The sequence below is a fragment of the Musa acuminata genome, chromosome BXJ1-9 (genome assembly GCF_036884655.1).
Source record: "Musa acuminata AAA Group cultivar baxijiao chromosome BXJ1-9, Cavendish_Baxijiao_AAA, whole genome shotgun sequence".
Classification (NCBI taxonomy): domain Eukaryota; kingdom Viridiplantae; phylum Streptophyta; class Magnoliopsida; order Zingiberales; family Musaceae; genus Musa; species Musa acuminata.
This window is the reverse complement of record NC_088335.1, coordinates 9,398,771-9,466,183: the sequence shown is the minus strand read 5'-3', so window position 1 is coordinate 9,466,183 and position 67,413 is coordinate 9,398,771. Positions and strand designations below refer to the sequence as shown.

Genomic DNA, 67,413 nt, shown 5'->3' with positions numbered 1-67,413 from the left:
ATGAAGTCGACGGTGCCGAAGATGTCGCACTCCCGGTAGAACTGCCGGAAGGAGTGGACGTAGAGCGTGTCCTGGTGTCCGTCGATGGCACATCGGTACAGTGCCACCAGGTCGGCGTTCACTCGGAGGGCCACAGCCTGGCCCTTCGCCGGGCCGGCCACGTTCTGAAACGCGATGTCTCGCGCCATGAATCCTTGACCGGATACCGCTGCAGGTCAAAGATTTGCAAGCTTTAATATAGTCGAGAAAAGGAGGAGGAAGAATCTGTTGATCTACGTCGTTTGTGATGGTGCTCTGACATCTCATCTGTGATCGAGACAGGTTACCGAGTGGTTCATACAGCACTCTTACATGCGTTGGCACATGAAACAGCAAATGTTATGTTGCGCTTCTAACAGAAGTATTGGACCACTTGATCCACCTCGTGATGCAGCTAATGTCCTCACAATGCAAAGCATATAATAGCTCTATTTTCTTGTCGATAAACTTAATACTAGAACTAATAATTTATGAACATGTATGTCATGTCAGCGATGCATTTATTAGTAGGAGAATTATTTGTATGAACTGTCGGGATCCTTAATACTTAGGTCAAAACTAATCCAACGTGGTATGAATATATTTGATTACACCATGCACAGGCAAGTGGATTGAGCAATGAGAGCGCAAAGTACGGTTTGGTGAAAAAAGGTAGATTTGGGACGGGATAACAAATGATCTCACCAACGGTGGCTGATGCGAAGGTGGTCCAGCCGTCGCCGATGCTTCGATGCCCGCTGATGACGGTGACGTCTCTGCCGTCGCCGATAAGGACGATGTTGGTCTTATCGCCGGGGATCTCCACGTTCTCCTCGTACACCCCCGCCCGCACCAGGATGATGGTGCGGCCGTCGTAGTAGCTCGGCGCCCAGGCCACCGCCTCGGCCACCGTCGTGAAGTTCCCCGTACCGTCCGGTGCCACTGTGACCACCGAAGCCGGGTCGACCTCGCCATAGTGGCCGTCCTGCAGCAACCGCCGCTCCCTGCGCCCTACCCACGCCGGGAACCCCCAGCCCTCGCTGCCGCGGCGGCTGTAGGAGGAGGAGGAGGAGAGACGCCGCCCCTTGCGGCCCCCGGAGCGGGTGACGAGGGAGAGGGAGTTGCTGACGTGGGCGTATGCGGCGACCCAGGAGTCGACGAGCGTGTCCTTGAGCGGGCCCCGGGCTCCGGCGAGGCCCTCGAGGCAGGTGGCTCTGTTGGTGAGCGCGGCGGAGAGGTAGGCCCGGGCGTCGGCCAGCTTGCGGGCATCGGGCTCGACTAGGTGGGAGGCAGCGGTGATCTGGTGCAGGTCCTGGCAGTCCCTGAGGGAGCTGCGCTGGGACTCGACTAGGGCGCCGTCTCGGCCGGCGGAGGAGAGCAGAGAGGAGAGCTTTGTCGCCTGGGAGATGGCGGCCTGGAGGGAGCGGAGGGCCAGGGAGAGGATAGAGGGGTTGATGGTGATGGAGACGGACAGCTTCAGGGAGTCGAGGCAGGCGGCCGGGTACGGGGTGGTCTGGCACAGAGACTGAATCCTGGACTTGGCGGAGATTTTGTTCATAGACGTGGCGGAGGCATTGGAGGAGGACATTAGAAGGAAGAGGAGACAGGTTACCAGTGCTGAAGCGAGAGAAGCCATGGAAATCCAAGCAAGGAAGCGTTACACCGTTATTCCATATATATATATGTATGCGTTATCTTTAGGAGTCGTGCAGTCGTCCGATGATCGATGGTGCCACACGCTGATGATAGAGCGGATGCTGATCTCGTGTTGCAGCGCCGACAGGGATGCGCGAGACGACAACGCGGCAACGTGTCAACTTTTGGTGTTTCCTTTTGGACTTCCCAGGGTTTGGATCCATCTAACCTAATGAGACCACAGTGGTCACAGAAGTAGTCTGTCCGATTTGGTGGCGCCTTTGTCAAACCTCTCTCGTGAACACAATCATGTTTAGCGAGGAATCAGAACTGACTTATGCTCAATAACTAAGATACAAATATAATCTGCTTGTGGATTAGGGTTTGTAAATCAAACGCTGCCACAAACTTGGACTGAGTTCGACTACAACCCAATCTTTTGTCATCAGAATGCAATATGTTGAGACATCTACACAAATACCTGTGGGACATCGACCACAAGATCGTTAGCTTATAGTAAGATTAGACCCTTTTATTATGCATCATATTCTGCATTAATGACTAAAAGCATAGTTTGAAAGGACCATCATAGAAAGACATGGATCATTTTCGGCCATCACGATTGAGACATCCAAGTAACTTCGAGAGAAGGGAAGTCGAAAACAACGGGACTTGGCCACCCAATTCGGCGGTGGCGCCCCATGACGTGGGGGATGGCTGGAGAGGTGGGTTTAGCGAGGGAGCAAAGCACATGCTCCAAGTGTACTAGCTGACAAGAGAACAAAAGCAAAGTTGCCATCGGTCTGTTTGTTAGCGAAGCTTCGGCCATGGCTGTAAAGAGTGCCCAGCACGAAGAGACTCTCACTAAATCTTGTAATGTTATAATTGCTATCACTCACTTACAAGAGGATTCAACTCCCTCATCGGAAGTGAGAGAATGCTGGTCACCTACATTAATTTAGGTATGTTGTATCTGTACATTTTGTCCTTCATTCTTCTTTCTTCTTGTCATTTCATGGACTATAGTCTTAAAGTAGTTCATCGACAAACTTGCAATGGAATTGGCGTGCAAACATACTGTTTCTAACTCTGTTGTCCTGATCACCTTGTTAGATACAAGTTGAAAGATGCTGCGAACTGTTGCAGAGGCGCCTGGTCCACCATGCTGCTTCATCTTCCATGGCCGCACTCCAATGAGGATAAGACCCTCTACGGTAACTAAGAATGGAGAGGAAGAAGCCTGAGCCTAATCCTCATGCTCCACATTCCTATGCACACCATGAACGGCCCCACCTGTTCTCTGGCTTCAACTTATCCCAAGTGGGGACTCCCGTGGATATAAATACGCAGCCACATGAAATTGAGCTGCTCAGGGCATCTCTCCGATCGACTCGTATCTGCAATGGAGGAGGACAGGGAGCACTGGATTTCCCCGCCGATGGAGGGAAGGAGAGGGTTCACCGGCAGGTGCGCGTCGCTCGTGAAGGAGCAGCGGGCCAGGATCCACATCCTGCGCCGGTGCGCCACCATGCTCCTCTGCTGGTACATCCATGGAGACGACGGGACTGCATAAGAGAGCTTGGGGGCACGCTCATGGCTTCCCACTTCTGCTGCACTCTTATGTTACAGCAACAAATCCTGTCATGGCGAGGTAGAACAAGTGTTAGCCCAGACCAAAGTTTCTACCATGCTGATATGATCTCAAGCCTAAATTTCATGTTTGATCATAACTTGCGAACTAATCTTCTGAGAAACAAGAGAGGCATCGCATTGCATAAGCACCATGTAGCACAATGTTCATGACAGTAATACTATCCTCAATAGGTTAGGGTGATCGCAGAGGCTTGATGATTGCTTGGTAACCACATGGTCAATGGCCACAAAGAGTCCACTTAAGCAAGCTTCGCACCTGAATCCATTTCCATGCCCTCTGATGGCTTTGCTGAAGCAAATGGTGTCTTGCTCGCCAACCTGATCAACATAATTAACCCGTGAGACCAGGAACAATCATGGCAGAAACATAGTTGAAGCGATATAGTAAACGTGTAGATTAAGCATAACAGGCTCAATACAGGACATGTAGCAGTTCATATTGCTACGTGATTGAACCAAGGAGGGAAGGATAGGATGCACCTGTCGCGGTGCTTCACCAACAAACACTGGAGCGAATGCCTCCTCGCGATGGGAAGCTCTGCCAACAGGCGAATCCCCGAAAGCTAGGTTAGAAATCTCAAGGTGGAAAGAAAGGTACGACCTTTGCATGATCACAGGCAAGCCAATGCAAGCGAGAAAGAACACCAACCAACTCGTAGTTTGCAGGGGGGATCTGCAATGACAGAGATCTCGTGAGCACCGTCGCCGCAGCCATACTCGCTGTGTCGGTCCGGCGGACCTTACTCGGACCATTCGCTGCTGTGGTTGCAGCGGCAGCAGCAATGAGCATTATCGCCTGCGCCTGTCTCATCAGCCAACAGAGCGACTCAGTTGTAGAGCCCAAGTAGCGACCTTTTCCGGGGGAACTCCGTCGTAGACATTGACAGCTCCTTCGTAGAGAATGGTGAGCTGCGTGGGGGCGACGGCGTTCGGCATTGCCGGCATCCGCACAGCCGAGTTCCTCGAAGGACGTAAACACCAAGCAAGTGAGCAAAAGGTGATCCCTTTGTACCAAATCCGCCAATGAGGGCAGAATTCCAACATAGCTAACAGATAAAGAGAGCTTTTGTACATTTTCTTGTGATCGAAACCATCCCTATCATGTTGCTTTCGCCTTCGAAATTGCTCAACGAAAGGAAGGAAAAGAGCCTGCAGTAACAGTACTACTACAACTTACTGCCTGTTGCTGTTGCTCTCATCGCATTCGGCTTCTCCGCCGCTGTCCACCGTGATCTGTGCCTCCAATGCATCCTCCATGACCCTTTCTCTGTCTCTCCCTTTCTTCTGGCCTGCCAAGGTTATATCAGCAGAGAAGGAAGGCGAAGGGTGGAAACTGACGAACCAAAAAGGGCTTTAAATTACGTTGGAAGCAGAGACAAAATAGTTCATTTACGATAGTTATCTTACTCCCGTTTCCTACCTGCTGTGTTGGCGAATGAAACATCGGGACCCACGGTGGATCCAAGAGGCAAACAACCATCGGATGGGTATGTTGGAATGTAACGACGGCGGTACCCTTCTTTAAAAGTGGTGAAAGTCGTTTCGGTTCCCATGTCCTTTTATGTACCGGCGATTTGCGTGAATTATATTATTATTTAATAAAAATAATAAATGATAAAATATAGGGATTTTTTTTTATTGAATCGACGTTCTTTAATTTGCTTAATTTTATTATTTTTATGCCGTTTGATCAAGTTGTTTTGGCATCATGATTCGGAAAGATAAATATAAATAATGTTGATAATCTAAGTATCACTTTGCATTTGACATTTCCACAAATTAAATCCCAGCCATCCATCTTCTTCTTTATTTATTAATGATAAGTTTTAACCCTTAAAAAATAAATTATCATTTTTTAATGATTTTTCAAAATAAATTATCATTTTTTAATGATTTTTCAAAATAAATTATCATTTAAAAATAAATGATTTTTTAATAGATTTATTAGCATCCTTTGATTAATCATGATTGATCGTCGTTAGTACTACAAAAATAATAGTAGTATTAATATAAATTAATATTGCATTTTAATGGTCTGCTTGCGATCCATCTTTTTTTATGGTCTTATAGCGAATATGTTTTTGACATTTACCTAAAATAACATATCCTTCCCTCAGTCTTCTTCTAAATATTGTTGAGAGTGAGAGTGAGAGTGTGTGTGTGTGAGAGAGAGAGAGAGAGAGAGAGAGGATGACGACGAACGGAGAGGGAGCGGAGATGGTGGCGCGGGGACCGCCGTCTCTGCATCTGTCGACGCGGAATGGCAATTTCTTGGGGAAGCACCGCCTCTCGGCCGCCATTTCCCGGCTCAATCAAGAGATCCAGTACCTCCAGGTCCTCTTCTTCCCTTCCTCCTCCATGCCTACCCCAATTATTCTCCCGCTTGGGATTTTTCTCTTGAAGCGTCATTAATTGATCGCATTGATGAGTGATTCATCAAATAAAAGAAAAAAAAAGGGGGAAAAAGTTAATTTTGATTCATTATTAAATGCTGATCGAGATATGATGCTGCTTGAACCGTAGCTTCCGCCACAAGTTCCGTCAGATCTGCCACTGGGACAATTTTTCGATGATTCCGATATCTAAAAAATTCAAACTTCGGACATAAGACTGAATTTTTCATATGTTCTAGCCAATTTAGTACTTCCATGTCTCACCATTAATGAATAGACAACAGAGGGAGTCACGAAGGACAACAATGGCAATCATAAACAACACCTACGACTTACATGATTTGGAGCAAATAGTATATGCTCACGGGTAATCAGTAACTACGGATAGCATATAGTGAATGAATCCTTGGCAGAATTGTTCTATTCATGTGCTCCACCTCAAGATTCTGTTGTAAAATTGTGATTATATTTCCAATGAGACCTTTTTAGATGATTATGAGTTCTAAAAGTTTAAACTTTGGACATAAAGTATGTTTCGATATGTTGTAGCCAACTTAATACTACTATGACTCACCGTTAGATAATAGAAAACAAAGGGAGTTAAAGGGACAAAAGGAACAACTAAAACCACACCTGGGATGCCAGGTGATCAACCACTATGGATAGCATATAGTGAGTGAGTCCTCGACAAAATTCAGTTGCAGGATACTGATTATATTGCAGTGTCTGAAATAATTGCAACATTGTGAGAACAGTCATTAGATATGTTAACAGAATCTTTGTCTGCTAGATATTATTTTTCATTTCATTATGTTTCTAATTCTGTTTTGAATAAACACTCTCAATTACTGAAGTTGGTAAAGAAACCCTGTCTTTCCTTTCGTTATAAAGACCAAAACATGTCTAAGATAGCCACAATTAAGGAAAACATATTCCTGGATTCATCTTTAGAAGATATATATGAAGTGCCTCAAAATTTGTAATGAATGCAATATACCATGTTTGTGCCTGATGACAAAAAAATGTTGAACCTCAATTGTGTCACTAACTAAATACATAATGCTCAGAAAACCCAATCCTAACCATAATGTGATAAAAAATTTCTTATCAAGCAGTCCCACCAATTATCTTATTTAAAGTGCCATACCTTTCTATGGCTCCCTTATTAGACTAATAATTGTATTGAACAAAAGATGTTTGTTCCATGTTGATTGTGGAAATCATGCCACTATTTTTATATGATATTTCTCATAATATTTTCTTTGTTTCTGAAAATGGATGCTTATATAATATAGAGAAGGTTTAATAGTTGCCATTGGAGTTGGGGAGTTGAATGTGGCATTCAACGATTTCAGGTTTGTCCCATGGATATGCACCAGTGTGCAGACTGACCAAAACATCATGGGCCAAAAAAAGGTTACCTGATTTTTGAACATGGTGTCCAAATGCGAATTGATTGCTTAGGTAACCATCTGTGTTACTGTGTCAACCCACCCCTGATGTGCACTTGTCGTCCACTAGCAACAGGGTCTGTATATATAAACAGAATGCTCATGCCCAGTGCTTGCTTAAACAGAGGCAAAACAATCAGAAGAAATTTGAAACATATCTACCAATGAGTTGATGCATGCTGGCAAAAGTCATGTTCTAGAGAGGGTAAAAGAAGTTTTTGTAAAGGCTGAGCTTGTTTGAGTTTGTAAATATTCTTACAAACCAGACCCTCCATTCTCTTTCTTTTCATTTATTTTGCTCATCTTCTCTTTCTCTTTTTAATTTTCTTGCACTCTCACCACCTCAAACACAATATCTTTTATAAGAATTTTAACATAGGTTAGCCTTGAAAAGCATGTCAATGTTAATGTGCAGAAGCATGATTGAATGTCCATAGGCAAGAATATCAGGACATAGACAAGTGTCAAGTTAATGCATTCACCAGGCTGCATCACACATCACAGGTCCATGATGTCTGCTAATCTGTACGCAAAGAAACATATCGTGAAGAGGAGACAAGCAGACCCACATTATTAATACCGTATCAGGACCGCATGGGCACAGGCTGCATGTCATCAAACCAGTTTGTATGGGAGTTTGTGGAAGTGCATATACTATCTCTCTTTTATGAGTAGGAAATCAAGGACTAGGAGATTTCTTAAAATGGTTGTACGCCACCTAGAACTCAGATACGATCATTACTGTGTTTTGTTATCCATCTGCATGCAGGAGGAACTAAACGAACTTGAAACAATGGGGCCTTCTTCTGCAGCATGCAAGGAGTAAGTGATTTTTCAGGCTTTCTGTCATAAATCATCACTTTCCTTGCTCAGATGTCTATTGACACACCTGTTTGTTGATGGAATCTGCAGAATCTTGATGAGCACAGAAGGCAAACCTGATGCCTTCCTTCCTGTGTGAGTGTGCCAAGCAATGATCAGATGGCTTATTTTGCACCATGCTGCACTTCCTTTTCTTGTCATACAATAATTTTGATGATTTGTTGATCTTGTCGCTTATTGTCAGCACACCAGGCCCCGAAAATGCTGCCTGGCACCGGTGGTTCCAACGTGTACGCAGCTCTCATAGTCGGAAATGGTGGACACACAAAGGTTCTTCTGATATTCTTTAACACTGGTGCTGTGTTTGCCAATGAGTTAATGATGAGCTTAACACGAGTACTAGAAGTAATGGTGGTTTTGAAGTGTCATTGGTTGCATATCTTGTTTACTCAAGTCTCTCGCCATTCAAAAGCAGGAGCCTCGGTTGCATGGTTGAAATATAGTCTGCAAGTTGTGCATGTGGTGGTGCACATTTAAGTTATTGTGAACGACACAATCGTATTGGTACGACAAGGATGTAATTTTATTGATATTCTGGTTTTTGATACAAACATTTGCTCATTGTTGTTGGCTAAATTGCTAAATCAATGTTTGTATATGCACTATGTTCCACCTTGTAATTCTGGTTATGACAAACCATGGCTCCTCCAGTTCTGGAAATGTAATCTTTGTTCAAATAGTTGCTTCTGCTATTAGTTTGATTTGTCTGCAACTGTCAATATCCATGTTGTAACGGCAATGGTGTGTTCTTTTCAACTCTTAGTATTGCCATAGGGCCAGCTGAAAAGCTTAATCTTTGTGGACCATCTTCATAAAAAAGCTGTGCAATAATCCATTGCAAGTCCATAGGAATAATCTTGCTGATGGTAGCTCATCATCGGTTGAATGCTTTTCTGTCAGAGTCATTTCATTTTTTGGTCTTACAGTCCCAACTTTTTATGTTGGTTTTAATTACCTAATTCATCAAGCAATATTACCACTGGCAATCAAGTTCATTATCCAGTAGAAGCTGTGATTAGGTTGGATTTACCCTCAGCAAACAGTCCATGATCCAGACCAAGTTCTTACCCCACCACAAACCATCTGGAACCCTTGCACTTCAGGATGATATCCTCTTAAACTATCTGATGGTTCCCCAGTTCCTAGCGAGCTGTCAAGAATCACATGCCGGAGAGGTGTTTGATGAAAGGCCACAGGCTGGTCAACAAGTTGAGTTGTGTTGGGCCAGAGCGCGGGTGGGTGGCTGCTCAACTACACTTCATGGCAGTCAATAATGGCTCTCCGTTCAGTGCAGAGCAGGGAGAACAGCGCGCTCGGACCACGGCCTCGAGACACTACACGAGTATTCCACCGACGACCGGCCCCACCTCCCACAGCCCACCCCCTGCTCCGTCTAATAATGATTCTCAGTGGAGACCTGCATCGCCGCCACACGATGTTTCGATCAGAGGGAGTAACACTCGGAAGGAAGGAAGCTAATTGGCCGCTGATACGCGAAACATTGAGTTTAGTTATCAAGCCACCGTTCTTCGACAAGAGATCCACGCAGCAACTCAGCAGTGGGAGAGAGAGAGAGAGAGAGAGATGAATAGCTTCAAAAAAGTGCCGTGTCAACAACAGCAGACATGCAGTTTGGAAGAGTAGTTCACTTCATCCTCTCAAACAGAGAAATAAACAGAGCCAGGAGGCTCATCCGAGCAGTAATACTTGCCGTGATGCATTGCATAAGCGAAGGGCGACCAACAAGAGCGACAACAAAAAGAATATTTAGTTGTAATGATCAATTAACAAGAAGAAATATAAAGGAAGAGATAGGGGGAGTGGTAGAGAGCAAGTTTGCCGCGCGTGATCAGTAGTACGGTATCGCCGGCGGTGGTGGCGAAGCATAGGACACGCCTACAACGGGCGGCAGTATCGGCGGTGGATGCTCCTTCCCGTGGCACTTGGGCGGTGCTGGTGGCGGCGGCAGCCCTGCCGGTGGTGGAAGCGACGGCGGAGGAGATTGCTTCATCACGGTCGGAGGAGGTGGTGGTGACGACAAATGTTCGAACGGGGGAGGAGCATACTTGGGTGATGGCTGCGGTGAGGAGTGTACCGGTGGTGGTGGAGCTTGCCATGGCTTTTGCGACGGCGGCGGGGAGGCAGGCACTGGTGTCGGCAGTGGCGATGGTGACTTGAGGGGCGGCGGCGGAGGCGACTCTGTAGGTGACAACGGCGATGGTGGTGAAGTATGATACGGAGGGTTGGTATATGTCGGAGGCTGAACAGGAGCAGGAGGAGTAGGCGTTTGATAGTGATGCGTTGGAGGAGGTGAGACCAATGTGGGTGGCAATGGGCTGTGGGGAGGTTTTGCTGGTTCATAGTCGTGCGCAGGAGGGGCAGGTGGCGGTGAGGAAGCATGGTAGCCCGAAGAGGACGGCGGCGGCGATTGCTTCGGCGAGTATGACGGCGGCGGTGGGTGAGATCTCGTCGAAGGCGATGATTCGTACTGCGGCGGCGGCGGCGTACGAGGTGCTGGCTTGTAGTGCCTTCCGGGCTTGTTCCCCACCGGAGACGGCGGACTGTATACCGGCCATCTCCTAGGAGCAGTCGGCCGCGGGGACGGTGGCTTGAGGTAAGGGGATGGCACGCCGCCACTCCAGCACTTGGACTTGCGGCAATCGAAGGGTTGGGCCACCGCGGAGGAGCACTGCTTGGGGGACCGCTGGTCCGGCTGGCCGGGGATACAGTTCGCCTTGCCGTTGAACACCGCTGACCTTCCGCCGCGGCCGCAGGACGGCGGCTGGCCGGTGAAGAAGTTGTATGAGTAGGTGAAGTTCTGGAGCCTGGGGAGGTCGCATACGCCCGGGGGGATGCGCCCCGTAAGGCGGTTGTGCGCAACGTCGAGCTGCTCGACGCTCACCATGCCGGCGATGGACTCCGGCAGCGGGCCCTGAAGGCGGTTGAAGCTGACGTCGAAAACGGTGACGCGGCGGAGCAGCCCGACCTCGGTCGGGATGCAGCCGGTGAGGTTGTCGTTGAGGAGGATGATCTCGTTGAGCGTGTTGGCCATGCCACCAATGGAGGAGGGGATGCACCCGCCGAGGTCGTTGTTGGCGAGCACGAGGACGGACACCGGAGAGTGGCCGAGGGTGGCGGGGATGCCGGCGCGGAGGCGGTTGGAGTTGAGGAAGATGACATCGAGGGGCCGCTCGAAGAGCGCCGGCGGGATGGGCCCCTCGAAGTCGTTGAAGCGGAGGTCGAGGTAGCGGAGGGCCGGCAGGTAGAGCACCACCTCCGGGAACTTGCCGACGAAGCGGTTGTTGCTGAGGTCCAACTCGTAGAGCAGGCGGAGGCGGCGGAAGGTGGGGGGCACAGTGCCGCAGAAGCGGTTGGAGTTGAGGTGGAAGAGGGCGAGGTCGGTGAGGAGGCCGAGCTCCCGCGGGAGGTACCCGGCGAGGTCGGCATGGTTCAGGTCGATGCCAGCAACGACGGTGAGGTAGGGGTCGTCCGGAGAAGCGGCACAGTAGACGCCGAAGTAGGAACACACCTCGGGGCCGACCCAGTTGCCCGTCAGGTTCTGCGGGTCGGAGAAGATGGCGGTGCGCTTCCATGTCTGCAGCGCAATGTAGGCGTCTCTCAGCCTCGAGTTCTGGAACTGGAAGCTCGGGTCCACCGCCAAGCTCACACTGCTCCCCTCCATCGCCTCTTGCTCCTCCTCATTCACCCCGAGCGCCGGAACAGCAGCCGAGAACAGCAAGAAGACGAGGCAGAGCACGCCGACGAGCAGCTTGACAGGGGCCATCTCATCTCCCCCAACCATCTCAGCTCTCAGAGAAAGATTGGCTTTCTTAGAGAAAGATTGGTAGAAAGAGAGAGGGGAAAAAAAAGGACGAAGTCACATGGATGATGATGGAAAGAGAGAGAGAGAGAGAGAGAGAGAGGGAGTCGATGAAGGTGGTGGCTCAGATGGGAGGGATTCGCATGGGGATGTCTGCTTTGCGTCCCCCGCTTTCTTTCTCTCTCTCTCTCTGTCTTCTTGGCCACCTCGTGCATTATTAAATGCACGGCCTTGTCTTGCGTGTCAGTGACTTAAAATTATAGCTTATACACTCAAATGTTGTCGCTGTTTGAAATCAAAGCTCACTAACAGCAGACGGCGGCCAGGTTTGGTCGAGATGACGACGAAGCCAATCTTGGTGACCACCGTGCCATCGTGTTTGGTGATCACAAGGTAAGCCTTGACAGCTACAGTGAAGGATCCATCACCGGAGAGATGTGATATCACGTACAGCTAACATGCATTTTAGCAGCAGTACGATCGAAGTGATGAAGTCGAGAGTTCCAGCTAAGTCTGGGCCTCGCCATGTCTCTTTCTGCCCTTCTTTATTCCGTCGGTGCCTGACAACAGCTGTTCGCAGCGTCTTTTGATGGGTCGGATCCAACTCAACACGCGGCTCCCTCTCTTTCACCCTCACCGGCTTTACTTCCGACTCTTAATTATACCTTGGTTTCCATGGCATCTTCCTCTCTGTTCATGCCATTTTTCCAAGCACTCATGCTCTGCATGTGTACTGCTCGGGTTTACGACACTACCGACTTGTATTTATCTACATCTTTGCAGAGATCTACATGCATGTGAGGCAATTAAAATAAAGGGGAGTCTGACAGGAGAGCAGAGTGCGGGGTGCAGTGTGTCCCCAATGGTACGTATTCTTCTGCAGATCACGCCCAGGGATGGCGATGGAGGGAAAACGAAAGCTGAAAGGTCTCCGTGTGGGGACACCAACCCGAGCTGTTCATCTCAGCTTCTTCTCTTCCGACGGATTCCTTTCCCAGGAAGGAATCCTTGCAAGCTCAGATGAAGAAACGAATCAGTGAAGTGTTTTTGTGTTGATCTCTCCTGTTGTGCTCTGCAGCCGTCACCACCAGCAAGCCATGGACAGAGTCATGCAGGATTGCGCATCAAATGGCTGATGGTAAAAAACTCCACGGAGATTCGAATCCATGCTCTGAGGAAGCTCCAACTATATAAAGAATATGAAGAGCACCTCATGCTATGATCCAGCTTAAGACTACTTGTGATTTAGGAAGGCATGGACCAGAACACTATTGGCTAATTTGAACCAGAACATATATTCCTATTTCTCTCTCTCTCCTAGAGGGAGAGGATGATACTCTTCTTTTTCTTTTTTCTCGCAAGAGAGAGGGCAATCATTGTTTTTGCCCTTCGATCTGCTTTTACCTGTGTTCCTCTTTAGGATAGCCTTCTGAAATGATAGATTTAATTTCTTCCCACATAGAGTTCGATTTGCTCCGAATGTACAGTTACTGGTGTACTATGTTACAAGTCGAGTTGCGATCTCTATATTCATCGTTCCATCCAGAATACAAAGGAGAAGAAGAGAGTCAATCCACTGAAGCCTCAGGCTACTAATAATAAGTATCAGTCTTCTTTATCTGCTGTTGAAGCATGCGTTTTTCTCGATTTATTTTTGTTTGTTTTCACCGTGATTATTCTGATTTATGTTTGGATCCCCAATTTGTTAAGGATCTTTAATCTCGTTATATATTCTCAAACTTTGTGATGCGTTGATCTCTTTATATATTTGTTTTTATTGTGATTTTTCTAATTTATTATTGTAGTTTTGGATTCTCAATTTTGGATTGATCTCTGTCTATCTCTTTCCATATAAAGATATTCTGCATTGGTTAGTCATGATTGCTTCACTAATTGCTATGTTATTATCTTACTAATCTTCTCCATTAATTTTTATATTTCTTCTTATTACGTGCTTAATCTGTTTTTCTTTCATAATTACTAATTATCTCTATTAATTTATGGATATATTCCTATATTATTATAGTAAAATTCGAGACGTGCAAAACACCTTTTCTAGTCCTTCTTTGGTGAGCTTTTATAATGGGCCTTAGGCCTACCCACTTTTTCTAGTCATTGGTGGAGAGATTGGTGAAGTCCTGATGCTTCAAATGGTCAATTAGTACATAGTCACAAAAGTGATGATCTCGAATAAGCGTAAAGAAATTCATAAAATGCAACATCAAGAATCTCTTCAAGCGATAACCTTTGGCTCAATGTAGAGGAAACATAGTCAACTCGAGATATCCCACCCGAGGTTCGGGTCAATTCCCTTTAGTATGACGAGGACCGAGATCTTTTTACGAATAAGAGAGAAAGGGTTTCTAAAAGATACATGATTGATGAGGACTCCTATAGAAATGAGAGATAAATTGAAATACTATAATTTTCATTAGGATTATGGTCATGACATTAAGGAGTGTTGTGATTTGAAGGACCAAATCAAGGAGCTAATTCGTCAAGGACATCTCAGGAGGTTCATCTGTAAACATCGAGAGCCTTCGCCTTTCCCTAACTGTTTGAGGAAATCTCTCTACTCTGTTGAGGGAAATCCTCTAACCTATTGAGGAAAATTCTCCCTTCTAACCTGTATAAAAGGAAGGGGGATATGTTAATAACAATCAACTTCTTCTATAATTGTTTATCTATTTATTTTCTAATATGGTATCAGAGCAGTTCCTCCTTGGCAACAGCAGTATCGTCGTGTGTTAGCCAAGCGACCACAGTAACACGCTGCCTCAAGCGGAGTCATTGAAGAAGCACAAGACACGGATTCAGAGCCAGTGCTAACGAGCATCGTCGCACCGTCTTGGCTCTGCTCATCCACTCCTCTTCCTTCATCGCCGGTCTTGCTTTTCTTCGTCGGCCTTGCTCCCTCTCCTATTTGCTGCCTACAGCAGACACTCTTCATCGCCATCACATAAGGAGGAAAACATTCTCTCACTGCCTCCAAACTAGCGGTGAACGACGAACAGCGGTGTCTTCCTCGCTTCCCGGCCAACAGTAGTCGCAACTGCTGCATCTTCCTCTACCGCAGCAGCTTTCGGTGTCGCTTCCCTCTACACAACGACGCCTCCTTAACGATGGTGTCCTCCTCCTCAATAGTGACGAACAGCGAACGACGGTGTCTTCCTCGCTCAGTCTTCCTTGCTTAACGACGGCTGCCGCGTCTTCCTCCTTCGTTGTCGCAGCCGCTTCCCGGCCAGCAGCAGCCGCAACCGCTGCATCTTCCTTCCTCTACCGCAGCAGCTTTCGCTGCCGCTTTCCTCTATACATCTAATTGCTGTAGATTTCTCTCACTGCAGTTTCCTTGAGTACCGCTGCAGATTTTCGTGGCCATTTCCCGGCGATCCGCAGTCTACCGTTGTAGTTTTCACGGTCATCTTCTGGCGAACTGTAGCCTCTACAATCTGCTGCAGCAAACAACAATCCACAGTAGCGAACCGCAGTCTTGAGTACCGCTGCAGTTTTCGTGGCCATCTTCCGGCGAACTGCAGCCTCTATAATCTGCTGCAGCAAGCAGCAATCCACAGCAGCTACCGGCAGCTTTGGGCACTGTTGTAGATTGCCCAATCTACTGTAGCAATCTACAACAACAGCCCCCTCCCTCATTCTCCACCTTGTGTGACTTGAGTATCACACAAGGTTCCGTGCATCTTCTACGAAAAAAAAAGAAAAAAAGAAAAAAAAAGCACACGAAAAAAAAAAAAGTCTTCATTCACTTCTTCTGATGTTTCAGTTCCTGTAGGGACTCCCACTTCTTGTTCTTCTATAGGGCTTATCTCCATCAATGCTGCCATGCTGATCCCCTTTAAGTTATCAAAGGGTGGCAACTATGCGTCCTGGCGAGCTCAATTTTCTAATCTTTTATTTGGATATGACTTGTTAGGTTACATTGATGGCTCTTTCAGTTGTCCTCCAGCCATGCTCAACATCCCTGGCGATCCCAATCCAGCTCACAAACTGTGGCTACGTCAAGATCGTCTCATCCTCCAAGCTATTCAAGCTTCAGTTGCTGGATCCGTTGCTCCCTTGATATCTTCATGTGTGACAGCTGCCGATGCATGGTCTACACTGCAAACCACCCTGGCAAATCATTCACGTACTCGCAAGCTCAGTCTTCTATCCAAGCTTATGGTGATGAAACAAGAGGGAAGTACTATCTCTGATTATCTACAACATATCAAGGTTATCATTGATGACTTAGCCTTGATAGGTCATTCCCTATGTGACGAAGAGGTTGTCATTCATACCCTCAATGGTCTCGACACCGACTATAAGGAATTGGCTGCTGTAATTCGGGCACGTGACTTGCTAGTCTCTTTTGAAGATCTCTATGATAAACTAACTGACTACGAGATGTACTTGAAGCATGCGGACAAACTGCTTGGATCAACTATCACAGCTCAAGTTAGTCACAAGTCTAAACGGAAGAGCACTCGGTACTCGTCAAACATCACCCAAGGTTTGGCTAATGCGCCTCTTGATTCTGTGAGTTCCATGCAACACCCCTCCTATCCTCCTAGTCATCACTTCTCGCAAAGTGGTAACTCCAGCCATCATTTGTCTTGGCGTCCTGCCCTACCGAGCCATCAAAGACGGGTCGTTTGCCAACTGTGTGACAAAGTCGACCACTCCGCTAAAGTTTGCCGGTCTCGTCCCCGCCTCCCTGCTCCGTCACACTAGCCTCAGGCAAATCTCCTAACTTCTTCGACACCTAGCCAGTCCAACTGGATTGTCGACTCTGGTGCCTCTCATCACATCACCGCTGATCTTCAGAATTTGTCTCTTCACAATCCCTATGGCGGCGATGAAGATATCATCATCGGTGATGGTAAAGGACTTCCTATAACTCATACTGGTTCCACAACGCTTAATTCTGACTCTAATACATTTACCCTCGATGATGTTTTATGCGCCCCTCATATTAAACGCAACCTCATTTCTGTTTCTCAATTTTGTAAACATAACAATACTTCCATTGAATTCTTTCCTGATTCATTTCTTGTTAAGGACTTGAGCACGGGGGCATCATTGGTCCAAGGCCCGAATAAAGACAACATTTACGAATGACCGTCAGCCTCTCGAATAACCCAGCCCACTGTTCATTCTTCTGTTGCGGCTCCAGTTGATGTGTGGCATCGTCGGCTTGGTCATCCCTCATCCTTTATTCAGCAGAAATTATTATCTCATCACTCTCTTCCTCTTTTTAAGTCCACTAATTCTATGATGCATTGTGATGCTTGTTTTAGTAATAAGAGTCATCGACAGCCTTTTGGCTCATCTTCCATTTCCTCCTCTAAACCTTTTGAAATTATATATACTGATGTTTGGGGTCCTGCTCCAATCTTATCTTTTGATAAGTTTCGATTTTATGTTATTTTTGTAGATCACTTCTCTAAGTACACATGGATATATCCTCTTTCTCATAAATCTGACATTTCTCACATTTTTTTCACTTTTCAGAAGTTGGTCGAAAACTATTTTCAGTCTACCATTAAAACAGTCTACTCTGATGGTGGCGGTGAATATCAAGCCCTGGCATCCCATCTCTCAACTTGTGGCATTCAACACCTCAAGTCTCCCCCACATACTCCTCAACTAGTTGGTTCTACTGAACGCAAACATTGGCATATAGTAGAAACTGGACTCACACTTCTACATCAGGCTTCCATGCCTTCAACTTTTTGGACAGCAACCTTTCAAACTGCTGTCTACCTAATTAATCGAATGCCTACACCAGTTCTACAATACCAGTCCCCCTTTGACACACTATTTCACAAACCCCCTAACCTTCGTAAACTCTGAGTGTTCGGTTGTTTATGTTATCCTTGGTTACGTCCCTATGCCTCTCATAAGTTAACATCTCGATCTACTCCTTGCGTCTTTATTGGTTACTCACTTGAACATAATGCTTTCCGCTGCTATAATCTCCACACCCACAAAATCTTCATATCACATCACGTTGTCTTTGTTGAGTCTAACTTTCCTTTTCAAACCCTTCCATATACTACCATACGGACCACTTCACTATCTCACTGGAGTATACCTTCGGACCAATCGGATGAGCCTCTCATGACTTCGTCTACTTCCTCCCCTCCTGATCCGCACTATATCACTCCAGTTCAACACTTGCCCATTTCCTCTGTTCCTACTCCACTCCACTCTTCCCCAATTGATGGGCCAATATGTTCCGAAACACAACCATTCTCTTTACCTCCTTCTCGCCCAAGTGCCCCTAACGTGTCTCCACTTGACCCGGCTTGTGCCATAGATCCTCACCCAACATCACCTCCCAATCCTGTCATCTCCAATTATCCTATGACCACTCGCTCTAAGCATGGTATTTTTAAACCTCGTCAGGTACTTAACCTACAAGCTATCATGAATTCCTCATCCCCCAACATTGAACCCACCACCTTCACTCAAGCCCAAAAATCTCCGCATTGGCGTACTGCCATGAGTGAGGAATATAATGCCCTCCTCCATAATTTAACGTGGGATCTCATTCCTTTCCATCCTTCACAAAACATCATCGGGTGTAAGTGGGTCTTTAGAATTAAGCGGAACCCAGATGGCTCTGTTGCCCGATATAAGGCACGCTTGGTCGCCAAAGGGTTTCATCAATGTCCTGGAGTTGATTTCACTGAGACGTTTAGTCCTGTTGTTAAACCCACTACAATCCGGCTTATCTTGAGTCTGGCTACCACTAAAGGCTGGCAATTACGACAATTGGATGTTAATAATGCCTTTCTACAGGGATCTCTATCCGAAGATGTTTTTATGCAACAACCCCCTGGTTTTACTCATCCTCAGTATCCACAGCATGTTTGCAAACTTCGAAAAGCCATTTATGGACTTCATCAGGCTCCGAGAGCTTGGTACACTGAACTTAGCTCATTTTTGACTTCTGTCGGCTTTCTTAACTCCAAATCTGACACTTCGTTGTTTCTGCAACATCATCATGGAAACACAATGTATATTCTGGTATATGTGGATGATATTATTGTCACAGGCAACAATCCTATTAGCATCCAAGCATTCATCAAACAGTTGGCAGCTCGATTCTCGCTTAAGGATTTTGGACCCTTGAGCTACTTTCTAGGCGTCGTAGCTACCTTTACGTCTTCCGGTCTCCTTTTATCACAACGCAAGTACATTCAAGATTTGTTATTAAAGGCAAACATGCAGGATGCAAATGCAGTTACAACCCCCATCTCTACTAGTGGTTCTCTCAAATTATCGGATGGAAGTCCTGCTGCGGAACCCACTTAATACCGCCAAGTTGTTGGCTCTTTACAATACTTAGCTCTCACGCGTCCAGACATCTCATTTGCTGTCAACAAATTATCACAGTTTATGCAGCAACCATCTACTCTACACTAGTCTGCGGTCAAGAGACTTCTACGATATCTTAAAGGGACCCTAAATCATGGTCTCTTTTTTCGTAAACACTCTCCACTTCGTCTTCATGCCTTTGCCGATACTGATTGGGCAGGTAACCTTGATGATAGAACATCCACATCGGGGTATATTATCTTCCTTGGTGCTCATCCAATCAGTTGGAGTTCTAAGAAGCAAAAGACAGTCGCCCGGTCTATAACTGAAGCTGAATACCGTGCCATTGTCGCTACCACTGCAGAACTCAATTAGATCATGAATCTACTCCAAGAACTCAACATCGATTCCACCCCTATAATATATTGTGATAATATTGGAACTACCTATCTGTACGCTAATCCGGTATTCCACTCCCGCATGAAACATATTGCTATTGACTTCCACTTTGTACGCGATCAAGTTATCCGCCGTCAACTTCGTGTTTCTCATGTTCATACGGCTGATCAATTGGCCGACTCATTTACGAAGCCTCTAGCTCGTAAACTTTTTGCATTACATCTGTCCAAGATTGGCCTCCTTGATCGAAGTACCATCTTGTGGGGGCATGATAAGTAGATGAGATTTCCCTAACTGTTTGAGGAAATCTCAAGAGGTTCATCGAAGGACCAAATCAAAGAGCTAATTCGTCAAGGACATCTCAAGAGGTTCATCTGTAAACATCGAGAGCCTTCACCTTTCCCTAACTGTTTGAGGAAATCTCTCTACTCTGTTGAGTGAAATCTTCTAACCTATTGAGGAAAATTCTCCCTTCTAACCTATATAAAAGGAAGGGGGATATGTTAATAACAATCAACTTCTTTTACAATTGTTTATCTATTTATTTTCTAACAGATCCATCTTGGGAAGGGATAGCTCCTCGGGACATAAAGCCTACGCTTAAACTACTATCGAAAAATGTTTGAGGCAAGAGAGAAGTACAAAAATCACTTTCAAAGAAGAAACATGGTATCTCAACCTTAACTACGATAATGCATTGGTGGTCTTAATGAGGATGATTAACACCTGGGTGAAAGGGTCAAGATCATCAAAAATAATTCCTTAATATACTTTATTTTGATACTTTTCAAAAGCTTAGACTGTTAGCTAATGACCTCTTCCTAATAACACTTTTGCTGATGGGATTCATGGGCGACTCCCTTTACTCACTCGAGATTGTGAGCCTATATATAACATTTAACATTGCTCCAAGACACTGATAACCATGTTCATCATAGTAGATATTCCCTCAACCAAGATATTTACCATGTGGTATCCACATACCACATGGTAATGAAGTTTCCGATGAGAGTCGACATCAGGGAGCTAAAGAGCAACTCGAGAGAGTCTCGATAATGTTACTTGATGATGGTTTTAATGTCAAAGAAATCCAAGTCTGAGCTATCGCCAATGGATCCCCAAGATTTTGGCAAACCTTTATCACACTTAGAGTTAGTGGAATAGTTAATCGAGGCATTGCTAGATAAGGCCCAACTCGACTAGATCATTAAAGTCAGAACAACGCTCCTCGATAAGAAACACATACAATTTATTAAATTCCTCGTAAAAAATACAAAGGTATTCTCTTGGTCAGTAAAAGATGTATGTTGATCTACATAAAACCCAACACCACTTAAATGTCTCTCTCAAAACCTAACCCATGAAACAGAGACCTCACAAGTTTTTCTCCAAGCGTTACAAGCGATCAATGATGAAATTGATAAATTGTTAAGAGCGAAATTTATTGCTGAAGTCTAGTATCCTTAATGGCTCTCTAATATTATACTAGTCAAGAAATATAATAGAAACTGAAAAATATGTATTTATTATACCGATCTCAACAAAGCCTGTTCAAAGGACAACTACCCCCCCTCTCGGATCGATCAATTGGTGAATTCCACCTTGTGTCATGAACTCCTCACCTTTATAGACGCATTCTTAGGCTATAATTAAATTAGGATGACACCCCATGATCGGGTATATATCTCTTTTCATTATTGACTAGGTGTATATTGCTATAAAGTCATGCCCTTTGGACTAAAGAACTGTAGGAAAATCTAGAGGTGACATTATATGCACAGAGGAAGAATAGAAAACAAAAATCCTAAATTTTCTAAAAGGTGTTCATCGTTGTGCAAAGATTGATGCACAAAATCCGCGACACAGAAGAACACGTGTGTGATGGTTGTGTTACTTAGGGAGATCGTATATCCCTGAATCCCTATAGATCTATTGGAGATGATAAAAGAGGTCAAGTGTCATCCTCTCTAGCGGTGATCCACACAGTAGGGTTACGACGATGCTCCTCAAATCTCCACGCCTGCTATCTGATGAGAAGAATGGGAGAGGAGAATAGGAGGTGACCAACAAGAAGCCTCAGCATTTGGGCATTTAGTTCCCTCCTATTTATATAGGTTCTCAGTTAATCCTAATTGATCATACCCTATTGGGTACTAGATTTCTATCCAATTACCCAAACCACTTAGATTAGTGTGTCTTTACTCAATAATCTCTTATTAGCTCTTATTAGATCCCATCTGTGGGATCCAATAATTCAAGGGTTTATTTGAACCTCTACTTGTCGCAACCCCTACCATATATATGTGACCCTCTAGGCATAATATCGAATTGACCGTGAGTTATACCTATCAGAACTCATACTAGTTCAGTGAATTATTATCTCCATAATAATTCACTCGACTCATCGATTGCAGACGTATTATGCCACTACGCCGTAGTCCCCAGATGATAAAGAGGAATCCAATCCTTTGAATATATCTATCCTCAGTTACCGTATACCTATAGTCCCTCAACCATCTAATATCTCAAAGATCATATATCTGACATGGTGTTGTCAAGCACATATGGTTTCTCCTCGAGTTTTGCTCTAATTGGATTCTCCCAGAAAACTCTTTCTCTCTCAATCCGAATGACTTTGGTTTACTGTATATTCGTCGTATGGATGTGTATACAAAACACTAGTCTGTTTGGTTATCTTGATGTCCTTCTCGAGTAACTTATGATCAGGATTATTTAGGATCTGTGTTTAAAGGTGGATCGGTCTCATTATCATGATCTCATCACGATTCGATTCTTATTGCATAGATCCGATGAAATCACAATATATGTGTATATACTATAATTAATATATAATAAGTAAAAAAATTATGTATCAAGTCATACGTGCTATCACTCTCGTGATTGGCTAGGGCACCTATGATTAGCACCAAGTGTATGAGCAAGTTATTCGGTTTGAATTCAAAATCTCCAACAATGAGACCAAGTATGAAGCACTCCTGTCGAGTCTTCGACTCACCCGAAAACTCTAAGTGTAGGAGTTGGTAGTATTTAGTAACTCATAACTAATCATCAGCAAGGTGGATAGGAGATATGAAGCATGAGATGCAACTATAATGAAGTACCTAGCCGAGGTACACTGCATCGCATGTAGTTACCCTCATCTCACTATATAGAGGATTTCTCAGGCTGAAAATGCTCAAGCAAATGTGTTAACCAAGTTAGCTTTTGCCCGATCATCAAAGGAGAACCAACCAATGATCTAGGTGCTTCTTGCCCGATCCATCGAAAGATGTGATATTACTATAGTCGAGGAGCCGAGTTGGATGGATGATATTTTATGCTATAAGAGGGACGGAACACTGCCCACTAACCCCATGGTGGCTCAAAGAGTCAGATGTTGCCATGCTTGGTATTATATAATTAATGACCACTTGTACTATAGGTCCTTCAGCCAAACCCTCCTTTGATGCTTGTCACTATAAGAGGTTGATAGAGCACTGATCGAGGTACATGAAAGAATTTAAGGGAAGCATATATGGGGGTGCACCATCACCTTCAAGGTCCTATGATAAGGATTTTACTAGCCAATCTTGTATAAAAACATGATCGTCTACATCCGAAGGTGCCATCAATGCCAAAGGTTTACTTCGATACAGCACTAGCTTATGGTCCCCTTGAGCTTAATCAACTGCACATGGCCCTATGCCTAGTGGGGAATGGACCTCTTGGGACCTTTCTTGCCTATGTCAGGAAGTTCCTCATTATAAGAGTGGATTACTTCACAAAGTGAGTAGAGGTTGAACTACTAGCATCAATCACCGAGAAACAAGTTGAAGGATTTGTCTAGAAGAATATAATCACTCGTTTCAAATTCCCAAGAGCTCTCATAATGAAACCTAGTTCAACAATAGTAGATTCAAGGAGTTCTATTAGTCATACGAGATCCAACTAAGGTTTAGCTTGGTAGCTCACCCCCAAACCGATGGTCCAGTTAAGGTCACCAATCGAACCATACTAAAGGGATTGAAGAAGAGGGTTATTGGAGCAAAGGGTACCTGGGTGGACGAACTCCTGAGCAACCTATGAGCATCGTGTATAACACCTAAGACTAGGTCGGGTGATTCGCCATTCATCCTAGCATTCGATACTGAAGTCATCCTCTTGCCTGAAGTTATGTTCCCAACTCCTCGAGTGGAAAACTTTGATGAAGTTATATTCGAAAAAGGAATTCAGACTGGACCCAACCTGATCAGTGAGGTCAGAGCTAAAGCACATATTTTAGCCGTAAGGTACAAATGAGCAAGTGATAAAGCTCTATAATTACGAAGTCCACTTGTAGAAAGTTGAGATCGAGGATATAATTCTTTGAAAGGCTGAGGTAAACAACTTGACCAGATCCTTACTAGTCATATGTGCCCTAGAAGCTAATCACGTGAGTGATGACATGTGTAATACGATACATACTCTTTTTGAGATTAAGGATATAATACTTTGAAAGGCTGAGGAAAGCAATCAGACTAAATCCTTGCTAGTTAGAGGTGCCTTGTAAACTAATCACGTAAGTGATAATATGTGTGACACGATACATACTCTTTTTACTTATTATTTAATATTTTTTCTTGCTTTATATTACTTGTTGTATGTATGATGATGTTCATAGATAAGTCCAATGAATTAGATTCTCCTATATTATTTAGAGACTACGACATAGTAGGCTAGTACGCCCGTAGTCGATAAGTCAAGAGAATTATTATAAGAGACAATAATTCACTAAGTCAAAGGGAGTTCTGATAGATATGACTCATGACCAGCTCGATATTGGGCTTAGAGGGTCACACACATATAATATGTGTTGCGATGAGTAAAGGTTTGAATATGATATATCTATTAGAGCCCCAATTTTATTGGATATATAGTAAGCTGATGAATTATTTGATCTTGTGGATAAGATCTAATAAGAGCCAATGAAAGATTATTGAGTAGAGATCCATTAATCTAATATATTTATATAGTTGGATGGAGATCTAGTATTTATAGGGTAGAATTTATTAGAGTTAAAGTTGACAAGAACCTCTATAAATATAAGGGAACCAAAGAGGCATAGGCTAGACCCCTTTTGGTTGTCACCTCTTATACTCCTCTCTGTCTCTCTCCTCCTTAGCCAATAGCCCGAGTTTGTAGCATGTGGATGGGTATAAGTTAGACCCTTTTTAGTTATCTCTATAATATAAATGGATATATAGCATACCAATCTGTCCAGTTATCTCGATGTTTCTCTCGAGTAACCTATGACCAATATTATTTAGGGTTTGTGTTTAGAGGTGAATCAATCTCATTATCGTGATCTCATTATGATCTGATTCTTATTACATAGATCTATAAACATCACAATATATTTATGCATTAAGCAATATAAGGTGAGAAAATAATATAATGATAATAATAATAAGCAAAACTAATGTATGTCATGTCATATATGTTATCACTCAAGTGGTTGACTCACAGGGTACCTATAACTAGCAATCAACTACAATGAAATGAGGCTTCAAAGTCTACTATGGCAAAAGCCCAAGATTTGCTATAACAAAAAAGGGAAGAAAGCGCTACGGTGGAGGCATAAAATCCATTACAATGAATAAAAGAAAAAGACCTGCTTTAATGAAAGCTCGAGATTTGCTACGACGAAGAAAGGAAGAAGGCCTATCACGGTAAAAGCCTGAGATTCATTATGACAGAGAAGAGAAGGCCCTTTATGGTAGAAGCTTGAGATTCGCAATGGCGGAGAAGGGAAAAAAGCCCACTATGGTAAAAGCCTGAGATTCGCTATGATAGAGAAGGGAAGGCTCACTATGATAGAAGCACAATATCTACTACGATAGAGAAGGAAAGAAGGCTCGCTACGACGAAAGCCCAAGATCCGCCATGAGAGAAAAAAGGAAGGCTTATTACGACGGAAGTTTGAGATTTGCTACAATGGAGAACGGAAGAAAGCTCACTATGGTGAAAGCCTGAGATCTATTATGACAAAAGAGGGAAGAAGGCCCGCTATGCGGATACATCGGGCCAAATGTACATGAGGCATATGAGTTAGGAAACCTAACTCGTGTCAAGACAAATCTGTTGCGGCAAAGGTGCTACGCTAAATATGTCTGAGGAATGCGAGTCAAAAAAATCTGACTCACACCAAGAAATCCGCTATGATGGAGATGCCAAGCCAAATATGTTTAAGGCAAGTGAGTTGAAAAAATCTAACATACGCTATGATAGAGTGACAGGCCAAAGATGCCCAAGGAATTTGAGTCAAAAAAATTTAACCTGCACCAAGACTAATCCGCTATGGAGAAAATATAAAATTAATATACCTGAGACACTTGAATCAAAGAAACTCGCCCACAAGACAAAATCTCGAATGCTCATATATCGGATGAGCTAAATAACATACTTCGAATCCCTTTCTTTGTAAAAGTCCTAGAGCATACCTACAAGTGGGACAAATAATAGGGAATTTTCTGATAACCAATCTCATTCCTCTAGTTGGTCGTTACAGAGGCACTAACATGGAAAAATAAGGATATAGTCATCCCCCATAAGGCATCGATATGGAGGAAGATATAGCCTATCAGTCTCGTGGATGACGATCCACGGGGGACCATTTAGGCTGACCCGATCAACCTCCATAGATAACAATCCACGAGTGATCGATCGAGTCTACCCCCTCGGTCAGGTCCCGTGAGGAAAATGCTAAGGGAATAGTGTTATGATCATTATGGACTTATCGCCTTCGTTAACGGAACATTAGTGGGAAAGTGTTATGGTCGTTACAGGCCTACCGCCCCCATTAACGAAATGTCAAAGGGTGGATGTTACGATCGTTACAAGCCTGTCACCCCCATTGATAGAATGTTAGTGGAAAGTGCTAGTCATAGGTGTCTTGCAAGCCAATCACGTGAGTGATAACACATGTGACATGATACACACTCTTTTTTATTTATTATATTATTTAATATTTTATTACTATATATTGCTTGTTTTATATATATATATATATATATATATATATATATATATATATATATATATATATATATATATATATATATATATATATATAATGAGAATCGAATCGTCTTTAAACACAAACCCTAAATAATCCTGGTCATGGGTTACTCGAGAGAGACTCGAGACAACCGGATAGACTGGTGTACTATATACTCGTCCCTATGATGGAGGTAGTTGGTCTTATAGTTGCTCGCGTGGGGACACTAGGGACACAGGATATGTGCTCATTGGAGAATGAGTTCACTAATTGATCCGTTAATGGAATACTAGATAGATGGTTGATGATGCCTTACTATCAGACAACGATTTTGTAGTCTCAATGATATATTTGGTTCTTAAACTTGAGACACTAAGGATGTCCTTTATGAGTACTTCATTATTTAATACTGGACTTATAGGCTTAGAAGTTTCAAATCTAGCACAACCGGTCATTAAGAGTGGTAACCAATCTTATAAAGGTTATTGAGTGTCAATAGAGGATTATCTGCTCTTGGTGTCATGAGAGAAATATCTTATATATTCTTATTCAGATAAATCCTTAGCTAGGGTCATTCGGATTGAGGGAAAAATAGTTCTCTGGGATAATTTGATTAGAGCGAGACTCAAGTAAAAACTATGTGAGCCTAACATCACTATGCCTGATATATAGTCTCTAGGGTATTAGATGGATGAATGACTATATATATATGATAACTAAGAATAGATACGTACAATAGATTAGATTTCCCTATATCGTTTAAGGACTGCGACGTAATGGCCTAGTACGTCTACAATCGATTAGTCGAGTGAATTATTATGGAGATAATAATTCACTGAGCCAAAAGAAGTTCTGACAGAGATAACTCACGACCAACTCGATATTGGGCCTAGAGTATCACACACATATGGTAGGTGTTGCAACGAGTAGATATTCAAATATGATATATCCGTTGGAACCCATATCTTCTTGAATATCTAATAAGTCCTTAAATTATTGGATCGTATGGATAAGATCAAATAAGAGCTAATAAGAGATTATTGGGTAGAGATCCATAAATCTAAAAGGCTTGGATAGTAAAATGTAGATCCAATACCCAATATAACAGGATCTATTATGGTTAAGTTAACAGAAAACCTCTATAAATAAGAGTGAACCAATGAGTCATGGGCTAGGTTTCTTTTGGCTTCCTCCTCCTATTCTCCTCTCCCCCTATCCTTCTCATACTATAGCCCCTATTTGGGGTGCATAGATAGTAAGTGTTGAATCTCGGATTTTGATGATGAAACTAATTGATTGTGTTTAGATGTTTAAAAGCATTTTGAGTGATACAGGTCTACTCGATCAGGATTAGACAGTTGACGCAGGAGGAATTGACGTTGCACCGGAGGAGATCACGTTAGGATATTGGATGGCAGAAGGCTTCGGACGTTAGGCATCGGGCCAAGGAGAGCGGAATTGCGCCATGGATATCGGGGTTGCGGAGGTCAACTGCCAATTGGGCAACAAGCCGCAAGAGAGGACAATGCGCTGAAGAATCGGACGAAGCGCCAACCAATGACGTGCCGGGCAACAGAATGTCAATTTACGTTGTAATAATTGTCTAGATCGGAGTAGAGTTTTTGCTTGTGTATGCAGGATTAACTACGATAACGACGAAGACATAAAGCAAAACAAAGTGTCGGAGTCAAGCACGAAGGATTCGTTGCGAGTTCGAGAGTTCGACGAAAGTCCGAAGGTTCGTCGGGAATGCTGTCGGAACTAGCCAAGAATAAGTAGGGAGCTTGCCGAAGGGTTTTTCGGAAGCTCACCGGAAGGTTCGTTGGAAGTTCGCGGAGCTCGCCAAGAAAGATCGGAGCTGGCCGAAGAAGCTCGTTGGAACTCGCCAAGATAAAATCGTGAAGTCTAGGAGCTTGCCGGGAGTCCGCAGAATGGTTTCCGAGAGTTTATCGGAAGACCGTCGGAAGTTCGCCGGAAGCTCGCCGGAAGAAGTCTTGACTTACGGACTTTGTAATAGCTTAGAAAATATCTTTAAATTCGTAGTTAGCATATTAATTAGGATTAGGATTAGGTGTTAATCCTATAACCCAAGTAGGGGTCAATTGGGCCCGAGTTCGGACTGGTTTGGGCCAAGTTTGGAGCCCAACCAGTGAGCTAAATTGGCCTAGGCGGTGGCACCGCCCAGCACCTGAGACCTGGGCGGTGGCACTGCTTGACTGGGCGATGGCACCGCCAATCCACTGTCAGTGTCAAACACTGACAGGCGGTGGCACCGCCGGCCTCGGAAACCAAAGAGAATTCAAATTTTGGAGCCCAAATTTGAATCCTTTTGAGGCCTATAAATTCCCCTCAAATCTCAGCTGAGATAACAACAACGTTTTGAAAACCAATAGTTTGAGTTGAGAGCCTTAGAATAGTCTTTGCAAGCCTTGTTTTTCATATTGCTTAAGTGTTCACCTCCTCCCTCTTGTTGACAAGAATTGTAAGAGTGTGAACCACTTGTAAAGGTTGTAAGAGGGGTATTAGTCCTTCCCCTACAAGAAATTTGCTAGTGGAAGTTGGAAGCCTCTTCAAAAAAGGCTTCGCAAGTGGATGTAGGTCATTTGACCGAACCACTTTAAAATCGGCGTAATCTCTGGTTTGCATTTCATTATTGCTATTTACATTACTGCAAACCTTCTTACGAGCTTTATTTCCTCATTACCTTTGCTGCACAACTTTACGAATACGCTTTCAAGTTAAGCACTTCCGAGTTAGATTTTTATCGTACGAAAGATTTGTCAAAACCGACGTTTTAATCCGCTGCACTAATTCACCCCCCCCCTCTTAGTGTCGTTCCGATCCTAACAGTAAGAAGGGGCGGTCATTTCTTGATTGTATGGTGCTCACAAAAAAGAGTTTTGAGTAGCGATTTAAGGAGCGTCTTCGTAGCCCCTACTGTGCGGATCACCACTAGAGAGGAAGATATTTGAACTCCTTCATCTAATCCCATGTATATGAAGGAATTCAAGATATACGATCTCCCTAGGTAATTCTCTTACTCGTAGTTTTTCGATTTCATAGGCTTTTGCGTACCAACTTTTGCACGATGACAAGAAATCTTTTTCTACGAAAATTCTAAGATGTCACCCCAGATTTTCTAATAAGAAGATGTTACGATCGTTACAAGTGATTCCTCTAATTGAATAAATTTAAAAATCGATCCTAAGTGCCGATCCAAAGGATCAGATCTCTTTACAACTAACCCTCTTATATTATAAAATCATTCTAGAGTTAACTTGAGCGTATCGAAAAACACTCATTGTATTGACCTTCATGTAGCGACTCACTAATAAGTCAGAATCCACATCTGCCCGATCTCAAGACTACGTTGGAATGATCGAGACTATATGAAGATTATCTCGGAGTCATCTCATGTGTGTCAAAGCTACCATGAGAGTTCCTCGAACGTCTCTACAGCCTTCGGGTTCAAATTAAGTTCGGCTGACTCGATCATCAACGACGGCAAGTAAGATGATGAGGATGACCGAGTTTAATTGGCTCAGGACCATTCCGGAACATTCCTATTCCTTCCGATAAGCCACAAGCCAAATAATGTCGCGTCTGATAACAGGATCCGCTACGAAGTAACAGTCCCACTTCACCCCATGTCGTTGGACCCAATGTGGTCGAGACAGAGTTATTTGGGTCGAACCGTGATGTCGACCTTCCGGTTGGTCCTTGCCCTGCAGAGCCACATCTCCGCCACCGCTGGTGTTCTCCCAATCTATCATCGTCTCCCTCACCTCCGTCTCCTGTCTCCTCCATGAACTCAGGCCTCTCTTAGAGCTGCTGCTTTCCCTTCAGACCAGATGCAGAATGGTTATCCACACGCTTCCTTCGCCTTCTGCCCTACCCCCATGCAACCTCAGGTTATGTCTCTCGTCTTTGTCTATTGATCTCCATCCAAGAGTGGGATAGAGTAACAACATGTAGAGTAGTCGAAAAGCTTCAAGCAGCTGTTGTAGCATATACAAAGGGCTGCCGCTTCAGACAGATACTTCCATGGGGGCTCATAAATGAATTGCATGCGTTGCAGGAGGAGATCTGAAGCAGCAATAGCGTCAGCCACAGTCGAGGAGCCGGGAGCTGGCCGCAGGAAAGCGAACCTGTGGGCGAAGCGCAAGGAAATGGTTAAGCTCCCCGAGTATTCGGATGGCAGTGGCAGGGTCTTCCCCGTGAGTGAGTTCCTCAGCCATCCAACTGGCGTCGAGGCTCTTCTAAATACCAGAGCCTTGCAAAGATTTGAGCCACTGGACTCCAATACATATAGGTTGCCCCATGACCTTACTTGTGCATCATGGAATTCCAGTTTCGAGCACTAAAAATTGCAGCTTGCAACCACCACCAATGATCAAGGCACTAATTGTTATGTGAAATCTAGCTCTGAATATTTCCTACCTGTACTGTGTTGTGCGCATCATGAATGCTTCTTTCTCTTTTTTTCTCGAGTTTATACTTCTATTTTAGCCTGTTAGACTCCTAGTTTAAATTTGCAAAATTTATTATGCACTGAGCTTGCTGCACGATCAATAGCAGCTACTTCTCAAGACTGGCATGGATAGTTTTTACTCTGTTTTCGCTTTGTGAAATACTCTTTATATGGTAAGTGATGCTATATGTAGGTGCACTTTGCATAAAATTCAGTTTCTCAAGTTTGAAGTTGCCCCAGTGTTGGACTTGCGGGTGACCCGAACAGATGAAGATTGCACAGTTGAGATGTTGTCCTGCAGGGTAAGTTCCATGTTGCTGGATCTGAGAATGAGATCAATCACTGGCAGTGGTTTCTAGATTTAAACAAGTTGTTCATGCATACTTGTGGCTGTTTATAGTTTCACATGTTTATCATACTGATACAAAATGTTCGAAGTCAATTGATCTTTATCAACTCAGAAGTTGTCATGAGAAATCTATATTTTTATTAAATCTATCCATTACAATTTAGATGATTTTTGCAAAGTTATGGCAAATAAGTGCCTTTTTTGTGATTCTCTTTCATGTTGTGCCAAATTGCTTTAGTCGTTTGTTTTGCTTTTGAGTTCTTCCAAGATGTAACTTAAGTAGTTTTTCTGAATTTAATCCAAACAGAAAAAATGTGTATCTGATAATCAGTTGAGAATGTTTCTCACGAGACATTGTGTAGAACAAGAAATTTGGATTAGGATGAACAACTTTTCTAAAATAGTAAATAACAAACTATAAATAGTTTGATTCTAGGAAGGCTTTTATACACTAATAATTTCTCTCTGTTTGGTGTATCGAAGATCATTCTTTATCAGATCATATGTCGGCTATGAACTTCACAAGTCCTTGACTGTTTGTTTACTTGTGATTTTGAGTCCTCATCCGAATTTTGATCATTGTTTTACATTTAACAGTTTGAGGGTTCAAAAGCAGTTGAAAAGCAAAATCAACTTTTCTCGGGTATGTTTAGATATTTTATATAGATGCTTCTTTATTAGTTATGTATACGAGAGTTTTTACATAATTGTGTATGCTTTAAAAGTGACTCATATTTGTACTTCCAAGCTCTAGTACAACAGTGCTTGCTGGAAAATAACTAGTCATATTTCTGGTATTTGTTTGTGGAAATTCTTTCACATAAACACATAAATTTGCAACATGGATGTGTTGTTGTTGTTGTTGTTCATACCTACTCCAGTTAACAGTATCAGATTTTTTAGTCCATGCTTATCGATTAACAAAAAAAAAAAATGCCACTCTGTTCAGACTCCAGTAATTTCATCACCAAGTACTCATGAAGGTTAGAAACTGCAGATATGTTTTGCACCCACTACATCATGATACTTCTTATTATTTCTTCTCTTCTTGCAGCATTTATGAAAAACTACATAAAGTGGGAGGCTAAAAATTCGGAGCCATGCTTGATTGTCGATGTGAATTTGAGAGTTACCCTTGAGGTAAAGAAAGAAACTAAGAAATGCATCTATGGTCTTAATGTGGAACTGTTTATCATTGATTTGAAAAGAAAGCACAAGGTGCAGTTGAAGCTTATCTTGGTTACTTGTGCTTTATGTTAGAACTTATGGGTCATGGACCTAAAATATTGTAACCCTTAGATTCTTCTGACTTGTAATCAGATTGAAGTGCAAACAAATAACTACGTTCTCAATGTAATTGAGTCATCCATGCAGACTTAATCAAGAACTTACTTAGTATATGCATTGTTAATTAAAATGTACACCATTATGTCAAGGGATAGGTACATAGTGTCTGCTTAGCTTGGCGTGGGAGGAACCTTAGAAGGGGCAGGGGAAAATATTTCTCAAGGCTTAAGTAACAAGTTGCAATCTCACTAGAAACAAATTGAGCAGGGAACTTAGACCGGCTGGACATTTCAAAGACCTCTTACTTTTTGAATGACCTCGACATAGTCAACCAAATGAATTTAGTGTACCTCTTACTACGCAAATATTATGTTTGCATAGTTGTCTTGCACATTTCTTCCATGGCTTCAAGGTAAAATTTTGTTACTTTTTTGGTTCTTGTCATGCTTCTATTTGCTGCTGATACCAACTTGATTTCTGTTAGCCAACATGTTTATGTATCTTCCCAAATCTACTTTTCAGGTTTATACAAAGCCATTTAGCTTGCTTCCATTGTCAGCAGTGGAAAAACCCGGAAACCTGTAAGTTCTAGACACTGAAGTTTTTTTCTGTTTGATAAAATCAAAACACCAGAAATATCCATATTTTTGTTAGAATCAGTATGTAAGATGTCTGTCTTGATGAAGATTTAGCATTAGTAAATTCAAGAAACCTCATATGTGCCCATGAGAGGCTAAGTTCAAGATGACTGTACAACATTGTTTAGTTATGACTGATCAGCTTTATTCTTGCATCTACATAGGAGCCATAGATTAAAACTTAATCAAAGATAACAGAGTAGTGTTGCTGATAATGATATCTGCAACTTGATCAGAGTTATACATGAAGCAACCCTCTGAAGCACTACGATATAGAAGTCTAACTCTGATATTTGCAATAAGTATCATATGAATGGCTTCGTTTTTTTGGTAGAAACTGATCACATGATGTCTTGCCACCCTTTATTTGAACAACCTTGTCCACAATGGTGTTATACTCTTCTGGTAACCAGTACAAACCAGAATTTGCCATGGAGAGCTTTTCCTTGTAATAAGATGGATAATCTCCTTCACATCTGAGAAAACCTTCACATTCATTATCTGATTTGGTAGCTCTCTTCAACGCATGAATAATAGCGACAACCCTTCAATGAGACAGGACATGCATAATTACCCTCTCAATTTTTTCACAAGATGTGAAACTCTAACTCCATCATGCTTAGGGTTCATGTAGGTTATTAATTGCTTCTTTACTCATGCAGGCTTATGCAAGGTCTTCTTGACAGGCTTGTTCCTTTGCTCGCTGAACAGCTACTTAAAGATTACTGCTCCTGGGTTGAGGAACAACTCGATCATCAAACATAAACTATTACATTTGTTGCATTCTACATTTGAGCAATGTATAATATGCGTTTAAAGCACTGTGACATTACTCTTAAGTCTTGTTTAGGTTCCTGTTTCTCAAGAAAGCACTTGTCAACAAGAACCTGATGTGTTCCCAAACATGTAATAATTCTGAAAGCTTTCTTGTCACCCTCTTAGTGGATGCTCTCTACTACTAGTGTTCACCATGTCTTCTTTGAGGGGTCTCCTGCTGCTGTCATCAGTTGTTCAGTCACATACACCAACATGTTTGACGCAAAATGCATTCCCAGGCAAAACAACAAGCATATGATGTGCTAGCCAAAGCTAATCCAAAAACAATTATTGATGGTTCATCATGACAAAAAGCCCTTTCCGTTGCCGGGACTCGAACCCGGGTCTCTCGGGTGAGAGCCGAGTATCCTAACCAACTAGACTACAACGGATTTACTATCGAGGGATAGTAAATAGTAAATATTAATATATCTAATAATAATATATTAGTTTTGTCAAAAAACCATGGAGAGAGACTATACCATGTAATAATGAGAAGAGAGAGAGAGAGAGACTCTTCTTCTTAGAACATGTTATAAGGAAAACCCTCTTAATTAAGGAACTCTTAGAATCATGGAAGTCGGTTTTTGAGTCTGTTTGATGAAGCTGTGGTTTGCTTTCTCTGTGCAATTTAGTTCTGAATATTGTCTTCCCCCACATTGAGCTTCTTGTTCTTTAGGGTAATATTTCTTCAGAGTTATTGAGTTTGGTGATGGAGTCCTTTGGAAGTAGTAAAAGTTTTTGCTTGGTCATGATCTTGTGATGTTCTTGTCTGTGTTTCTGCACGATATGTTCATTTGGTTTCCTAGATAGATGTTTTTTTCAAGAACAAAAATCCTCATAAGAATCACATAATAAATTCCTGACTTGCATCATCATAAAATTGTAAGATATTATTCTGTGAAAGATGAGTTGTTAATCTCTTAGGATCAACACCAACATGCAATAATTTCCATGAATTGTAAACTAAGTCCAAAAGCAGATCCTTTTGCTCTAAGATTCCACAAGGAACCATAAATGATGCAGCACTTCACATTGATGAAATTAAATATTTAGCATTGGCACAACTTTTAAGTGTAGGTGAGATCTAAAGAAAGTAAGAGCCAATATATGGATTCCAGGTGTCAATTTGAAGACAACAAAAAAACAAGTGGAAGGTTAAACAATTAAATTATATGTAAGGATGCAATAATTCAAGTGCCCTTTTTTGCAGATGGAAGTGATAAATAAAGCCAGAGCACAAGTTCTAAAAGTTGCCTTCAATTGTGGCTGAACCCCATCCATAGACATAACACAAGTTGGGGATCATACAACTGAACCACATGCATTTGTTTAATCAAAGTGTTTTGTCTACAACCAGAGTGTTTATGACTCTAGCTTCATCTTTTAGGCCATTTGGAATCACTTTATCTGAGAAAAATATTCTTCAGATTAGATTCAATTTTGGAATGTATCTTGCATGTTATTGCTTTGACATGCTGATTAGTCTATGTGATAGCAATCTTATTGGCTTTGTCTAAACCTATGAACTGGTTTCTCATAGGAGACTACATGCTCATAGAGCTATGAATTGGAATAACAAATGTAAAATAGCCTTCTTGCCAAATTAATTTTCTTATATGAGACTTGTATTGCCCTCTGAGTTATTGTGGGCATATTATTTTGAAGATAGATATAGTATTATTAAACCAGCCAGTTCCTGTACTCCTCAGCATCTCAAAGCATGCCTTTCTGTGTGATTATTCCTTTTTTCTAATGTTATTTTTGTGCATCATGACCCTCTCCATTGTTGCAGTGTTGTGAAACAGTCAAAATAAGCTCATATGAAACTAGTCTGCAATTGGATGCCACAAGAACAAAGATGAAATCAAATGTGAGTTAGATGGACAAAGAGCATCTCTCCATGCTGGTGATGTTGGAGATGATGACATGTTCTACTCTGGATGAGAGTTTATCAAGTGCAAAAATATTGTCTTGTGCATATGATAAAAAAATAATTGAGTAGAAATAAGATATTAAAATTAGGTTTAGTGAAGTCTAATCAAGCAAACTGATACCAGTTAAATGTAAGCTACCTCACTAATATCTTTTCTTGTTTGACTATAAATCACTTGCATATGGTGCTCAAACCTTTTCATTTTCTTAGTCTTGTTAATCTGAGATGCACATCTATATTTTGACTCAACCACTAATTTGAGGAGTAGGTGGGAAGTGAATCTGCAGCCACACCAGATTGATGGTCAGGGCAAGGATATTAATTAGAAAAGATCCACTCATATTCACTGTATCGATATCACTAGATTCAGGCCAAAGGCTTCACAGAGTGCATCTGTGATTTCACTATACAAATATTTGATGATACAGTAGTCCATATTGCACTTGAAAGAGATCCTTGGCAATCCATGGTGCTAAAGCCCCACTGGCCTTAGTCTCCTGCTGATAAGGAGCCTTCTATCTATTTTATCTTGTTTTGATCCTCAATATGTGGACACTTCAATCTACAATTATGCATGAAGAGTCATTTTACATCCTACTCTGTTTCACTAAATTTTCTTTTCATTTTAGAGCCTCCTAAAAGGACTCAATTTACTGTGTTACATTGCAATCCCAGCAAACTGGTGGCACATCATTGTCACTCATTTATCAGCAGTATGTCCTGCCTCACAATCAATATGATAAACACATCTCATATGCTAATTTTCTAAGAGACAAAAGTATCTTGAAGACTTGCTTTAGAAGGATGCCAAAGCCATTCCCTGACCAATCACCATCATGATTAGCCCTCACAATGAACATGATCAAGAATATATTTCATAAACTTATTTTTTTTAAAGATAAAGATGATGTCCCTTACTATCATTGATGATCACACCAGGCTTTAAAGATGCCAAAGGCAAATTAAGCTACTCCCAACAGACAGTATCCCTAGTTTGTATCTATGGCCACACCTTGTCACAATCTTGCAACTGTTCTGAAAGCTTATAAACATCATGTTGCATTTGAGTTGTTCCTGGAGTCATCCAAACCACTCTCCTCCACAAGTCACATACATTCTAGGAACTCTTAATATGTGGAACTGCTAACTTTCACACAAAATTCTACACAATGGTAGATCCATATCTTCCACACATTGATTAGGGAATGGACTGTTCTCGAGAAAAATGATTTGGTGATGATCATGGTCAGAAGGGCAAAGTTTCTTCTAGAGGAAATGGTGCTGAAAAGGCAGCAGATGAGGACCACAGGATGGCAAGGAGGAGCTGCACAATGAGTGCACACACTGAACAAGGTTCTGAAGCCCTTGACTTCTACTAAAATTTGTTGCAGAAAACAAGGAGATGATGGAAAAAACCTGTAACAACATCAGAATCAGCCACAGCGGCAACAACATCAGCAACAGACGCAGCTTTTGGTGGGACTCATCTTGGATGTCTTGTTCATCTCTGCATGGTAAAACAAGGCACCTAACTTTCTCATGCTTGCTGGATGTACTAGAGCATTTTAATCCTCGACCAACAGACAAGGGAAAGGGAAGAAGAAAGAGCCTCAGGATGATCAATGCGACATAACTCCTTGGCCCCCAGCTTTGCCAAGTAGCTGTTGATACTTCCACCACTGGTAGAACCGGAGATGAGGTCCACGCGACATTACAATCGGTACCTGTGGCTATTAGCTAACCGAGCTCCCAAGCACTGACCTACCAAACTTAGATCTGACAATGATGAACAGTTAAAGTTTGGCATGGCTTCCTGGAATCCATGTGCCATTGTCTCCATCTCATTCAAAACAGCAACTCAAGGCATGGGTGATATGATGCAGCTGATTCATTCATAATTTCATGATCTTGGGATCCATCAGTCATCCCCATCTAATTTCCCTCCAAGAGGATCAAAACCTTCTAGTTAAATGTTTGCCTAAGCAGCAGCTGCTGACTTGCACCAAAGACTGTTCTGATAAGATGACTATATGGAGATTTAGGTGCCTTGGTGTACTATATTCTCCTAAGCAAGGCTATAATCAAAGAACTCTTTGAAGCTGTGCATATGATCACACGATATGTTCTTTCTCAACAGCTGCTGAGATGGTAGCATAATGTGAACCAACCATTAACTGACACAGGCTATCAAATCTCACCTTTTCCCAGAGAAAGTGTATCATAGAATGAACTGATTTGTTCTCAGAAAACAATAGCTTGCAGGAGTTGAATGTTTGATGATTCGAGGCCTTGGGTGCTCCTCCTTGAGAGCTAAAAGTGTCCTTTCTGAACTGTTGACAGCCATGGCTTGATGAGGATTGAAGAATGCCATTAATGCCTTGGCAAGTGAGAAGAAGGGGTGGGGGGCTCAGTTACTCATGCTTTTTTTTTTCTTGGATGCCATTATTTCACGGTAACCTCGTTCTTCATCAAAGGAAACTGTGCAAGTTCTTGAAGAAGACAAGAGGTTAATGGTTTTTGATTGAATTATTCTTCTGTGGTAGGATGTTGCAGGTGATCTATTAATGGAGATCCAATTCTGGGCAGGTTCACCGGGAGTGACCGGATCCCACTCTCAAAGGAAATGAGGGGGGTAACTTCGTAATTATCCTCAACCGCAGGGTCAATCTTTTTCCCCATACTTGCCGTCCTTTCGATACCCCCTTCTCTCTCTTTCTATTTGCCATCCATTTGGGAGCGAGGGTAGGGGGGGTGTTCTCGGCGCTGCACCGGTCCCCGCGCATCCCACGCGGCTCCAACCGATCGCACGAGTCGCAGCAGAGAAGAGAGAAGACGGGAAGATCGATCTTTCTGCACGTGATTGGTTCCGGTGTGTAAAGGTGAGTTTCTGGTGGATGTTTCGGCTCGCAGTTCAGGGCACCACCACCGAAGCCTTGATTCGAATTAAAAGCCGGCGTCGCCTGCTCCACGGCTTGAACTCTAGAACGGAGTCAACAATTAGGGGTAAAGCTTCCCCCTTCTTAAGTCTCTTATCGGTGTGCTCTTTATTATCCTTTCCCGGCTGGGTAAAAGTTGGGTTTTGGTCTCTTCTTAGTGTTGCTCCCCTCCTGCAGCTAGAAAGTTATCGCTTTGAGTGAAAAAGATGGCGTCTTGGTTTGGGAAAATTGAGACGATAACTGTGTCCTTATGGCCGAAGCTCTTTTTGGTTTTTGTTTCTGGCTGTATTAGGTTTGATGTAAAGCTTATAGAAAGATTAGAACAGGAATCCGTCGTAGAAATTAGCTATTTTGCTGTTCCATTTCTTCTCGACGTTTGTGGAACTCACTTCGTTTGGTTGCTTTCATGGGCGAAAGGCACTGGATTTCTTGTTATCGGTTAGGTGGGCGACAAAAGCAAAAGGGGGAAGGAACAAAGAACCGCACTGTTGTGGTTCGATGTGCATGTACCCACTTGCGTCTTCACATGTCACGTTTGGTCGCTTTCTCTTATCTTTTTTCACGGCAGACCTTTTCCTTAATATCTCGTTTTTGATGTGTTTCCAGATGTACTGGTGCTGCAACTGATGGAGAAGGTGAAATTTTTCCAACGTACCACCAGCTTGGTTTTGGTTAAAAGAGCTTGTGGTGAAAGGAAACAGTAGGGGTACCATTTTATTTCCGAAGTTGACTTCTTTATTGGTCAGTTTCCTTCAGTCTGAAGAATGTCTTGTGGTAGAACAATAAGAAGTCCTGTATGGTAGGAAGGAAACTTAGCAACTTTTTGATGGCAGGACTGGAGGACGGGGAAACATTGGTAGAGGGGAAATAAATTGAGTGAATAATTGGAGGGTATGATATCCGTGGATGTCATACGTGGCGAGGAGCACTAGTGCTAATTGTTTCATCAGCCAACTGGTGGTGCAGCCCTTGATCGGATTTGTGGCAGAATAAACCACCTAGAGAAAGTTGTATCTTGTATTTTGCTTCTTTTTTGGCTGTAAGAAGAAGTGAAAGGAATACCTACCTGCTTTCGAGTCATCCTTTTGGTGGACGGAGTATTCTTTAGCCAGGACTGAAGAAGATAAGGGCACAGGGGATTCAATATGTTCATGTGTGGAATTCTGACTTGACAACTGGAGGTAAAAATTGCTTTGTCCATCTCATTGTTATGTTTTCCTGATCTAATGAACAATTGTTTGTTTGCAGTTCACTTTTCACAAGGTTTGTCTTTTAGGCTGGAAGAGGTCTGAATAGTTTCTGAAGTTTTCTTAGTCTGTATGCTTTTATCTGGATTTGCCAAGTTGTGTGGACTCTTTTTAATTGAATTAATCCCTGCCTGATCCAGTGCCTACAAGTTCACTTCTATTTTTTAAACATTTTCTTGGGGCAGAATAATACTTGGAAATCTTACTGCAAGTGCTTCTTGGATGGACTGGGTTGCAAAAAACCCATTCCAGTGGGATTGGGAAACTCTGGACTTATTCTGTGGAAAAGAGGGTGAAATTTATAAATCTGCACAAGAACCTGAGTTGAAGATTGAAGGTGGCATGGGTATTTGCAATGGATTTTTATGTTCATCTGGTGGTGGTGCCTCCTCTGTTCTACAATTGGGAAATCGTTCATCCAAAAGCTCCATCTCTGCATCCATCGATTCTTTGTCTAAGGCAGAAAAAAGAAATTCGGACTTCAATTATGATTCAGCTGAAAGGGATGTTAACAGCTCGAGCAAGATTATCTTAGCAAGAGTTGAAGGTTTTGGAACTTCACCGGTACCCTTGGCTGCAGGATGCCCTAAGGAACCAGTTACTGGTTTGAAGCTTGGAAGGACCTTCTTTGAAGATGGTGGTGCAGAGAATAACATCAAGAGCTCATCTTCCTCTGCTTCTATGATCTTGTCTACTGCTGTAGCTAAGAAATCTAGGGTATCTCCACAGAATTTACAAAGCCCTAAATGCCAGGTAGAAGGTTGTGATGTTGACCTTACCACAGCTAAAGATTATCATCGCAAACATCGAGTCTGTGAAAGCCATTCAAAGTCCCCCAAGGTAATTGTAGCAGGCCGGGAGCGCCGATTTTGTCAACAGTGTAGCAGGTGAAGCTTTTTTTAGTTGTTTTGTGAAAATGAATTTAACATATGATGAAGCATTCTAGTTATATGTTACAGACCCTTTTTGGTTATTTTTGGTCTTCTACACATCCTATCAATAAACTCATGTTACATTAAGATAAAAGCTCTTTTTCTGTTCGATATAGTCATGCTGCTTGCAGTAGTCACGCCTCTTGGATGGCTATTGTTCAAGAAATACTTGCAATGTTTAAAGTGGCAGGGATCTGTTTTCTTAATAAAATGGCTAGTGAAAAGGACTAATAAATCCAGATTTGGCTATTGCAATATAGCATTAGGGCTCTGTAGCAGCATATTCTGTGCAAGTGCTCTACTTACTGCGTTATCTCATAGCATATATGTTGTGCTCTAGATATTTTATTACTTTATTTTCTTGCTGCAAAATGTTTTGCAATGCTTTTAGTTGACAAAGTTGAACAGCCTGAAAGTAACCATTTGGTCATCCCAGGTTCCATGGTTTGTCTGAGTTTGATCAGAAAAAGCGAAGTTGCCGTAGGCGTTTATCTGATCATAATGCACGTCGCAGGAAGCCACAACCAGCAACAATCTCATTCAGTTCTTCAAGGCTTTCTTCGTCATATTATGGTATTACCTTATTTGGCCTCTGAAATCAGTAACTTCAATTTATCTTTCTTTTAGAGAAACATGGTCTAAAGAGATGTGTTATTTTTAATTGATCTCTGATTGACAGTTTCAGTGTTTTTTAAGACAATATTTTGTGTTTTCCTGCAGTTTTCTGAAGAACTTAATCAGGCACATGATTTGGAAGCAAGCAATTAATTTTTAATTTGAATTTTCTTTCGTAGATTGGCATGGAATAACTCTGTTTCTACATTATTGGATTCGATTTTCTTACTTGCTTTACGTTAGATACATGGGTTTAGATAGGTTTATAACTTGCAGTTACTGCATGAGCACCCACAAGGAAACTTCTTCTCTTACTTGTAGACACTTTTGTATTTTAATTTTATATTATTCTCTCCCTTCTTAGGTTATGTACTGTCTACTGCTATTTTGATGCATCCTGGTTCAGCCTAAAGGGTCTCTGATTTTTTTTTGAGAATTTTGATTTAAGGTTTTGAGCAAGAAAAGTCTGATATGATTTCTTTTCCTCCTTTGGGTCTGTCAGTTTTGGCACCGGTAACAGCTGGATGCAGTAACATATTATTGGACCCATTTACTCGAACCCTTTCCTCATTTTCCCTTTGGTTGTCTTTTTCTAACTTAATTTGGAACTTTCAACCAGCTTCGAGCTTGTTCAAATTGATACCACAGGTTATTATGAAATGGCATTAAGTGCAGCTTGGGCTGCTGTATTCTGCATGTATGCTGGATATGAGATGCACTACACATAGTAGGTAGTGTAAATCCAAGCCTAAGACCACACAATCAAGTCCTTTGTCTCAAATTATGATAAAGAGCAGATTAGCAAATCTCTACAATCAGCTCCAAAAATAGCTTCCTCATTAAATGATGAAGCAAGATGTGCATGCTATTTTTAGCGGAAAACTTATAGGCATCTAATACCTGTCTGAAATTGGCTGTGGGAAGAATTTTTGGAATTTGTTAAATTAATTTGGTAACCAGTCACCTCTGTAGACGTGTATATATCTGTGATTTCTTTCTGCTTGCAATCTGTATCACTTTGGCAATAGAATATAACACCTTTTGTTTTGAGCATATGCAGATTCTGGACATTTTCTTTTTGTTTACTGAGAGTTTTCCATTTCTCTTTCTTTAAGTTGCAATTCTTTATGCTAACTGCTTGTAGATCCCATGAGTATGTTATTTTATGTAACTAGTATGAGGCTTTCCTCTGCATAGTTGACATTATTGTGATCCTGTACAGATGGTAGGCATCATATGAATCTTGTTTTTGGTGGAAATCCTCTGGGTCATGGCATGACCAGTTCACCATTGGAAGATGACCCAAGCAGCTTCAAGCTTATTCAACCTAAAAACTCTTGGATAAAGTCAAATAAAGCAGGAGACGTCAATGGGCAGCTGCAATTTTCTAGCACATGTCAAACACATAATATTTCCACCCTTCACCATGACTTGAACAGGCTCTTGCCATTTAAGGGCACCACTGCCGAGGTCCTCAATCAAGGTAGCAATTTGAGGCACTTAAAAGTATGTTGAAAAAAATGAAACACAACTGCTGATTGTATTTTAGGTGACATATACTAACTCTGTTGTCTCTTTCCTGCCTGCACATTAACAAAATACGTGAAGGACCTGCTGTGGCTGTGTTTTTCTTTTAAGCTTGCATGTAGAGACCATAGTAATTAAGGTTGAGGTGCTTTCTGCTTTCCTTTTTCCGTTCTTTCGTTTTCTGGACATTGGGATTTTTATTTGTTTTTTTTTTTTGGGGTGGGGGGGGATTTGGGGGTTCGGGTGGGGGTTAAGAGGCTTGCCTGGATTATTTCAGCATTTGGAAGTATCATCTCTTCTTCAATGTATTTACCAAGTCTAGTTGTGGCTTCTTGGTTGCATGACCTTATACTACCACCAATAAACGGATATTTTTATCCACCAACTAAGCTTACTAAACTTTATATATTTTTAGATGATTATCTTTTGCTTAAAATTGCCTTGATTAGGTATTTCTGGAGGTTGGCATTGAGTTGATGGTTTGTTTCAAGATATGTCATAACTTTCATGACTCTTTGGTTAGCAGAATGTGAATTTAAATTGTTCATGATAGGAGTTTACAGAGATAGCATAGCAGTTACAGAGATAGCAAAGCAGTTACCTCAAAACTCACTTCTTACTGTGAGAAGTCACACATTCAGTGAGCGGTTTTTCCAAACGTAATTCTCAACTGCTGTTAATATCTTCTAATTCTTCCTCAAAATGAGAGCAAGCTTCTAATACTAGTCCTTGTTCTTGATAGGTGCATAGTCTAGGTTGTCAACCTTTACCCTAATTTGCATGTGTTTATCTATCAGTTTGTCATTGTGAAATAAGCTGTACACAAGAATTTTCTTCAATGATCTGTAGTTCTGTACTGTTAGTTTGATAAATTCATATGACCTTTTGCATCACTTTTTTTAGTTTTTCAATAGCCAAAAATATTTCCTATATATTTATAGATCATGTATATGTTCTAAAACTGCCAAAAGTTCTCCTTTCTTTTGTGTTTTATGTGTGCACAATGAGGGGAAGATCCTATTATGGTCTTCTATTTTGTACTTTTATCCTTTGATTGATTTCTGTAGAACTGTTTAATCATAGTGTTGTGCTGCAAAGTGACTCCATGTATACTTAGCCAACATTTTCCATATTCATGATTTTTTGTCTGTATCAGCCAAAAAAATATCATGTCCACGTTGTGCTGAAGCCCAAAAGCAGGATATCGTTGCCTGTTCAAAGCCACAGTTTTTAGCTGGTTCCTGTAATTTCACTCCTTATATTATATGTAATTGTAGCAGACTCTATCTTCAGTTAACTTTGAAGATTGTGCTTTACAGGTCTGGAAGCACCTGTTTTTGCTTCTAGTTTGGGTGGAGCACCGGATCTTCGGCGTGCTCTCTCTCTTCTGTCAAATAATTCTTGGAGTTCAGCTAACCCAGGACCAAGTTCTAATGTCAAGTTTGTGAACACTCATCCTGCAGCAAATACAATTGATTCAACTGCAGGGTTTCTGCAGGTTGAGCAGCCTATCGGACCACAATCAACAATGTTGCCATTCAACCTGCAAAACCATAATGGTCAGTTCCAGGAGTTTCAGCTGCTCAAAGCACCCTACCAGGCTTCTTTCTTTGACTTCACACAGATCCACTGATGTCTGCGATCTGATGGTCATGGCATCGGCTTTGAATCCAATGTCAGTATTCTACCCAGATACTTCCTGGTTTATGTGCTACAAATTCGGCATCATTCTCACTTGCTGATACTTATGTTTATCAGGTGATACTTCTGCCTGTCCAATATGTTCTCGCTGTCCTTACCGGACTGATTAACTCCAGATGCTTGCAATTTCTTACCAATAATCCTTCTGTGCCGTTGACTTTGATACCATCATCCGGTGAATGATCTTAAGTTTTAGGCTTCCTTTCCCTTTCTTGCTGGAAATGCAAGCATGTCGATCTCATCGCATCCCATTCCTTGGCAAATTATTGTGTCGTCAAAGAAGCTTTCTCTGCACCGTCCGTTAAGAATCGGTTGCACTTTAATAAGTGAAGTTTCTTTTGATCTATTTATGGTTACTATTACTCAATGATGATGATTGATACTAAATTTTCATAATTGAGCATATCTGATACTCCACTCATGTTGATGCTTTGCTACTTCTGATACAGTTTCATTCTTGGTGAATGGCATTCAAATATTTTGGTCCTCCAAATCATAATGTTTCTTGTTAAGGTAGATTTATTGGTTTTCTATATAGTGTGTGTGTGTATATATATATATATATATATATATATATATATATATATATATATATATATATATATCGTTGTTATACTCTTCTAGAGTTTATAAATCTTTGTGAACATTAAATGTCATAAGCCTCCCTCTTTCAGTTCAATATCTTGCAGAAAGAAATGGGTGCATATTGTGGATTGTTATCTATACAGGACTAGAAAAATAACTTGAACAAAATATATATATTAGAAAAAAAAATACTTGTGGAATCAACCAAACCTCTTTCCAAAGTCAAAGTCAAAATGTCTCGTCAACAATCAATTGCAATGGTCAAACATAGTATAAAGAAAATAAGAAGGCGCACCGAAAGCAACGAGACGCAAAGGGGATTCAAATCACTCACGTACTTCTCACGCGGCCGATCCATTTTTCGGCGCTACGCGACTCCCGCAACCACTCGTCGCGGTCTCCTATTAGATCACGAAGAACCGTCCGTCCGTGATCGCATCGTACGGTCTTCCCCTTTATAACACCGCGCCTTGCCTGCGTCTCCCGTTACCTTGTCAAACGCCGCTCGAGAGACCTCGTTTGCTTTCGCTTCTTACCTTGCGTAGGTGCGTGCCGCTGTTCTCTTGCTCTTATTCTTCTTCTTGTGCTTCTCGATTAAGTGCCTGATTCTTGCTCAATCTCTTGGCCCTAGTATTCCGGATGTTTTCACGAATTAAACCGATTAAACTGATCTCCTCCGAGAGATGTAATGGCTTCAAAAAGATGCATTTTTTGTTAGATAATGGTTCGAAAAGTTCAGAATCAGGCCGTGATTTCTTAACCTCCGTTTTACCCCTTTTCAAGTACGTCTCATCTATGATTGTTGATGAAACCCTAAGAAAAGGTTATAGTAAGTGTATTCGAAGCCCATACTGTCGCTGATCCAGTAAAGTAAATCTACTGTTCCATTGCCTGAAACTTGGATTTGAGGATGCTTCATGTCTATGAATGCTCTCCATAACATCTAATACATTGAGAATTCTTCTCGTTTGCTGTCGTCATTCCTATATGGTTGGTTCATCGCCACTAGAAGTTCGATATTTCAATGAATGCAAGATTGAATCGTTAAGCTTCGTTGCTGGTAGGAAGCTTAGAGATTTCAAGAGGGTGAAATCATGTCTGGAGGAATAGCACGCGGTCGTCTTGCTGAAGAACGCAAAGCATGGCGTAAGAATCACCCCCATGTGTGTTCTCTCTCTCTGTACATTATTATGTTGTGGGTTTGCATTAGCATTCATTTATTCTGCGTACATTCTAATGGTGCCAATGTCGGTAGGGTTTTGTGGCCAAGCCAGAAACATCAGCAGACGGTACTGTGAACCTGATGGTATGGCATTGCATCATCCCTGGCAAGCAGGGGGTAAGTCTAATCTCTCTCTCTCTCTCTCTCTCTCTCTGAGCTATTTTATGTACATTTGAGCTATATATCTGAGCCAGAATTTTGTTGTTTTATTGTAATCCCAAATCTATTTGCATTGCAGACTGATTGGGAGGGTGGCCACTATCCTCTAACGCTCCATTTCAGTGAGGACTACCCCAGTAAACCACCCAAGTGTAGATTCCCACAGGGCTTCTTCCACCCAAATGTGTATCCTTCAGGAACGGTGTGCCTCTCGATTCTCAATGAAGACAACGTAATCTGCACGCTCTTACTCCCCCACTTCATTGGCGCGGCGCTACCATCAGAAACAGTGCTTTTGACCCGTTCTTTGTCATCTGCAGGGGTGGAGACCAGCCATAACGGCGAAACAAATACTAGTGGGGATTCAGGACTTGCTAGATCGGCCGAACCCTGCCGATCCCGCTCAGGTCGATGGCCATCAGCTCTTTATTCAGGTCATGGCTTCTCCCAGGCCTTGTGATTGCACTCGTTAGTTTTGTGATTCTGATGTTGGAAAGCTAACAAGCCTATGAAACTTGCAGGATCTATCGGAGTACAGAAGACGTGTTCGACAGCAAGCCAAGCAGTATCCCGCTCTTATCTAGTCTTTCCGGCTCCTTGTTATCCTTCTTGCTTCTCGATATGATAATAATGTGGCGACATAACCTCCTAAATGCATATAGCCTAATATTCTATGGGTGTCTGCTGTTTAGGTTCATCAGGATTTAACGTCCAACAGGTTGAATCTGATTCCATATTTCGCTTTGCTGTTGCTGTCCATGAATTCTGATCTGTTGACACAGCTTATTCCATCACGAAAGAAAGGCACTCGTCCACGATAATTAATCGATCAAAGAACTTGAGATATTATTTTTTTTTTCCTTTAAATGTCTTAAATTTAGCAAAGGTGATTTTGAAATTCTTTAAATGACAGAATACGTACTCATTTAAACCCGTAGGTCCGGTTCGATCCATATGCAATGCGCCACAACAAACCCGGTTCAAGCTCGTACCCGTATAAACCCCCCACCTCAGTTTTTAGGACGACAAAATAGACTTCTCCCACGTAACTTACTCTGAATGGTCGTTGGAAGCAACGATGTCATGGGTCCCACGTGAACTCCACCGTCCACGTGGTAACCGGTTGGGTAAGAAGCAATCGGGTATGGAACTTGTTGCATAGCCTAGAGTATACCAACCCCCAAGAATAGGGGAGAAGGAAGAGTGGTCAATTGTCTCCGAGGAAGGAGAAAAATTGGAGAGCATACCTGAAATGATGGAGAGCCCCACGGCTGAGGAGTTCACCATTTGAAGGGAGAGAGCAAATTGTAGCTGAGAAAAAGGATCAACCATTCTTCTTCTTCTTCCTTTCCGGCAGTCTGAAAACTGGATCAAACAATCCAAGAAGTTGAGCCACAGAGGAAGAGAAATACAAGAGAATGTATACTCACAGGAGCAGTGGGCGTCTAGAACACATGCATGTCGATGCGGCATCTCCATTGGTGGCAGTGGCCATTGACAAGGACAAAGGAAGCCAGAATGCTCTGAAATGGGCAGCAGAAAACCTTGTCACCAGAGGCCACACCCTCACCCTCATCCACGTCAACGTTAGGAGCCACTCAAGTTAGTAACACATCTTCCTCCCCACCTTTGATTCTCAAGCATGCATTCATTTTCTTGATCCGGCAAATATTTCATGTAGTACAGCTTCGAGCCGAAAGAATGCCGGTGGTTGCATAGAACCAATGGATCATCATACAAAAGAACTCTTCCTTCCATTTCGCTGTTTCTGCACACGTAAAAATGTGCGTACCAACTTTTATTTTGCCTGAGCTGATGGCTTATTCTGAAAAATAACATAAATGCAGTATATTTGCATGAACACTAATTTTTCTTTCAGCATATTCTTGATCACTTCCATGTTGGAAAATGTATAGTTTGGCAAGTTCTAAAAATGGTGCTAACAGTTACATTACAAGGATGTGGTTCTGGGAGGTCATGATGTAGCTAAGACTATAACCGAATTCGTTTCACATGCTGCCATAGAGAAGCTGGTAGTTGGTGCTCCATCAAAGGGTGGACTTATGAGGTGAATAATAACATTTACTTGCATTTTTTTCAAATCAAAATATTTTTTCTTGAGTGATAGCATACCTTGTGCCGGCCTTACTCTTGTTCCTCCGCAGGAGATTCAAACATCACGACATCACCACCAATATCACAAAGGGGGCACCTGATTTCTGCACCGTTTATGTAATAGCCAAAGGGAAAGTATCAGCCATGAAGAATGCCACACGACTAGCTCCAATTGTTTCTCCTCTTCGTGATCAAATTCAAAGCCAAGTGAGCCTCAAGCCTAATGCAATGTCTCATCACTTCTTGCTTGGTTCAGAAGGTGCATTTTGACTCCCAACTGCTCTTTTTCCCTCTCCTTCCCCCTTTTATCAGGTACCTCATTGAATAGAATAGCAAACTCTTGCAGCGACAAGCGACGTAGCTTCTGACACTCACAGCCTGCATCATGAAGATTCGATCAAGTAAGAATAGTTTAGTAATGCAAAAAACATGAAATAACTTTTCACCTAAAGAACATGCAAAAAACAGGTCGCCATATGCCAAGGTGCTGCGGGGTTCCAGCACAAAGTCATATGCGGATACTTCATTCACTGACACTGACATATCATTTGTGAGCTCGGACACTGATATATCATTTGTCAGCTCTGGAAGGCCAAGCAATGAACGTAGTTTAGCTCTAAGGTTATCAAGTGGATCAGAAGGTATTGATAACAGCTTTGAGATGGTGCGAACATCACATAAGTCGGTGGATCCATACTTAACCAGAAATGAGGGTAGTACTGGAACATCATGGTCATCACAGACCATGGTAAGCACAGTTTTGAATAAATCCTGTGACGTAAAATTCTCCTAAAAGGAAGTGTTTGATGTCAACGAATAGAGTTTCCTTTTACTTGTTTTCTAAAGCAATTCCACCTGCAGGTAACTACTATTTCAACTAAGGAACTCCATTAATTGACTTTCAGGAAGATGTAGAAGAAGAAATGAAGAGGCTGAGGCTAGAACTCAAGCATACTATGGACATGTACAACAAAGCGTGCAAAGAAGCACTCACAGCTAAACAAAAGGTTAGATACCTCCATATATTCTCAAACTTCATATTCGTTTGGCATCTGATGAGCTTTTCCCCTAAACATAATGCGCTGCAGGCGATGGAGCTCCAGCGTTGGAAAATAGAGGAGGAGAAGAGGTTATATGAAGCACATATGGCAGAGGAAGCTGCCATGGCTTCGGTGGAGAGAGAAAGAGCTAAGTGTAGGGCAGCAATAGAAGCAGCTCAAGCTGAGCACAGGCTAGCAGAGCTAGAAGCACAAAAGAGAATAGATGCAGAAATGAAAGCAATTAAAGAGGCAGAGGTGATGAAGAAAGCACTAGATTCCTTGGCACATGCAGATGTGAGGTACAGAAAGTATGCAGTTGAGGAAATAGAAGCTGCCACAGAGTACTTTGCAGATCATCATAAAATTGGAGAGGGTGGTTATGGTTCTGTCTATAAATGTTATCTGGATCATACGGCAGTTGCCGTTAAGGTTCTACGTCCAGATGCAGCTCAAAGCAGGTCACAGTTTCATCAGGAGGTATGCAACATAATGAAATTTGATAGGGAATGTGTGAAATGGAGATTTTAACAAAACATAAGCATAATCACCAATATACCTTATAGTATTTGCCTCACAATTAATAGAATGGAAACAAGAGGGTAATGTTACAAACCAACATATTTTCTAAAATTAAATTCATGCTTACCTTTGATTGCACAGGTTGAAATACTGAGCTGCATTAGGCATCCAAACATGGTTCTGCTTCTAGGTGCCTGCCCGGAGTATGGCTGTCTTGTGTATGAATATATGGCTAATGGAAGCTTGGAGGACCGCCTTTTCCGGAGAGGAAACACACCTGTAATTCCCTGGCAATATAGGTTTCAAATTGTTGCTGAGATTGCCACATGCCTCCTCTTCTTACACCACAAGAAGCCAGAGCCACTTGTTCACCGAGACCTCAAGCCTGGAAACATCCTTCTTGACAAATACTATGTGAGCAAGATCAGTGATGTTGGTCTAGCCCGGCTTGTTCCCCCATCAGTTGCAAACAGTGTCACACAGTACCGCATGACCTCCACAGCTGGAACATTCTACTATATTGATCCCGAGTACCAGCAGACAGGCATGCTTGGTGTGAAGTCTGACATATACTCTCTTGGAATTCTGCTGTTGCAGATTATAACAGCAAAGCCTCCCGCAGGGCTAACACGCCATGTGAGCCATTCAATTGAAAAAGGAACATTTGATGAAATGTTAGATGCAGAGGTAACTGACTGGCCAGTTGAGGAGGCTCAGCGCCTTGCTGAAATAGCACTCAAGTGCACAGAGCTGAGAAGGAAGGATCGACCAGATCTTGAAAGAGTTGTGTTGCCAGAACTAGAGAGGCTAAGATCTCTTGCAGAAGATAACATGCTTTATTCCACCATGCCAAGCAGTACTCGTAGTCATAGTCCATCCATCCATAGTCGAGTTTCCCCACAGGTTGGTTGATAATAAAACCAAAATAGATAGTGAGTGTATTCATATTAAGAAGAATTAAAGTAATGCCTGTCTACAGAACATTAAAAAAACATAGGTGTTATGTTTGCTCTAGTTGATGTATCATCTTTAAAAAACATAACTAATTGTTTGATGCATTAATTCTATAACACATTGCTATAAAACAAGGCAGCAGAACTAACCACCAAGATATGCCTCTGCAAATTGAGAAGTATAACAGGACTATCAACACTGACATGATAAAAACTGGCAAAAGGTCTAACATAAACCTTCGAAAGAGAACGATGCTACTAGTCACTAATTAGATTTAGAACAAACATGAAAAAGAGCATTGCAATCAAGAAAGCAAATTTTACAATTTGTTGTGATTTTTTAATCTGGTTTTTCCCGATTGATTTGTCTTCTTGGCCCCTCTTTTGCTCTTGAAAAAAAGGTTGAGGCTTTTATGTTTGTTCTGTGGGTGTAGTTTTTCCCTCCATAACTGGAGTATCATTTTCTTATAGCTTGCTTTTTGAGTGGCACACTGATTATTCTAGCCAAAAAAACATGAGATAAACGGCCCTATAAGTGAACTTTTCATGATAATATATAAATAAATTAACTTGGATGAGAAAATCTTTCAAAGCAACAGAATGAGGAAGCCTGCACTAATCATCTCAATACTTTTTTGTCAGGATATTGTCAGCGATTCACTAATGACACAATCTGGTTATGAAAGTTCAAGTGAATCGTCCGCAACAGGACGATGATCAAATGTTGCATGAGAAGATGGGTGATAACATGACTTATCTGTAGTTCCCACCACAATGATTAGCAAACTGCTACTTTGATAAGTGTATCAACTTTTCTTTTTGGTTTGTGCAGGTAAGTTTGTGACCAAGCTGCCTAAGCTGGTCTTATGTAGCCAAAGTTAGTTTCCATTAGTAGAATCAGTAAGTTCTTCAATGCAGTAGCTACAAGCAACACATAAGACGAGTGCTTCAAGCAGAATTTGCTTGATGCAGTACAACCTCCTAAATGAGGCAGGCAGAAGTTTCAAGAAAAACTTGTGGCAACAGCCAATTAGTTTGTAGAAGCATATACTGGAAATTTTTTCTTTTTTATTTTCTAGTACCATATTTTACAAGTTTTACCAGGTTTTACAGGGAAACATTTAGTTCATAGACACCTCTGCTGAATATTTTTTTTTATGCCAAGCCTTCACCAGTCAGTCAACAGCTGCTACTGTCTGAGCAAATCAACAGCTCTAGTGACAACATATTTCTGCAAACATTAATGTCTACCTTAATATTAAATGTAAAGAGTTCTTTTGAGCAAGATATTCATTTTCACTCGGATAGTAATGTTTGTAAAATTCCAAGATTCTTGAAATGACTACTTATTGTGTTGGGCAACTACAATTATCCTAGTTAAAGACACGAAAATGTTATGCTATCTTTAACCAGATGCAAGGTACACAAACTAGACTATCCCACTCCAGTCAGGAACTCTCTGTTATGCACATCCGACAAAGATCAGTTTAGTTGTTCATAGTATAAATTTCCTTACTACATACAAGACACGTCAGTATTCCTATGTGTTTTGCTAGACATGTCCCACATGATTTTGACTTGCAAATTTGGCAAAAGAATTGTCAGTACTAACACTAGCAATTTGACTGCTATAAAAAGAATGAATTCACCATTTCATTTGAACCATATTGCGATGGCAAAAATACAGAATGATAAATACCTGAGCTGTGTGCTCGTCATTTACTTGCTACATGAGTATGTGAAGCCCATGGTGATTGGTGAATTTCCACCCTCAAGCACTGAGTTAATTCACCTCATCATAGATGTTCTGGTTAACAAGCAATTATTATCTTCTAGGAGATCATTAATGCATATCTTCAATGATTCCATAAAATGATCATGTGCTGTTTCTCCAGAGAAATTGTTAGCAGCCTTGAATATGTCAACTCCGTCCTTCAGGACTCTAATTTTTATTTTCTATTAATCACATACCTGACCAGATGAAACTATTAAAGTCATATCTAATTCGTATTTTCTATTTTTGCATCTAGTTATTCCCTTAGCCTCAAAGTCATGCACTTTCTTTTGCTCTACAAAATCCTTAACTTGGATGTGCACCAGTTTTGTCAAGATAGACATTCTTGATATTTCCACATCCTAATTATCATTGCCAGTGCAATAAATTTGTAGGCTCCTTCTGGTTTTCATAGGAAAACAGGCTTACATAAGAGCTGCAATTTCATCAGCAGCCAAAACACTGAGAAATTGATTCTGCAAAGCTTTTCGAGAAGATGGCAAAACACCAAGAAAGATATTACAATGGACCCTCGTAAAGTCCATACAAACCACCTTTGACATTTTTTGATAATTGCTTTACTCATTTTCCAAGTATTAATATTTGTCGCTCATACTGTTCCTTCTAATACAACTAAGAGAGTTCATATGAAGCAAAGACAGCTTTTAAGACCACCAAAATTGTTTAGTCTTCTTATATACTGAGCCTTGATTCTAAGCTATTATATAAGCCTTTTTCCCAATTAAACTAAGCAACGAGTGAGGCGAACCTGCATTAAGTAAAATTCCATGTGATATAGAAGACACTGAATTTAATAGTGAAATTAAAAATAGTTAAAAAAAAGATCGGAACATCTATAATTTAGTACAAGTTGAAGTATAAAAAGACTGATACCTGCTGATAACACGTCTGTGAATCTACAAGCACAGAAAAAAAGTGTCAAAGCCTTATCTTTATCACACTAGCTATGAGAATAACGTGCCATTTAAAGCATTTAATGCTGCATTGTAGACATGAAAATAACAACACTTGTTCTACATTGTTAGGCTTCAATATTCAGTTTTCTTATGTGATTTATATTTTCTCCTGACCACATTCCAAAAAAATCTCCATTGGAGGCTTCCCTCCTGTTCTACCCTTTCTTCTTCCGATTACTAATATTTTTGTACCGCGTCATAGAGTAGTGTTATGGAATTGTGAGGTCAAGCATCAAACGCAGTTGATGTGGATAGGCCAAAGCAAAAGAGGGAGAAAGGGAAATCACTCGGCGAATCGCGTGGGAAATGATGCCATGCGCGAGTTCCCCGGGCGGAAGCGCACCGCGAAGAAAGCTGGTCTTTTCGTCGGGCTGTGCGAGCTGCTCGCTGACGATGAGGTCTCCCGCTCGCCGACGGCGAGGTGGCCGAGGAGCGTCGGCGGCTGCGCCGTCGGCCTCGGGATCGTGGCAGCGATGAGCGTTCCCGCCGCCCGAAGTTCGCCGGCCCGGTCCGACCCGATCCCGATGAGTTCGGCGAGGGCCGCGGCCAAGCCGAGGGAAGCGGAATCGGCGGGAAAGGAGGACGAGGAGGCGGCAGAGATCTACAAGTGCGTGATCTGGCACGTGGGAGCGAACCTCGCCAGGAAGATGGTCTACTTTGAGGAAGGCAGCCTCTTATGAGCCCTTGCCGCCGCTGCCACTGGGGCGAACTCTAGGGCTGCTGCGTTATATTGCTGTCTTCTCTTTGCCCCTTCTTTGGAGCTCGTGAGTACATAGTTTTGGCAATTTGGAGGCTATCTGATTTTTTTTTTTTTTTCAAATTTAAGAATAAAAACTGTGGCAACTGATGCTTGAATCACTTTTTCCTCTAATATTGTTCCCACAAACACGTGTTTTCATCGTTGCAATTTTAAAAAAAGGTTAAAAACTGACAACTATTGCATTCTCCTTCAAAGAAAAATCAACCAAACTTGTTTTAACAATTACAACAAATAATTTAAAGATTAGAGAAAGAAGATGTTGCCATAACTGTTCATGTGAGAGAATCTGTCGAATGCATTCCATCAGTTGTCAAAGCTGCGGTCTGTAATAAGTTATGGTTATTTTATTCAATGTAGTATAATGGTGATTGGCGAGATCTGTTAAATATGTTTTGGCATATGTAACAGATTTAAAAATAATGGGTTTTTTTTTTCAGATGATAAAGCGAGGACTTGTCAGCAATTAGCCTAAGGAGTGGGGGATCAATATGTTAAAAAAGCCTAGTGGCAAATGTGGTCTAACTTACAAGCAACATTTTTGTGAGCTTAGATGAATAAAAGCTTGTCATTCAGGGAGTCCCTTTATTGATCAAGATTCTAGGGTATATTCACTATTTATATTTTGCAGCAAAAAATTAGCAAGTGTAATTGAAATGGTTACCTGCAATGCTAATATATGATGAGGTTCTCCAACTTGAGCTTGCAGCAGCTGTTCCTACTCCCACCTCCATTAGTGATCATGTCCCAGCCCAATTGGTTGCAAACCTGCAAGATCATGTAGGATGCACAAGTCTTGGATGGAAAAATTAGAGCTAGCTGGATGACATATGGCTCAAAGATAATGCAGCTTTATCTTGCACATACAAAAAGTACGACATTCAAATTAATAGACTACTAACAACATGTAGAACATTTAGAATCTATATTTGCAAGAACAATCTTTCCCAAGTGCATTTACATGAAAACAAACATAATTCTAGGGCCAAGAAGTCATCTACATTCAAGTATTGGTAACCAATAATTTGTACATCCATAATTCTAGTGCTGTAATACATAAGCACCAAAGGTAGATTTGATTAACAATCCACCAGCCAGCTTGGAACTCCAACTTTCTGTAAACCGCAATGCATTCCGTGCTGACCTTAAATTCACAATTATGAGCAAGAATAGTACTCAGGTCAACGAACATGAAACTATTTTTGAAGAAATTTCAGAATAATTTCAACTTCACGTATCTTTTCAGATAGGATTTTGTGAGCACTAAAGAATGCCATTTAGTGAACATTCAATCTACCAAATGAAACTCTATACACATTAATAATATGAACTATTGTCCATGAAAATTATGAAAGCATATTGGTAACTAACAAATCCTGAACAATGTTCTCTTCATCGGTCATACAGCAAAATGTTTGGATATCTACAATATGACAAGGTTATATTTCATATGCTATATATCAAAGATAATCCATAATGCAAAACCACAACTATTCTTTGAATACGAAAGATCAAGGACTGACAAGAAACCTATGTACTCAACCAAACAGTAGCAGCAAATTTAGACAAAACACTCGAATAACAGGGAAACAATGTCCTTGTCCGCTAGAAATAAAAGGCCCATGATATGCAGTTCTTGCTGAATACATCCCTAATTGTAGTACATTAACTGCTGAGCAGACGAAAGACTGGAATAACCATCATACATTGCCTGTGACCCACCACCTGACATGAGCCCTGCAGAAGGCTGTGCAGCAAGGCCATGTTGACCAGCCATTGGTCCAGCAGCAACCTGACTCAAAGCAAGCTGACGCTGATAAGCCAAGAGCTCAGCAGCCGTAAAACCTTGGAGACCTGGTGTTGGTAGAAGCTGAAACGGTGGCAGAGGAGGAGGTAGTGGGTTGGAAGCCGTCCCTGGGGGAGTTGGCTTAGTTCCCCAAGAACACTACAAGAGATGCCAGAATGAGACAATGTTAATGTACAGGTATAACCCAAAGCTAAACCAGATTTAGCAGAACATGAGAAACAAGTGCCTAAGTCTCTGAATTGAGGAGTTTACTTTCATTGATTTCCCACATATTATCCTTCCATTTGCCATTTGGATGGCCAAAGCAGCTTCTTCATGTGTACGATATCTGACAAATCCAAATCCTTTATCCCTCTGTATCCGCACTTCCTCAATTACACCAGCACCTAAAATATGAAATTGGCGGTGAAGCTCAACTTGTGATACCTGAGATGTCCATTGCCAGATGAATGGTATGAGGACTAAAAGTAAAACTCAACAAACTGTATGACAGTGTGGACTAAAAAGAAAAAGAGGAGCGACAAAAGTACTTGTCAGAGATATCAAAATCTACAAATTTAACGAGTTACCTCATGGGCCAGGTTACCAACATACACAGTTGTGTATGCAGGATTATTTTCAGGGGCCATTTCATTTGAATTCTCCTGGCCTCCATCTGCTACAAACAAACAATACAATGTTAACTTTCTTTAAATTGTGTAGTATATCTGCCTGTTTGTATATAATATGCTTCAGAAGATAAGTCAACTCTTACTATGGAGAAATTGGACAACAAATCGACAAACAAGAACCTATTAACCTTAAGTCTTATGCCTAGTTAGCTAGTTCACCTGGATTGCTACTTCCCTCTGTCAATACAACAGCATTCTGATTGTCACTCTGCTGTTTGTCTTCGCCAGTAGTCTTGGTTGCCCAGTTGCACCGTATTTGTCTACTTCCAAGCCATTTACCTGGATGATAGGGTTTCTATGTCAACCAAAGCAAATCTGACAAACATAAATACTGAAATGACAGAAGCACTGAGCCCAACCTTACCAGTCATATCATTGATGGCATTCTGTGCATCCTGCAAAGAACATATGGCAACTAAGGACATCTGAATTAACACTATCAGGAAGGAAGTTGCCTTTTCCATTTATGTTTTAATGATCAGTATAAGACAAGAAATTACTAAGAAACAAACAACTCCAGAACATAAAATAACACCAACACCCCTCTATCAATTAAATCTGAATTTCTGTTGATACTGTCTTATAGCTGAACTGGCAGATAATTCATAATTTATTGTGAACATCAGTGATTTATATTCAGGTCACTAAACCACTAGTGGCCAGTAATACCCGAGCAAATATTAGGAAAAGAAAATGTTCTCAAGCTGTTAGGCTAACCAACACAACTTGTTGGAAATAAATCAAAAAAAGCAAACTAAGAAAGGCAAGTCAACTTGGTAGGGAAGTTGACCACAAATACATTCATAAGCAATATACCTGCTGATCGCGGAAAGAGACAAAGCCAAATCCTCTGGAGCGCCCCGTTTTGTTATCCCACATTACCCGTGCATCCCTGAACATCATAGTTAACATAAGCCATAGTAGAAAATATTCCTCCAAATAACAAAAAGGAAATAATCATTGTTAAACTTAAGCTTTCTCTTCAACAGGCAACACTTGGCATGATAATTCTTTTTTTTGAAGTTAAACAGTTTGTCAATATGAATCATAAGATACCACAACGGTTCAGATAATGTGAGTGACTTACGAACAACTGCTGTATGCTGAGAAACAAGCAAAAAGTGTTGCATCAGTGACCTCCGAACTTAGATCTCCAACAAAAATATGGAAATGTCCTGCTCAAGACAAAAAAATATGTGAAACAGATTATAGGTAACAAGCTTCAGAGGGTGTACTGTTGAACCTACAATAGGAAATTAATAAGATGGTATATGGGAGTTTCTACCAGATGTGTCTTCCCTTTGACCACTAGCGTATGCCCAATTCACCTTAATTGCTTGACCATATCTGCAGATGTACAGATTTGAAACTAAAATTGTGGCAGATCAATTCAGCAGGGAAAAATTACATCATGCATATTCAAAATTTCTTACAGCTGTCGCCCATGCAGTGACATGATAGCAAGAGCTGCTGACCTCCGATCATGGTAATCAACAAATCCAAACGAAGACTACAAGACAGAAAATTACATCTGAGTATTTTTAGTTAACAAACATTTTTTGTTTGCTTCACATGCTTGACCATCAGCAAGCTGCTACATGTGATCAATATAGCAATAAACAGAAGCAGATAAAAGCTACTACTTTAGAGGATATTTTATTGTCCAGGTCCATCAGAGGCAACTGAGGTCTCAAGACTTGCATATTTAGGACTCCTACATGGATTAACAAAGTAATGATCGTGTAAATTTATATTTCATTCCATCCGTATGCATAACACCATGAGACTCAACAACCAAAAGTCCTAAGCTGACACTTGAAATGACCAAGAAGTCAATAAAACACATGCAATTTAAATATCATGGATGAAGAGTTCTTTATCGTATCCTTGATTTCAGCCTAAGTACAAGAGTCAATTAAGTTTAACTGTCTGTTGAATAAAGTAGAACTAAGTCCCAAGAGACATTATGAATAATGTCTCTGGGTGTAATGTCAAGACAGGGAGGAGTCCCTTGTTCCAGGACTATCATGCATACTATGTGTAGCCGTTTGAAGTGTGATAAGAAGTTTAAAATATTGGTGTTAACTGTTTACCATTATCCACCTTAAAAGACAAGGTTGAACACAATGAGTTATAGCATCATGAGTCAGCATTTGACTCGATTCTTATGAATAAAAAGGGTAGTGAACTGTTAGAAGGATGAGAGCCATGATAATGATAATTTATCTAATGTTTCTTAATCTATCTAAGAATATCTCTTGACAATCAACCAATACATACCAGCATGCACCTAATCATGTGCCAAGGCAAGTTGATAAGCTAAGTTGCGCCCAAGATGTCGCTTATGCACCATGCTGTATTAAAACTTTCAATATTTGGCATTAATATGGTGTAAAATGCACCTGCTAGGGCCTGCAAGCACCAAAGAGTTATGGTCATTGGACATGCAGGATGATATGAACCACCACCTATAAACCGGCCCTAGAAAATGGTCATTGGATTTATATTGTTACGTTTTTTAAAATATTTTCTTTCTGTTTTTATTTTCTATTTTAGGTCAAGTTTAGAGTCATATTTTGAGTTGTGTTCTTATCAGTTAATTCTTATGTTACTCATAGGGAAGGTCAGGAAAATCTTACACTATTAGGGGTCACAGTTAGAGAGCTCCAGATGTGATTTTAGATAACATTTTGTGAGGTTCCAAAATTTCCAGAAAAAAAAAGGAAACTCCTTGTATATCTTAAGTACAGCATATTGTAAGCCTACATTGTACATCATGAGAATGGTAATCTTTTTTTATGCAATAATATAAATTCCTTAGTTGCATTAATTACCTTTTTTCTTCTTGTTTCCTAGGATGCCTGCTCTCCTCAAATTGGAGAAAGTCTTACAGGAGAGGCATATATAATCAATTGGTACTAGAGTGAAGAAATCTTCTCCACAATGATGTCTACAAAGTCCATGGAGTTCTACACAGCAACCTGTCATTTCCTCTACATATTAGATGCCACCTACAAACAGATCATATCCATACTACAGATATCTCGAGAAAAATGGTTCAGTTTGTGAATTATTTTTTAAGTATCTTCCAGAATCATAGTGCCCTGAGGCAATTTTTTCATATACCTCCATATGAAACAGCTCCAAGTATTTTTCTGGGCTCCCTTTTGTGACCAATAAGTCCCCTAAATAACTATACTAATAGTTAGGGACTATTAGTATAGTGCACCCAACTAATATTGTACAATTTCTACACAGTACAAATGTATACTTTCAGGAGTATCTAATAGAAATCACTGACAAAGAAGCTATCTTCAGTTTCAGATCAAATTAACCTAAAAATATATATTTTTGTCATTGTTTTCCATTTAGTAACAGTAAAACAGTAGTAACACATATGAAAAAGTGAATACAGAGTAAAATATTAGAGAAGAAATGGCAAAGGGGGCCTTCAGCTACCTTCTGTGCACCAAAATAATATGTGAATCTTGTTCAGCAGAACCCAGCTATTTAAAGAGATGTAACCATGCAAACATGTTGCCCTTTTCTATGACTTTTTTAGATAGCTAATAAGGAAAGTAATAGCTAAAGATTTCCATCCAGACCTAATTGCTAAAGAGATTCCACTAAAAGAAAAGTAAATCCATCAATATGATCCAATTCTAACTCAAAGATTTCCAAATCTAGCTCAATTCATTGACCAACAAATATAGTCAAACAACCCTCGATAGGTCAAAAACCTAGTTTGAACTGAAATGGTAAACAAGATAATTTTAAGAAGCTGGCTTAGAGTGATCAAATATGTCACTGGATCCAAACATAGGTTGAACCCATCATTTTACAGGTCTAAATATCTTATTAACTAAAGTAGACAACAATATAGTGCAGGTTACAAGTTAACTATCTGTTCAACATGACAATTGCATACCGACGACTATGAGCATGATTTTGAATTTTCACTCAGAAATAAGTGATGCAGAAATAACAAGACTTTGTGACTTCAGTAAACATTAAGATTCAGTGGTAACTGCAAGAGCACAGATGATGACTTGTTGTCTTTGGGATAACTACTCTGAGAGTTTTGATCCAGAAATGAACCTTTTCTTTTCTGATGAGTTTGCATCCTTCAAGTGGACCAAAACTTTGAAAAACTTCAGCCAGTAGGCTCTCTGTTACATTTGGATGGATATTTCCCACATACCTAATAATTGCAATCAGAAAATCAGTAATGAAGTTAAAGTAGCTCCAACTACATGGAACAGTTATGAATATTAAGAATAAATAACATTCATGTATTTAACAATAAAGTCCTAGAGCACAAAAATGTTTATTAAGAAGAAATGGGAACTCATGACAGACGAGACAAGTACTCTGGATATGATCATCAACTCCATTCTATACAGTGCACAATTACTTTTATAATGGCATTCCTATGTCATGTTTGTAGCAAGTGGCTCTGGAAAATGAATGGAAAAGAAAGAAGTGCAAACGGGGAAAGAAAAAAAACAAACAAACTATACACTCACACACTGCAGCATGTAGATGGATCAAAACCAGGGGGAAGATTTCCACTTGGAACAGGCTCCATCTGCAAAATATGAAAGGCAAAAAGAACATGAAAAAGAAAAAACCTAGAGAATCTATACACTATGTTTAGGAAATTGAGAAATAAAAGAAAACCCTATAACATTCTAACATGGTGATCCAATGTCAAACCCACTTATCCAATCAAAACCTAATAAAGGGCTAAATTTAAGATGTGAAATCACTTGAAGCAAATAATGAAATCCCTGCTAAACACTCTGGTCATTGGTTATTGTGATTCAAATGATAACAGACGGTATAGCAAAAGAAGGCAACTGGTGAAAGAAAACAATAGTATCAAAGTAAAAAAATTACTAGACGCTTGGGAAGTTTAAGCAGGCATCAATAGTCAAGCAACAATATAGAATGCACGGCCCAAAGAAAAATAACCAACTAAAATATTAAGGAAGCATGTTTCTTAAGATACTTGTCCAACAAACATGTTTAAGCACGTTATATAACTAAAAACATGTTTTACCGAACCATACAGAATGAAGAACAGAGACTAACAAGAAACCTCTTCCCATGAGAAAAAGTTGCAGTCTGTTATCCGTCTATTCCTTGTTCACTTTTCATAATAACATAGATTACAATGCACACGTAAGATTGCCCTATCGCAATTTGGATGACCATAGTTCATGTTATAAAGATGACCTCCTTACTTGTAAGGGTAAGGCTGAGCATATCGACACTCCCTAGACCCCATGTTGATGGAAGCCTCTTTTGACTAGAATTCATAAAACAATCAGGGATAACCCGATCTAGAAGCCACGCACAAACCTAGCAAGCGTGATTCTCTAGGCAAGAAAGAACAAGAAATGCCATTAAGTTCGCCGCTACAAAAGCATTAAGGAGACAGAAGTGATCAAAAGTAGTCAAGAGAGGAAGCCAGAGGGACTCCCACCTGAGACATGGCAGCGGCTAAGACCCCGGAGTGGTAGAGCTGCTGCTGCTGGAGCATCGCCTGCTGCATCAGCGCCTGCTGCTGCTGCTGGAGCTTCAACCTCTGATTCATCTTCTTCAGCGAGCGATCCAACCAGATCGGACCCGGAAAAGGGGGAAAAAAACACCAAAGATGGCGGATCGGAGAGGATCAAAGGCGGATGAGGAAGCAAGAAGAACACCGAGGGAGCGATCGACGATCGCCGGATCGGAGGGGATCAAAGGGGCGAGAGGGCAACGAAACCAATCTCTTTCGCTTCTCTCTCTTCGGCGTTCTTTCTTGGCTTCTTTCGTGACTCTCTTTCCACGCCGCGAAGAGCGAGAAAAAGAGACGAACCGAGTCGTGAATACCCGATGGCAGATCGTTGGTACGCTAAAAAAAACCATGAATGGGAGGGAAATATTGAGGCATCATTGTACCTCTTTCCTATATATATATATATATATATATAGAGTGCATGTTTGTGTCATCTAATATAATGTGTGTATATATATATATATATATATATATATATATAATGCATGTGTTTGTGTCACTTTAACACCATCTCGGTAACGAGACTTGAATTTATCTGGTACTATATATTAAGCTCATTTAATGAAACTTGTTATGAGATGGGATGATCAGCATGTCTACATCGAGAGGTAGTATCACTATTTGAAATATGTACTGAAAAGCTAGAAATTATGCTGAAAGTAGGAACGGTTCAGTAACCATTTCTCTCTTATAACCATTCTGAATGGGAACTGTTTCTGTTTTCCGCATAGTTTCCAGATTAATATGGATTAAGCATGAGTATATATTATCTTTTGTAATTAGTTACTTTAGTATCGGATATTTATATTTTTAAAAATTATATTAAAATTTTTATATTTATAAAAATAAAATATTTAATATCATTTTTTCTCAAGTCGATTATGTTAACGAAAATACGATACGTGTTCAACGATAAATTAAAGTGAGATAAAATTAACACGTATTCAATGATAAACCCTATAATATTTTTGTCAACGGAGTTGACAACGTGACGAGAAATAAAATTAAATATTTTATTTTTATAAATATAAAAATTTTAATATAATTTTTTAAGTATAAATATTAATATGCTAAATATAACTAATTACATGAGATAATTAATCCATATTGAGCAAGTTATCCTTTGATATAATAGATAAATCAAGAATAAACATATTTAGCATTTAGTAATGGTCATAGCTCAATGCAGCTATATGATTATTGGAACGAAGTTCTCCATATTATATCATTAATTCATAATTCATATTAGTGTTGAAGTTGATTGGTGATGAGGATAGTAAGTAGGACAAGATTCGGCTGACGTCAGATGACGTTTCACGCAACAACACTTGGTCAATGCAGATCGGAACGTCGACTGAGGCATATTAAACAGCCTGCTCCAGCTTCGTTCTTCATGCCACGCCAACCCAAGCGTCAAACGCTACCAGCCTGCCCCCTGCAAGCGGGCAGCTCAGGAAGCAGTAAGCTTCCCTATAAATACCCTTTCTCTCATCAGGAGAGGTGGAGGGAGAGAGAGGATAGACACTAACAACTCTTCTACAGCTAAAATCCCCTCCACATTTGCTAACTTGATCATCGGAGGGGTCGGGCCGAGCACCCCGACCCGACCTTTGTGCAGGTACGAAGCCTAGGATCCCCGTCGGACGCGTGGGCGAGGAGTTCCCGCCTGGAGCAAACGGTGACCTCGTCCCGATCGTACCATCGCACCAGACCGATCCAGTGGGCTCGAGGAACGCCCCGGAGAGATCCTCGTCGTCCGGACCCGAACCGAGCCGCGTTGGCCCCGAGGCCATGGCTCAAAGTTGTTTACACCAACATTTTGGCGCTAGAGGAAGGGCTCGGAATGTCGGGTGATCACCCGAGTGGCTCAGATGAGCCCACGATTGAGAGGTCACACCTGACCAAAGCCTCGGGGGAACATCCCCCGCACAAAGACCATCGTGACGAACACCCCGCCACGACCTCCGAAAGATATTGGCGAATATTCAACGACCTGGGCTTGTCGCCGCCCGACGGCACCCCAGCTGACTCGATGCCCGTGTCACCTGAGGCCTTTCAAGACCTCACTCATCAAGTCCGAGCTCTGATGGGTATGGTGCAAACCATTGTCCTGCTTGTTTCTCGTCCAGCGCACCCGCCTACGATCGAACCACTACGACAACGCAAGGCGCTTGCTTCACCTCGGGTCCGACCGACCCCACTCGGGGATCCAGTGATGGCAAACCTGAGTGGCCACCCGGAACCCGAGGCATTCTCTTCGGATTCTATGGACTCCCTGCGGGCCCAGTTGCGCTTTGTCAGCCAACGACTCGACGAGGTGCAGAAAGAGGTTCGCAAGTCCAAGGGAGAGCTCGGGGAGGACACACACCAAGGGTCTCCTTTCGTGCTCGAGATACGGGATCAGACAATCTCCTAGGACTTTCAGCTCCCCTCTTTGGACGCTTACGATGGTTCCACCGACCCGGCGGACCATGTAGCTGCTTTTCACGCTCAGATGACGCTATACAGGACCTATGATGCTTGCTAGTCATAGGTGCCCAACAAGCCAATCACGTGAGTGATGGCACGTGTGACTTGATACAGAATCTTTTTGCTTATTGTATTTTGGCGTATATCACTTTATAACTATTGTATAAATGCATATATATATTGTGATGTCCTTTGATTTGTGCAATGGGAATCGGATCGTGATGAGATCACGATAATGAGATCGATTCACCTTTAAACACATATCCTAAATAATCCCGGTCACAGGTTACTCGAGAGGGACATCGTGATAACCGGATAGACTGGTGTGCTGTATACCCGTCCATATGATGGATGCAGCTGGTCTCATAGCTGCTCGTGTAGGGACACTAGGGATACAGTACAGGTGCTCATTGGAGAATGAGTTCACTGATTGATCCGCTTACGGAATGCTGGATGGTTGATGATGCCTTATTGTCAGACAACGATTCCGTAGTCCTAGTGGTGTATCTGGTTCTTAGACTTGAGACACCAAGGATGTCCTGTATGAGTGCTCCACTCTTTGATACCAGACTTATAGGTTTGGCTGTTCCCAGATCTAGTACAGCTGGTCATTGGGAGTGGTAGTCGACCTTACGAGGGCTATTGAGTGTCGATAGAGGATCATCCACTCTCGGTATCATGAGAGGAATATCCCATGTGTTCTTGCTCAGACAAATCCCTGGCCAGGGTCATTCGGGTTGAGAGAGAAAGAGTTCTCCGGGAGAATCCGATTAGAGCGAGACTCAAGTAGAAACCGTATGGGTCTGACAGCACCATGCTCGATATACGGTCTCTGGGATATTAGATGGATGAGGGACTATAGGTACATGGTAACTGAGGACAGACATGTCCAATGGATTGGATTCCCCTGTATCGTCTGGGGACTACGGCGTAGTGGCCTAGTACTTCCGTAGTCGATGAGTCGAGTGAATTATTACAGAGATAATAATTCACTTAGTTAGAAGGAGTTCTGACAGGTATGACTCACGGCCAGCTCGATATTGGGCCTAGAGGGTCACACACATATGGTAGGCATTGCGATGAGTAGAGGATCGGATATGAGATATCCGACGGAGCCCTTGTCTTATTGGATGCATATCCAATACCCACTAGGGAAAGGACCCATTAGGGTTTTGACACGGGATCTCTATAAATAGGAGGGATTCACAGCCTCATAGGCTAGAGTCTTTGCTTGCCCTTCCTATTCTCCTCTCCCTCTCCACCTCAGAGTAGGCCTGGAGTTTTGAGAAGCGTCGTCGCAACCCTGCTGTGTGGATCACCGCTAGAGAGGAGGACGCTTGACCTCCTTCACCCTCTCCTGAGGATCTGCAAGGAAACAGGGATATACGAACTCCCTAGGTAACACAATCTCTATACGCAGTTTTGTGTTTTGTGGATTTTGCGCACCAATCTTCGCACGACGACGAACATTTTTTTGGGAATCGGGGATTTTTGTTTTCTTGTTCTTCCGCTGCGCATATGATGTCGCCCCCCATGATTTCCCAACAGTGGTATCAGAGCCAGGTTGTTCGTGCGAATGATTGGTTTTTGAACTGCGTGTGTTGTGTTTAGGAAGAATATTGACGTCAAAATCGTTGACGCAAAAGCAAGGAAGGGCAGCAACAGTTGCTGCCCTCGATCTGCATGCCTGCAGCCAGGCAGCACAGCGCCGGCGCATGCGCAAGCGCTGTGCCTGCAGTAGCC

At 41.7% G+C, this 67,413-nt stretch overlaps 9 protein-coding genes, 1 long non-coding RNA gene and 1 other non-coding gene across 26 annotated transcripts in view; 5 read left to right on the top strand and 6 right to left on the bottom strand.

Annotated features, from left to right (window-relative positions):
- The window catches only part of LOC135593089 (probable pectinesterase/pectinesterase inhibitor 12), a 2,253-nt gene extending 575 nt beyond the window's left edge, over positions 1–1,678 (bottom strand). The window contains exons 1-2 of the mRNA XM_065082910.1: positions 724–1,678; positions 1–208 (exon numbers count right to left, since the gene is read on the bottom strand). The exon at positions 1–208 is cut by the window's left edge and continues 575 nt beyond it. Of these exons, the coding sequence (XP_064938982.1) occupies positions 1–208; positions 724–1,654 (1,139 nt within the window). The 5' untranslated portion in view covers positions 1,655–1,678. The remainder of the gene's footprint in view (positions 209–723) is intronic.
- Positions 1,679–3,545: 1,867 nt separating this feature from the next.
- On the bottom strand, positions 3,546–4,242 carry LOC135594525 (protein TIFY 3-like). Its single transcript, XM_065084894.1, has 4 exons — positions 4,159–4,242; positions 3,956–4,108; positions 3,787–3,869; positions 3,546–3,624 (listed from the first exon to the last, which is right to left on the bottom strand). Exons 1-4 carry the CDS (start codon positions 4,240–4,242, stop codon positions 3,546–3,548), a joined length of 399 nt encoding a protein of 132 aa, XP_064940966.1.
- Positions 4,243–5,427: 1,185 nt separating this feature from the next.
- LOC103997910 (guanine nucleotide-binding protein subunit gamma 2-like) lies at positions 5,428–8,711 on the top strand. The gene is made up of 4 exons (XM_009419254.3): positions 5,428–5,640; positions 7,920–7,972; positions 8,063–8,107; positions 8,217–8,711. The coding sequence occupies exons 1-4, from the start codon at positions 5,497–5,499 to the stop codon at positions 8,320–8,322; spliced, it is 348 nt and encodes a 115-aa protein (XP_009417529.2). The 5' UTR covers positions 5,428–5,496; the 3' UTR covers positions 8,323–8,711.
- Positions 8,712–9,728: 1,017 nt separating this feature from the next.
- On the bottom strand, positions 9,729–12,059 carry LOC135593087 (leucine-rich repeat extensin-like protein 4). The gene has a single exon (XM_065082908.1). The coding sequence runs from the start codon at positions 11,832–11,834 to the stop codon at positions 9,882–9,884; it is 1,953 nt and encodes a 650-aa protein (XP_064938980.1). The 5' UTR covers positions 11,835–12,059; the 3' UTR covers positions 9,729–9,881.
- Positions 12,060–30,304: 18,245 nt separating this feature from the next.
- On the top strand, positions 30,305–34,282 carry LOC103998132 (uncharacterized). Its single transcript, XM_009419527.3, has 7 exons — positions 30,305–30,515; positions 30,683–30,916; positions 31,269–31,377; positions 32,022–32,067; positions 32,479–32,564; positions 33,234–33,292; positions 34,012–34,282. Exons 1-7 carry the CDS (start codon positions 30,463–30,465, stop codon positions 34,112–34,114), a joined length of 690 nt encoding a protein of 229 aa, XP_009417802.2. The 5' UTR covers positions 30,305–30,462; the 3' UTR covers positions 34,115–34,282.
- Positions 34,283–34,484: 202 nt separating this feature from the next.
- Positions 34,485–34,557, bottom strand: TRNAE-CUC (transfer RNA glutamic acid (anticodon CUC)). Its single transcript has one exon. It is a non-coding gene; the product is annotated as a tRNA-Glu (tRNA).
- Positions 34,558–36,954: 2,397 nt separating this feature from the next.
- On the bottom strand, positions 36,955–38,686 carry LOC135593086 (uncharacterized). The gene is made up of 2 exons (XR_010479393.1): positions 37,518–38,686; positions 36,955–37,425 (listed from the first exon to the last, which is right to left on the bottom strand). It is a non-coding gene; the product is annotated as an uncharacterized LOC135593086 (long non-coding RNA).
- A 150-nt stretch (positions 38,687–38,836) lies between these two features.
- Positions 38,837–45,480, top strand: LOC135593084 (squamosa promoter-binding-like protein 12). Of its 9 annotated transcripts, XM_065082903.1 has the most exons (9): positions 38,856–39,104; positions 39,455–39,543; positions 39,644–39,743; positions 39,871–40,218; positions 40,286–41,171; positions 41,653–41,789; positions 43,054–43,314; positions 44,678–45,033; positions 45,117–45,480. In XM_065082903.1, the coding sequence occupies exons 5-8, from the start codon at positions 40,507–40,509 to the stop codon at positions 44,989–44,991; spliced, it is 1,377 nt and encodes a 458-aa protein (XP_064938975.1). In that variant the 5' UTR covers positions 38,856–39,104; positions 39,455–39,543; positions 39,644–39,743; positions 39,871–40,218; positions 40,286–40,506; the 3' UTR covers positions 44,992–45,033; positions 45,117–45,480. The 9 variants fall into 9 exon arrangements, with proteins under 9 accessions (XP_064938976.1, XP_064938978.1, XP_064938977.1 ...); XM_065082904.1 differs by lacking the exon at positions 39,455–39,543 and having other exon boundaries at positions 38,837–38,980; XM_065082906.1 differs by lacking the exon at positions 39,455–39,543 and having other exon boundaries at positions 38,855–39,104; positions 39,644–40,218; positions 40,286–40,300; positions 40,470–41,171.
- A 509-nt stretch (positions 45,481–45,989) lies between these two features.
- On the top strand, positions 45,990–47,759 carry LOC103997906 (SUMO-conjugating enzyme SCE1). Of its 4 annotated transcripts, XM_009419246.3 has the most exons (6): positions 45,990–46,189; positions 46,709–46,807; positions 46,900–46,983; positions 47,105–47,257; positions 47,346–47,459; positions 47,547–47,759. In XM_009419246.3, exons 2-6 carry the CDS (start codon positions 46,739–46,741, stop codon positions 47,607–47,609), a joined length of 483 nt encoding a protein of 160 aa, XP_009417521.2. In that variant the 5' UTR covers positions 45,990–46,189; positions 46,709–46,738; the 3' UTR covers positions 47,610–47,759. The 4 variants fall into 4 exon arrangements, with proteins under 4 accessions (XP_009417521.2, XP_064938969.1, XP_064938968.1 ...); XM_065082897.1 differs by having other exon boundaries at positions 46,713–46,807; positions 47,105–47,459; XM_065082896.1 differs by having other exon boundaries at positions 47,105–47,459.
- A 684-nt stretch (positions 47,760–48,443) lies between these two features.
- On the top strand, positions 48,444–52,428 carry LOC135593081 (U-box domain-containing protein 52-like). Its single transcript, XM_065082891.1, has 10 exons — positions 48,444–48,627; positions 48,712–48,809; positions 48,972–49,093; positions 49,191–49,399; positions 49,487–49,541; positions 49,609–49,888; positions 50,046–50,147; positions 50,229–50,657; positions 50,841–51,602; positions 52,295–52,428. Exons 1-10 carry the CDS (start codon positions 48,444–48,446, stop codon positions 52,367–52,369), a joined length of 2,316 nt encoding a protein of 771 aa, XP_064938963.1. The 3' UTR covers positions 52,370–52,428.
- On the bottom strand, positions 52,035–63,566 carry LOC135593082 (RNA-binding protein 208-like). Of its 5 annotated transcripts, XR_010479390.1 has the most exons (14): positions 63,127–63,566; positions 62,165–62,226; positions 61,737–61,839; positions 59,072–59,148; positions 58,924–58,985; positions 58,726–58,813; positions 58,455–58,530; positions 58,003–58,033; positions 57,798–57,917; positions 57,537–57,625; positions 57,220–57,393; positions 56,867–57,105; positions 55,825–55,928; positions 52,035–54,343 (listed from the first exon to the last, which is right to left on the bottom strand). XR_010479390.1 is itself a non-coding variant. In XM_065082895.1 (12 exons), exons 2-12 carry the CDS (start codon positions 62,926–62,928, stop codon positions 56,812–56,814), a joined length of 1,158 nt encoding a protein of 385 aa, XP_064938967.1. In that variant the 5' UTR covers positions 62,929–63,019; positions 63,127–63,565; the 3' UTR covers positions 56,575–56,811. The 5 variants fall into 5 exon arrangements, 4 of the variants coding, with proteins under 4 accessions (XP_064938967.1, XP_064938964.1, XP_064938965.1 ...); XM_065082895.1 differs by lacking the exons at positions 52,035–54,343; positions 55,825–55,928; positions 62,165–62,226 and adding an exon at positions 62,885–63,019 and having other exon boundaries at positions 56,575–57,105; positions 63,127–63,565; XM_065082892.1 differs by lacking the exons at positions 52,035–54,343; positions 55,825–55,928 and having other exon boundaries at positions 56,575–57,105; positions 63,127–63,565.
- Positions 63,567–67,413: the final 3,847 nt, after the last annotated feature.

What these genes read in the sequence shown, in the direction of transcription:
- LOC135594525 (XM_065084894.1), bottom strand. Translation starts at nt 4,242, where the DNA reads ATGCCGAACGCCGTCGCCCCCACGCAGCTCACCATTCTCTACGAAGGA. An exon ending in ACGGAGTTCCCCCGGAAAAG is followed by an intron (nt 4,109 to 4,158) that starts GTCGCTACTTGG and finishes CTGATGAGACAG; the next exon opens with GCGCAGGCGATAATGCTCAT. An exon ending in CCCCTGCAAACTACGAGTTG is followed by an intron (nt 3,870 to 3,955) that starts GTTGGTGTTCTT and finishes TTTCTAACCTAG; the next exon opens with CTTTCGGGGATTCGCCTGTT.
- LOC103997910 (XM_009419254.3), top strand. Translation starts at nt 5,497, where the DNA reads ATGACGACGAACGGAGAGGGAGCGGAGATGGTGGCGCGGGGACCGCCG. An exon ending in AAGAGATCCAGTACCTCCAG is followed by an intron (nt 5,641 to 7,919) that starts GTCCTCTTCTTC and finishes ATCTGCATGCAG; the next exon opens with GAGGAACTAAACGAACTTGA. An exon ending in CCTGATGCCTTCCTTCCTGT is followed by an intron (nt 8,108 to 8,216) that starts GTGAGTGTGCCA and finishes GCTTATTGTCAG; the next exon opens with CACACCAGGCCCCGAAAATG.
- LOC135593087 (XM_065082908.1), bottom strand. Translation starts at nt 11,834, where the DNA reads ATGGTTGGGGGAGATGAGATGGCCCCTGTCAAGCTGCTCGTCGGCGTG.
- LOC103998132 (XM_009419527.3), top strand. Translation starts at nt 30,463, where the DNA reads ATGGTTATCCACACGCTTCCTTCGCCTTCTGCCCTACCCCCATGCAAC. An exon ending in CTGGACTCCAATACATATAG is followed by an intron (nt 30,917 to 31,268) that starts GTTGCCCCATGA and finishes TGCTATATGTAG; the next exon opens with GTGCACTTTGCATAAAATTC. An exon ending in GCAAAATCAACTTTTCTCGG is followed by an intron (nt 32,068 to 32,478) that starts GTATGTTTAGAT and finishes CTCTTCTTGCAG; the next exon opens with CATTTATGAAAAACTACATA.
- LOC135593084 (XM_065082904.1), top strand. Translation starts at nt 40,507, where the DNA reads ATGGACTGGGTTGCAAAAAACCCATTCCAGTGGGATTGGGAAACTCTG. An exon ending in GCTTTCTTCGTCATATTATG is followed by an intron (nt 41,790 to 43,053) that starts GTATTACCTTAT and finishes GATCCTGTACAG; the next exon opens with ATGGTAGGCATCATATGAAT. An exon ending in TGCCGAGGTCCTCAATCAAG is followed by an intron (nt 43,315 to 44,677) that starts GTAGCAATTTGA and finishes TGTGCTTTACAG; the next exon opens with GTCTGGAAGCACCTGTTTTT.
- LOC103997906 (XM_065082897.1), top strand. Translation starts at nt 46,739, where the DNA reads ATGTCTGGAGGAATAGCACGCGGTCGTCTTGCTGAAGAACGCAAAGCA. An exon ending in TCATCCCTGGCAAGCAGGGG is followed by an intron (nt 46,984 to 47,104) that starts GTAAGTCTAATC and finishes TTTGCATTGCAG; the next exon opens with ACTGATTGGGAGGGTGGCCA. An exon ending in GCCATCAGCTCTTTATTCAG is followed by an intron (nt 47,460 to 47,546) that starts GTCATGGCTTCT and finishes TGAAACTTGCAG; the next exon opens with GATCTATCGGAGTACAGAAG.
- LOC135593081 (XM_065082891.1), top strand. Translation starts at nt 48,444, where the DNA reads ATGTATACTCACAGGAGCAGTGGGCGTCTAGAACACATGCATGTCGAT. An exon ending in CATGGTCATCACAGACCATG is followed by an intron (nt 49,889 to 50,045) that starts GTAAGCACAGTT and finishes ATTGACTTTCAG; the next exon opens with GAAGATGTAGAAGAAGAAAT. An exon ending in CACTCACAGCTAAACAAAAG is followed by an intron (nt 50,148 to 50,228) that starts GTTAGATACCTC and finishes AATGCGCTGCAG; the next exon opens with GCGATGGAGCTCCAGCGTTG.
- LOC135593082 (XM_065082892.1), bottom strand. Translation starts at nt 63,237, where the DNA reads ATGAATCAGAGGTTGAAGCTCCAGCAGCAGCAGCAGGCGCTGATGCAG. An exon ending in TCTCTTTCCGCGATCAGCAG is followed by an intron (nt 58,034 to 58,454) that starts GTATATTGCTTA and finishes TGTTCTTTGCAG; the next exon opens with GATGCACAGAATGCCATCAA. An exon ending in TGCCATCAATGATATGACTG is followed by an intron (nt 57,918 to 58,002) that starts GTAAGGTTGGGC and finishes CCTATCATCCAG; the next exon opens with GTAAATGGCTTGGAAGTAGA.